Source organism: Phaethon lepturus, unplaced genomic scaffold (assembly GCF_000687285.1).
Source record: "Phaethon lepturus isolate BGI_N335 unplaced genomic scaffold, ASM68728v1 scaffold2175, whole genome shotgun sequence".
NCBI lineage: Eukaryota > Metazoa > Chordata > Aves > Phaethontiformes > Phaethontidae > Phaethon > Phaethon lepturus.
In genome coordinates this window covers 777-61784 of record NW_010539658.1, presented here as the reverse complement: position 1 = coordinate 61784, position 61008 = coordinate 777, and the positions used below count along the sequence as shown (strand labels likewise).

The window sequence follows — 61008 nt, the reverse complement described above, 5'->3', positions numbered from 1 at the left end:
CCCGACGGCTCGGAGAGCAAGGCACTGCCGCATCGCTGACTGACGCAGGAACCAGAGGAGGCCGCGAAGGCCAACGGGTGGAGGAGAGGAGCAGGGGTCCCCTTGGCTCCCCTCCCTTCCCTGAGGATACTCAGCTTCGGTGAATATCTGTCTCCCATTTAGGAATGAAAGGGAAGAGGCGCAGAGAGATGGGCCAGTTTCAAACCAGTTACCTTCATTCCTCCTCCCCTCTCCTGTTGCCAAACCTTGGCAGCATTGCCCGATTCCTCCCCATGACGCTCCCAGGCTGTGAATCTCTGCATGCCGAGAAGGCTGGGCACCAGGCTAGGGACCCATCCTTGCCCCAGAGTAACCAAGATGAAGTTCTGCCTCTGCATAGTCAAATTAGCAAGACTGAAGTTCGCTCGGACTCTGCCGTCCCAGCTCTGCAGTACAACGTGAGGGGAGCCTCAGCGGTCGCTGCCATGTACCCTTCTCGTCCCGCAGCATCCTTCTGGGGAAGGGGCGCAGGCGTCCCCCACCCTCCCAGCGCTGGCAGGAGGACGGACTCATGAAGCCGGACTCTCTGAGGCAATCTGCCAGACGACAGAGCTGCTGGTGGGGTGCCTTGATGCTGTCAGCTGCCCATATGGCTGCCGGGCAGCGACTGCCTGTGCAATCCCCACTCTGAGAAGAATTCAGAGCACGGTTTGGGCTATCTACATAAGAAACCATTCTGCAATCCAAGTCGATTAAATAAACAAATAGATAATAACAAACAAAAGTTTCAGGTTGAGCAAACAGCTCTTTTACTTGTTTTCTTGTCAAAATGAAGTAAATGATGAGGTAATATATATATTACAAAATTTAAACCTAGGCAATTTCAAAATGATGCAAGGGGAAGGGAGGACAGATGGGCAAATTCAGCACAAATTCACACCTAGTGCTGGCTGTCTCAAACTGTTCATCTCTGCAAATGAACGAATCTGTAAACCAGGAGCAGCTGAACAGAAGGGGGTTATGGTACAGCCTTACCTTGCTGTCCACAGGGATTTTTCAGCCACCCTAGAGCACGGCTGCGGCCTCGTGGATGAGCCCTCCCCCGTCCGAGGATGCCAGACTAAGTGTCTCGCTCCCCTGCCCAGCACCAGCGCGGCCCTCTCTGTCGCTGCGGCACGCAGGTGATTGTGCTTCCACTCTACCGTGCCCTCGGCCAAAGGCCGCAGCCAATTCCCGTTCCCTTCCTGGGCAGCGTCGCTTTGTGGGATTCCCGTCAAATGCTCTGGGACCTCACAGGGCCACGCTGTGGGGCTGAGACATCAGGAGGGCTGTGGCAGAGGGCGGGTCAGCCTGCTGGCTGGGCTGCTTTTGCTCTGCCATGGAAATCAGAACGTTTCCTTTTAAACACAGGAGTTTCTCAATTGCATTGTATTTTCGAGGCTTCTTTAGTTTGCAGTACCAGCCTGTTATCCTCAACCAGGACTGGATTACCTTTGTGCTTGGCCGTATTACAGATTATTATGGATTACAGGTTACATGTCTGTGCTGCCCTCATGTTAGACTGTAAAACAAGACACGTGTGGGCAAAAAGGGTAATATCACAATGAAATAACCCATATCATGTTTCCAAAGACATCCATTACTTCACGTTTTCTTTCTATACTGTTGAAAATTTGAGCTACATTTTCCTGTGCTCTTTTAAGAACAAAAAAAGGATAAATTACTTTCTTGTAGTACAAGCCTTCATTGAAAATCAACAACTACAACACTCAAAAAATTACATGGAGCAGGAATCTGATTTCTGCCTCAAGTTTTAAGTTCCTCAGCCTGTCTGAAATCCTCCTCTTTCATCTTTCCCTGACCAGAGCATTAATACAAAGACCACTCACCATCAACATCTCAACTGGTGCCTCAAAACAGGTTTAAACCAGAAACAAATTTTGCATTCCCCTTGAACTGCATCACCTGAAAAGAATGATTTTTCCTCACTTTGAGTGCATATCTTTTGCTTAGAAAATCTGTCTAGTAGGCAAATCCAAAAATAACCAGGCTTGTAAGAGCTAAAGCTAATGAAAACTTACTATATAATTTATTTAGTCTTGCATATTCTTTTTTTTTATATTTCCAGTGCTGTGTCTTTTTTGGTTCTGTATTTTTCAAAGGATGAGTCTTAAGTCATTTCTCCAAGGAAACAAGCTGTATCATTGCTATCATACTTTAGGGTTAACCAGTGCAATCATTGTACAAAAAAGTACAGTTTTTCTGAAAACAACCTAAGCATACAAGCAGAAAGCCTGGTATGAAAGAGAGAAGGTATAATAAACAGTCCGGAACAAGCAATTAGATAGGTGAGACTGCAGCTACAGCACTGAAATAAGGCACTAGATTTTGACTGTGTTTGTAACTTTGATTTATTCTGCCCCTGACATCCTTCTTGTCCTGTCTCATGGATTTGATAGATAAAACAGTCCTACATAAAAAATTAAACATAATTTCTTGCATGAACCCCAAAACAATGCCCACAGTCCTAATTCAACTGGTCAGCACTTGAGAGACAAGGAGTGTCAGGAACCTGCTGCAGGAGGAACAGGCGCCCTCCTCCAAGACCCTCCTACCAAAAATCTGAAACAAAGACAGCTTTGAATCGGGGGAGCTGTACGGGGTAGGGTGTCAGATGGCTGGGGAGGCAGGAGCTGTCAAGGCACCCTGTCGCACCTACCCACAGCCTGGAGCCTGCGCGTGAGCAAGTGGGAGCTAAGCTAAGCAGAATGATCTCAAACTGGCAAGGCAGATTTTAGGAACTCAATACGTTTTAGGAATACAATATACTTATAAGCTTTTATTTTGTATTTATAACTCTTTTGCAAAAAAAACCCTGTGGATAAAAATAAATCATCTTCTCCTTCAAGCAGGTAGTTTTCAGCCACTACTTTTGTTACAGAGTCTCCACTCTTGAAGAAGGTTTCTTAGTAGTCTGGAGATTACCTGGATTGCTGGTGTCTCAGTTAAAATGAAGGGTGAAGTGAAGGGAGGAAGTTCTCAGATACAGATTTAGAAAGGCTAGGAGTAGTTGTCATGCTCTGTGGTAACTAATACTTTTTCCATGTGTCTTAAAAGGAACCAGATGTCAGTAGCTGTGACCCAAAATGAGGAAGGAATCTCCGACACCACCTGCAACTCGACAGATCAGCACTGGAGAGACAAGGCGTGTTGGGAACCTGCTGCAGGCACCACCTGAAGAAGTGAAAATTCAGACATCAAGTGGAGCATCTTGGGTGCTTTCAAGCTGCACTATATATACAAACTATGGAGGAAATCTAGCCTCAATGTTTTCGCTATTCCTTTATGGAGATGACACACCTCTGTTGTATAGGTATATGCTTACAGTGAAGCCCTGATCCGAATTTGATACTATTGAAGATGTCTTTCCCAAGTCAAACCAATTTAAAACCTGTATTTAACAACAGTAACAACACCAAGAATGCTGTATTTTCTCCCCACATCATGACATTATGAGAGGAAATTATAAAATTTGAAATTTAAAATGTGAGGAAGGACTTTATTAGGAACACGTTGAAAACTAAATCAGGACTATTCCCTGCTGTGATTCTGTAGGCATATTGTTTCTTCCACAGGCTTACTGAATTACCTTGGGCAAACTATTTAACCTTCTTCCTCCATCTGCCTCTCTAGAAAATAGTGGCAATCCCTAAAATGCAAGATTTTCAGGATGAACCAAAGCCCATCAGAGTTAATGGTGGCCACTCATTTCTGAGGGCTTTGAGTCAAGCCTTCAGTCAAACATTTGATCAGTTAACATTTGTAGCTATCATCAGCACTATTATTACTTTGCATGACTACGAATGACATGGGAGGTTGTTACTGTTAAGCAGTCAGCAACAGTTTTTTTGCACAGAGCAGGACATGAACTGCTATAAGTATGCCCTAGATTTAAAATAGGAAAGATAGTGGTAACTGTGCAGCTGTGTGCTGGCTTCTTAATATTCAGGAACGGTGTGAATCTGAATATGTTAAAACTTTTCATTTAGACATCTAATTGTTGACTTACCTGAAACCTAATCAAAATCTCATTTCAATACTTCATTTTGGCATCAAGTGTCTAGCTGGTTATTGCAATGAGGGGTGGGGGCAGCTGCTGGCATTTGGGTTTGGAGCAGCTAACAGAGGGGATGTGGCAGATGTTATGGGCAAGCGTTAGCTCATCCCAAATTCCCCTCAAGTACAAATGCTCAGCCTTTGATGAGCTAAATAAATAATTAGCAGCAGGGATAAAACGGGACTACTGCTGTCTTATGCTGAAAACCGATTCTGATCTCCTTTCCACCCTGTGCAACACCGCTGGCTGTGGTGGGGTTACTTCCCAGCAGCGCAGCAGGGGCTGAGGCGAGAATCAGGCTCTTCGCCTTTGTATTCTTCAGCCCCTGAGGCAGAGCTCAGGGGTAGAACGTTAGCACACAAACTCTCCATACACCTCGCTAAATGTTTTCTGACAGTTTTTAAACTTTGAAGAAAAAGGGAATGCCTCCAAGCCGGCGGAAGGTGCTGTCCTGCCCTTCTCCGCCCTGCTGGGTCACTGCAGCGTGGGCAGCAGTAACACCAGAGCCCTCTCACCTGCCCTCACGTACTTTTTGCAAACTCGCCTCGGGGGGACATATCTCCTGTAGGGACAAGCGGCCGTTAGTATTTTGCCTTTCTGTGGCAGTTATCAAGCCAGAAAATATTGGTCTGGGTAGCGTTCTGCATGGACTGCCTTTGCTCATGATGAGCTGGGCTGGCTCTGACCAATGGATTTCTCGTTAGTTGCTGTGCAAGCATCAGGTGGATGACAGTTTGTCACAATAATCTAGGTTGACTTTAGTGACAATACTAGGATGTACATTTACTATTCTTTAATTCTTGCTTAATTTAATATTTTTATTATATTTATTTCATATTTTATCTATTTTCCACTTCATTATCTGGCAATACATGTAATTTTTGTCATTTTCACTGCTTTTTCTCTCTTATTCTTCAACGATTTCTCATATTGCAAAGGGAAAAAAAAAAGAAAATAACAAGCACAAGCAAACAAAAAACAACTCTAAAATACTTTTTGTCCCTCCCCGTACTTGTCCCATTAAGAGAGACAAAACAGAAAGAAAAGGCTAGATTAAATTTTTTTCAGTAGAGGCAAATAAAACCCCATAGTCCCAGAATATGTGCTTCTGTGAAGCAGCTTCTTCATTATGTCTGATGCCTTTCAGCAAGCCTGCACGTGCTGAGGGTTCTCTAGACGTCAATGCACACTACTGCAGCAAACCACTCTCAGATGACCTGAAGTACCAAACATTCATGCCAGACTTTCCCCTGGTTGGCTTATATATATTTTGTTTCCCATTGGTACTGTGACTTCACTTTTTTATTTTTATACAGTTTCTGTCTCAACCTGTCAAATACAAATGATTAATTCATGGTGATTAATGTCTTCATGCGACGTCCTTTTTCCTAATGGTTGTTTTATTCAGTATTTAAATATATAAATGCTTTGACCAAATCAAATTTTGTATCCTGGTTACAGCGCAAGCGGAATAGCTCAGTTCACATATTGAAGTTGAGGAGGAGTTTTTGTACCAGCTGTGAGACATGGAGGAAGGTCAGTGCCTAGCCAGGTTGGAGACAAGGGTGGAACTGAAAAAGGGGTAGAAGAGTGGCAGGCATTTACCCATAAGTCTTCATCTGTATGAACCCACTGTCGAAATCATGAGTAGGGATAGATGTTCAGGCCTTTAGGAATAAATTAATCCTCTGCCTATTCTAAAATTACCAGAACTATGTATTTCTAATTTTCCTCAGAGAAAAAAACCAACAATATAATCATGCTTCACTACAGCGTCAGGCTGTTGAGATCATTTGCCCTAACACAACAGGGCAGGGCTTCCTCTGTTTTCAATCTTTACTTGGTAAACCTCCACACAACAGGCTTTCATTGCAAGAAGCATTAGCAATCTAGACAGCAGCATCCCCTCAGATGCATGACTTGGTGTTTGGTGTGGCACAGCTGTTTGAGAGGACATCCTCACACAACTCAGGTATTTCTAAAGTTTGCAGCACCTTAGTCATAAAATATTTTCTTATTGACATGCAATTGCCTAGAAGAGTGCATGGGTATATTTATCCCACTATGCTGTGAGAAATTCAAACTCAGTTAATTACTTCCTACCTAGGTTAAAGTACCCATAAGTGCAAATGCTGAAGTTATTTTTTGCCCATAAAATGGAGTTGCACTATCACCTGACTGCCAAACTGCAGCTAAGATTTAACTGAAAAGTGGCAGGATAGCGGTGGTTGGCGGAGTGATCTCTGTTCAGCCAGTCTGTAAAGCACTTGCAGTAAAAGGAGCTGTGTAAATGTAAATCATTATTATATTCTTTAAGTAATCAAATCCATGGCACCATTGTTTAAATAGACTGGAGATGTGGAGCCATTTATTCATATTTTAATGCTCAGACTGCCTGCTACATAAAACACATATGGAAAGAATAAGCTTTCAGAAATGTATAAAAATTTTTTTTCCAGTGCTGAATTTACAAGCTAGGGAGACCATAGTGCTACAATAATTCTTAATCTGTACGGTTGTTTTTATTACTCTTAGTACAAAATACCACAAAATAAAAGCGACCTAAATCTCTCATAAATCTAGTGGCAGTGTCGCACTTCAGATGCACATTTTTAAGTGGCTGCATCATTGCTTTAATTCAAAACACAGCCAGCAGGCTCAATATGACCTGGGAAGTTCTACAAAACACTTGCAGATTTATTCATCTTTTGAAATAGCGGTGAATTTATATATTATACCAATGCCCAATGGCCAAAACTGAGATTTGGTCCCACATCATGTAGGGTGCTCTACACATAAAAAAAAGACACAATCTCTGTCCCAGATATCCTATTTGAATTCAAGTGTTGCAGTTATGTAATGCTCCATCTTAATCATTCATGACTATCCCTGTTACTGCAGACCACACAATTACTTCAAAGCAACAGTCTCCCTATTCATTTATGTAGGCTCCTGGTTCCACCATATTTTCTGATAATGCTCTCACCCCAGGTTACAGATGGGAAACTGAGGCCCAAAGATACTGTTTTCCAAATTTTTATATTTCAGTTCAATGCCTTATTCAAAATGAATTAAGTATGTCAGTGCCTGAGTTGCACTGACCATAAGCCTGATGCTCTTCAACATCTAAAACACTTTTGAAAGGAGAGCCTAGACTGAGAAAAATGTACTCTTAACTTTCCCAGGAGCAGGTAGGTTGTCTATGGTAGAGCCAGTCTCCTAGTGTTTGCTCCTTTAACCCTGAGTCTAAGAACAGACATTGCTTTGCAGACCTCTGGTTTTCCTCCATCCCTTTGTCTGTTGGACATTGCTTACTCTTCCTAAATGATTTTCCTTCAGATAAGAAGAGATTTTCAGTTATGCATTTTGTAAAAAAATTCTGGTCTTGGCTGAAAATGATGGGTACAATACACAGTTACTGTCATTGTGTGTGTTTGAGAGTGATTTATATTACAGAGAAGAATGAAAGAATCGAAAAGCTGCTGCATTAAAACCCACGTAATTGTCCAAGCAGCATACCCAATTTCACTTGGCTCTGGCCTTTGCAAATTGTATTGTACTTTTCTAGAGGGACGGTTACAAATATCTTTTCTTCAGTGATTAGCTCACAGTATCAAAAGAAGTGCCCGCCTGAGTGGCACCCAGGATTATAGAATCAAAGAATGGTTGAGGTTATAAGGAACCTCTGGAGGTCATCTTGTCCACTCCCCCTGCTCAAGCAGGGCCACCTAGACCCAGTTGCCCAGGACTGTGTTCAGAAGGCTTTTGAATATCTACAAGAATGGAGACTCCACCACCTCCCATGGCCACTTGTGCCAGCACTCAGTCATCCTCACAGTAAAAAAGTATTTCCTGATGTTCACGTGGAACCTCCTGTGCACCCTCAGATGATGCCTCTTGTCCTGGCACTGGGCACCACTGAAAAAAAACTGACTCTGTCTTCTTACACCCTGCCTTCAGATATTTGTACACACTGAGGAGTTCACCCCTGAGCTTTCTCTTCTCCAGGCTGAACAGTCGCAAGTGTCTCAACCTTTCTTTATATGTGCGATGCGGAACCTGTGCACTGGTTCCTTAATCATGTTAGTGGCTCTTTGCTGGACACTCTCTAGTATGTCCATGTCTCTCTTGTACTGAGAAACCAGAAGCGGACACAGTACTTCAGGTGTGGCCTCACCAGTTCTAAGTGGAGGAGAAGGATCACCTTCCTCAACCTTCTGGCAATACTCCTCCTAATGCAGTCCAGGATACCACTAACCTTCTCTACGGCAAGGGTACACTGCTGGCTCATGTTCAATCTCGTGTCCACCAGGACCCCCAGGCCCCTTTCTGCAAAACTGCTTCCTAGCCAGGTGGCCCCAGCATATCTGGTGCATGGGGTTATTCCTCCTCAGGGGCAGGTATTGGATTTTTATTTTGCTGAATACCATGGGGTTCCTCTCGGTTCCTTTCTCCAGCCTGTCGAGGTCCCTCTAGATGACAGCATGACACTGGTCTATCAGCCACTCCTCAGTCTTGTGTCATCAGCAAAATTGCTGACGGTACACTCTGCGCCATCATACAGATCATTAATGAAGACATTAAATAGGCTCAGATGTTAAATAGGTTGTGGACCAGTATTGACTCTTGGGGTATACTGCTAGTTATTGGTCTCCAATTAGACCTCATGCTACTGATAACAGTCCTCCTGGCTCAGCTGTTTGGTTAGCTTTTAATCCACCTCACTGCTCATCTAGCCCATACTTCATCAACTTCTCTACAAGGATCTTAAGAGACAGTGTCAAAAACCTTAATGAAGTCAATGTAGACATCTACTGCTCTCACTCTGTCTACCAACCTAGTTATTTTATCATAAGAGGTTATCAAGTTTGTCAAGCATGACTGTGAATCCATGCTGGTGACTCACAATCACCTTCTTGTCCATCACGTTCCTGGAAATTTTTCCCAGGATTAGTTGCACCATCACCTTCCCAGGGACTGAGGTGACGCTGACTGGCCTGTAGTTCCCTGGGTCTTCCTTCTTGACTATTTTGAAGACAGGAGTGATACCTGGTTTCCTCCAGTCCTCAGATATCTTTCCCAAGTGTCATGATTGTTCAAAGTTAATGGCCTTGCACTGATATCAGTCCAGATCCCTCAGCACTCGTGGGTGTATCCCATCTGTGCCCATGTAGATCCAGCTTACTGGATCACAGCAGCATGAACCATGGCTACATGTGCCAGCCAAGGGACCTTATTATGTGACAGCAGTTAAAAAAAATTACTTGCAGTTCTCAGTGAAATTTTAATTTCCACTTTAAAAGGGCCTGTTCTCATAACCTGTGTATATGAACAGAAGTTATAGATAGCAATTTATTATCCTCTCTCTGTGGCATCTGCTGGCCATGATGTGGCTTCATAACATTACCAACAATTTCCATTTTCAGCATCCAGGGTAGCATGGGTTTGAACGGCACAACGATGAATAGGACAGTTAAGGAGAGTGAAGAGGAAAGAAAAGTCAGAATGAATAAACAACATAAATCAGAAAAGGGAAAAAATACAAAACAAGAAAAAAAACAAACAAGAAAAGCAAGTAAAAAACCCCCCACGAACCAAAAAGGCAAAACAAGCTTTCCTTTCGCTCTGCCTAGGAAGAGAGGAATCCTGGTTCTCTTCCAGGTGAAACAATATTATCTTGACAGAAGGATTACTAAAAACAGAGCAAGGACAAGTCAGAGAGAGAGAAAGAGCCCATTGGGAGAACACATATACCAGTAAAGCAACGGTGTTTGCCTGTGTGTGACACGTGACTCCAGTGCAGCCTCCTGTTGCACAATCTTTTCGATATGAGCACAGGTCAAGGCACAAAAAAGAAGCTCTGAGATACCACTAAGAGTTAAACGCGTGCTCCATTAAAGAGGGAACATTCCCTTCTGCCAATGATGTGGAAAAGATAATATAACATGTCACATCTGAGCAGCCTCAAGTTATTGATTTGGTGCCAATAGGGGCAGTTGTTGTCTTTGCAAGATGACATTGACCAAGCTGCATCTTTGAGACATTTGCGCAAGCTATCATTCCCTTCCCTCCAGCTTCTCCTCTCACTCTGGGAAGCCATGTGGAACAGAGTGCTGATCCAGGACCTGCTCATTAGATCAATATCAGAAATATGCATCCTGAATGCATTGAAAGCGATAAAAACCTGCTGCTATCTTCAGCCATGGCCCTGAGACAACAAATACAAGGCAAGGTCAGATGGGGAAAGCAGACAAACAGTGCTCCTCCTGCTAATCCTCATTATGATGGCACTGGTGTATCCAGAGCCAAACTTCAGATTCTGATACTATTTCAGCTCAGTGAAATCAGGAGGCCCAACAGACAACACCTGCCACTATCTCCCACAACTTTGAATTTTCGTGGAGCCATTGCACCCCATCACAGTCTCCTTTGCACCATCTGCAGCTCCTGCAAATAGAAAACCACAGCTGGGATGGAAGCAAGAATGGGACCGGTGTCCTGGGTATTGATGTTAATATCAATGGGGAGGGAAGAACTTCTGCTTTTACTCTTTCACTATGAGTTCAATATTAATGAAAAATTCTTAGCAGATAATGCAGCAAACTTTGGTCTTTTGTGCATACACCATTTCTTACTAGTGAGACAGAACTCCTTCAAGCTGAGCACAGCTGGTGTGCCTCAGTCCTGGCATACCAGTGTATCTTAAAATATATTAAATGCCCATCATTTTAGCAGCTAAGCAGTATCACATCCCATTTAACACATACACAGCATTTTATAGAGCAGAACGCTGTAGAAATCCTTTTCCCTTAGGTTTTTCTACATGCTCATTGCAGTGACATGCATCTGACCAATTAAAGCAAAACAGCTTTAGTTAATTAACTCTAAGGGACTGAGTGTTTCCCTGGCTGAAAGTCATAAGAGCTGGTTTTGATATTATGAGTGCCACTGATTAACTCTTAGATACTGGACAATTCACTTCATCTTCCTATGCTTCATTTTTCCCTGGTGCAAAATGTAGAGAAACAGAATTTGTTTTCTTTGGTGAAGTGCTTTTGAGGGCTGTGAATGAAAAGAGCTATGCATCATCAATGAATCCTCAAAAAGCCCCAATGGGGAATTCATGGGAATAGCACTGTCCTCACTGTGCTTCTGAGCCACAATCAAGTAAAGCAACAAAGAGCCAAAACCTCACTGAGAGGCAGCAGTGGGGACAAGATAAGAGTTTAGGGCTGCCTGACACCTTGACAGCCAGTTGTTCCTCCAGACCAGGCTGGCAAGATGACATCTTTCTCTCATTCCTTCCCACACCACCCAATTCTCACCCCTCCAGCTACTCGATTGCATGTCTTCACTTCCGCAGTTTGTTCTATTTACCCTGGCCATCCTCCTCCTCAGCAAATCGACACATCCAATCACTTCCGACACCCAACAACCTCCACTAATGTCTCTTTCTGGTTGCAGGGATATTCCTGTTCACTGGGCTAAATTCACTGCATGGTGTCCTACAACTATACACACCCTTCAGAGTATTTTTTCAGACTTCTACGGGGCTCAAGGTCTTAAATACTGTGGAGTTTTTCACCCAAAGATTTGCCTTAGGAAAAACTGACACTAGCATATTTTCTTTCATTCTATTCCTATTACTTTATCATGACTTAGTTTTATCTTTATCCGTTCATTCTACTTAACTCCACATAGTTGCAAGACCCAAAGCTAAAACACCAGCTCCACAGTGCATTAGGAAGAGCAAGGCAAATAACTTGTACCTGCTAATTGATTTGATTATTTCAATTTATTTTTATAACTGAGGAATGGAAGTGAACAGAACTGAATTTCCTCAGATTTTTTTCAGTATTTGAATAAATATCCTTTTAAAAACATGTGCTTTGGACTTGCTTGTCAATATTTCTTCTTTTGGCAAAGAGTGGCTAAGTTTGTAGCAATTAAATAAATCAGTTTATTATTTCTGTTCTACAACTGATTGAGATAAAAGTATTTCTGGCACAAAATGTTGTCCATGTCAACTAAACATTCGGTTCTGAAAACAACTATAAAATTAGATTTCATTGTAGAAGAAGAGTGAGTGAAAAACATCACATGAACATTTACTACTCATTTTGACTTTCTCATGCTAAAGAGAACTACTCAATGCTAAAGAAGAAAATAGCAAGGTCTGTTCTGGGATCTAGAGGCTGAGTACCATGACTTGACTGGTGCCTCAGGTCTCACTGCAGGCAGTAGGAGAAGGAGCCAGCAGACCAGTTTGCAGGCCAGCAGATAGTAACCTCAAGCCTACTATGGAAATCAACGGCTTTGGCAATGTTTAGGCCAGAGATTGCTCTAAAATTATAGCCCAAACCCAAATCCCATTATTCTTCTACCAGATCCAATTTTTCTCCACTGGCTTCAGGATGCTTGTAAAGCTACAGGAGTTAGGTGTTTGGTTCTACTTTGCCCTGAGATTCTGACTTTGCTGGTAGATCACATGTATCCAAAGACAGACTTCAGCTCAGTACATCTGATACTGCTGCCTCTGAAATAGAAAGGCAGGAAAGGGTGTTTTCTAGAGGTTCATCACTAGCATGAACATACTAGGTCAATCATTCTTCAAAGACAGAAGCAAAAAGCAGTAACATTGTTTTCCTGTACTGTTAAGCAGTTTCTTACCCATTTTTAATCCCTAACATTTATTGCTTCTTTCTTTTTTACAGTTAGGTTCACTGCAAGAGCAACTCTTGCTTTACGTCGTTAAAAGTTGGAGGAGTTGTAGAACTGGAGCAGCATAATGAACATTTAGAGCTTGCTTTTGAAATTATCTCTATCTCTTCTTGCATTTAATATGGTATAAAACATTAAATACTCCAAAGTTGTCAGCCATTATAGTTGTGTAAAACAGATGTTAGTGAAGTAAGAAATGAGCTTTATCATATAAGTGAAAAACCTCTTGCTAACAACCCGGAATCTCGAATCACAGAATAATTAGAGCCTGTGTTACGGGTAGACAGCACAAACTTCCTCCCACGTCGCTTCCTCTCTCAGTAGTATGTTTCAATCCCACCTACAGGAGGTGGAAAGGGAAACTTCTGACTTCAAGACCATCAAGTTTTTCTTTCTTTGTTAAGCCTAGTAAGGAGGCTACCAACTGCGGTACTTTTTTTTCCTAAATTGGAAATTTTACTGAAAACAACTGTTGTTAGAGAAAGAATACTGTAGATATTTGTAATGTATGACTTAGAAAAGTGATGAACAGACCAACAGATAACTGACAGACACAATGCAAATTTATCAGATACCACTAATGTAACTGGTGGCAGTGGCAGTGTTACCTCAATACAAAGTCAAATCAGTGACCTAAGAATAAAAAACTTCCTGCTTTTCTCCCCCTGCCATCATCAGAAGACAAAACAGCAATTGCATTTACCTGTAGATCAGGACTTCATCATCCGAGCAATTATACTGCAGCTGATACATTTTTACCCGAGGGGCTGACTTGCTCACCGTCCACTTGACCAAAGCTGAGGTAGTGGTCACATCTGACACCAGGACAGCCCTTTCTGGTGAACCTTTTGTTTCTCCACGATTAGACTTACTAGAGCTGGTGATGTCCGAGAGTCTGGATTTTGGTTGGGCTGCTCGGCCTGTGCCGTTGCTGAGATGGGGTAGCTGAACAATTGAGAGCTCAATCGTTGCAGTGGACTCTCCAGCAGCATTGGCTGCTATGCATGTGAAAGTCCCATAATCCTTGGAGGTGGTGATGAGGATATCTAAGGTGCCGTTGTCATAGACAGCTGTTCTTGAAGAGTTGCCAATGAGACGGTCATCAGGGGTCACCCAATGAATGATGGGGGTGGGATCCCCAATGGCTTTGCATTTCAATGTGGCAGTTTGCCCTTCTAAAACCAGCAACTTGTGAGTATGTTGTGTAATAAGAGGAGGCTCACAAACAAATTCTTCCTCCCGTACATACCAGAAGTACCTTCCCTTTAGACCCGGAGGAGAAGCACAAGTTTCCATATCATCATCTCTGTCAAGTCGCCTTAACCACAGTAGCTCACAGTTGCAATGCAGTGGGTTGCCCCCAAAGCTGAGAGACAAAGGTGGAGAAAATGGGGTGACAGCTAATGGAATTACTTGAGATCTGGCAAATATAGGGTCAGGGGGGAGCTTCTGAAGTCTGTTGGATGTTAGATCCAATCTGGCCAATTTCTGAAGATCTGCAAACGTCCCCTCTGTAATATAATCTATCAGGTTATGATCCAAACTGAGCTGGTGCAAGTTTATCATCTTCCTTATAGATTCCCATGGAATGCTTCGGAGGTTATTGTAGGAAAGGTCTAAGTCTTCCAATGTCAGCAAAAAATCCTCGAAAGCTTCATCAGAGATGCTGCTTAGCTGGTTGTTGTTTAAAATCAAATGCTGAAGGTTAATTAAGCCTCTCAAAATATCCTCTCCAATGTCAGGCAGCCTGTTACTATCCAGGTGTAAAGAGCGAAGGCTCTCCAAGTCAGTAAAAGAGTAGGGCTGTATGTAACTGATGGTGTTTCTGGACAAAGTAAGGTCAACAAGTCCAGACATATTGGCAAAATCCTGTCGGCTGATATTAATAATAAAGTTGCCCCCAAGTCGGAGTTCAACAGTCCTTCGATCTATGTCTAGCGGTACAAATAGGAGACCCTTGGAGGGACACAAAGTCCCCAGAGATTCAGACAGGTTCTGACAGACGCAATATTTGGGACAAGCGTTGACCATGACAGCCATTCCAAACACCAGGATGCTGCAGAGCAATTTTTCCATGGTAAATCACGCAACAGTACCTGCAAGAAATGAAAAGAGTTACAAGGAACATCAGCAGTTATGGTATAGTACCTTCCCTCTTATGTTTTACCTAATATCTACTTCTAGAGAGACTTCGCAGTGCCTCCTCTCAAGAGTCACACCTAAGGCGATCAGCACTCTGGAATAGGAAAGTTAAGTGTTATAGCAACATGTCTCCCCACATAAAGCATTTCTTTCTAAAAAAAGAAAAAAAAAAAGTGGGTTTGGTTCCAAATCTGAATGGTATAGGAATTGTTAGTGTTTATGCCTGGTAATAGGGTCTTGTGACTGCCTATTTTCTAGTTACAGTTTTATAATTTTTATTCGGTAGCTGGTAGAGGAGAAATCCTGCCTTCAGATTCCATGGCTTACTTAAAACCCTGAAAGATTTCATTTGGAATAGTGCCTGCTTCTTTGAGTGTAGAAGCTGTCTTATAGTAATTACATACTGCTGCATAATAATGTGGAATTAGTCTTAGGGTTGAAAGAGCTGATTTTATGGATAAAAATAACTGCATATTTACCCTTCAGTAATGTGGTTAGTAATGACCATGTAATTATCTGGCCAGTCCTGGGGCAAGTCACTTCACTTGCCCACCCATAATAAAATTCATGTTAGGCAGCACAGAAAGCTGAAATCGCTTGCATAATTGTCACCTGGATTCACCCTACGCTCAGCCAACCTATATGAAGGATGACATCACCTACTTCCAAAGGTAAGAGATGCAGGGGAAACCTGTGTTACCTTAGGCTCCTGGCAAGCTTTCTCACACCCTTATGCTTTCATGCTGCAATCCTTTCTGTTGTAGTGACAGCACGGTTCTCACCTCTGTCCATGGCCCTCTCTTGCATCCTGCACATTTGTCTTTGCACCATTATCTTCCTTTTTTTTTTTCAGCTCTCACGTGCTTTTCCAGCTTGAGCTGTAAGGTATGTGTGTTTGAAGAATAAACAAAATGTGTTTACAGGCTGACTCAGAGGGCCAGTTGTGGTTGGGAGAAGTTGCAGCCCTGCTTCAGGTTGGGAATATCTTCTTACATGACCTTCCCACATGTGCAAGACATACGTAAACTTGTTTTCTTTCTGCCTTTCCCTCGCCCAGACCTTGCTATCATGGAGTGCTGAGGAATGGGCAGATCTTTAATTTTTAACCCTCATTCTCCCAGGGGCAGGTTGACAAAGAGCTGTATTTTTGTAAGGGATTTCCCAGGCTTTTTTGCCAAGATAGCGTGCTCTAGTCTCTAAGTCCCTCACTTGTGGCAGTAGCTGCAGGCACAGTTCAGGCTATAATTTTCAACATGGCCATTTTTCCTCAATTTAACCTACGTTACCCCACCACGTAACTTTGTATCACTGTCCTCAGTACTTGGTATATGTCATATCTCTTCTCAATGACAGAGGTGCTCATACCCTTAGCAGGTTTTGGCACTCGTGTTTCAAGAGCAGTCATGGCACAATAAAGGGTGAAACACCCTCATGCTTCATCAACTACCCCTCCAGTGCCTACGGAGCGGATGGCAGACAGTCACCTGTGCCTAAGATAGTTCTTTTACTGCTGTACGCATGATGGGATAATACGCAATGTCTCATAATGACTCCAGTAATTAGTACTACGAGGCTATTTAAACTTTAGTAAACATATGACGCAAGAAACACATTTCACAAAAAAGTCACATCGCAATTACTTACACATCATCACACAGCTGAAATGACAGTGAAGCGGATGTCTTATAATAATTAAAAGAAATTATAAAGGTTAGTTATTTATCCCCCTGTAACACACACCAAACACAAAACAAAATCTATCACTTCAGTAATCTTTTTTTTAACTCTTTAAACAGGTCTTGCTCCAGCCCCCTGTGAAAGGAATGAAAATTAGGGCCCTACATTTGGGGCTCTGCCCAAAGATGGGCAGTTCCTCTCCTGCATAAGGTGGTTTGGTTTCTCCCCTATAGAAGTGCGAGATGATTCAGAAAGAAGGAGCTGTAGAAATGCAAGACGTTATGAGTGCTGAACTATGTATAGTACATCCTTTGTGGCAAGGTTTTCTGCATGGTGTCATGTTAGTCATTATATACCATTATTACTATTTCATAGGAGAGGAAAGGACTGAAGCATCTATGTTTGCTGAACTCTGCAAACAAGATGAAAGTGAGATACTTTTAGAAAGGATGGCTTGAGAAGAGCAATCTTACCTTCAATAGTAAATAAAAGGCTACTGAATAAAATGTTTGGAGATTAGCAAGTGTGTTATTGATGCAAATCTGTGGCATACTTAGCAAAGAACTATAAATATCCCTCACATTATTATCAATTGGTAGTTTACTAACAGGCAATCGGCTTTTTGAATCTTAATTATAATTGTGTTCTGCAGCTTTAATTTAGTGTATTACCCTACCAGCTGAAATGATAAACAAAAAGCAGTTTAAAAGGGGGAGAAATAGATACAGTTAATTAGTAATAAGCCCTTTCATAGCTTCTCCCTCATCTACGTTCCCACCCTCTGAATATCTATTCAAAAATGTGAATGCACACTTACGAGAGCAGTGTCTCCTTTAAGTGTCCCAATTCTCTAACCACATTTTTTCCGGATGCTGTTAAATATCACAGTGCTCTGGGGAGATGGTTGACTATAAGCATCAGAGTGAAAAGCGCTTGTAGAAAAAAAACGGGGGGAGAAACAGAAGTTAATTACAGAAAATAGGGACTGCAACGCTGAGAGGAGGCTGTGAAGCAGGAGATCTAAATGGCAAAGTAAACCCTGATGGGGAAACCATCTGTGGATGGCTTGAAAGTGCATCATCTGCCTGTGTGTGCTTGCATGTGTGCGTGAGAAAGACACAGAGAGTGCAATATGTGCTTTTACCAGCAGGAGGACAAATCAGTAACAGCTGTACTAGGATGGAAATACCATGGCTGCTGCCATTCCACCTATTGAATGCATTTGAAAATATTAATGTAAGTATTTCTGCAGAGGAAATTTCTCCCCTTTGTGATCTGTTGCCAGCATCGGTATTTCAAGCTTCTGAGTCTTATGTTTCTCTACAAGGTAGCCCTGAAATGACCAGTTCATGACACAGCAAATAAGGTACAAGCCTAAAGGACTACCTATAGGACATTGGAGGGAACAGAGGTGGTCAGGGCTCCTTAAGGAGAGCATCTGAGGTTTCTATAGAGCAGCTGGTTTTCCTTTTTGTCTCTGGACAGACAAAGGACCTGGGCCACAGATTAAGTTTGCACAACTCTAACAGTATATTGTAAAATACAGACTCCCCCACAAAGTCATGGCAATTGCTAGTTACCAAGGGGATGGATGTATAATAAAAAATGTTTTTATTTCAGTTCTAGTAACTTTCATATAAGACAGAAAATAAAGGGTCAAGTTTAGAGTATGTTTTTGCAGACCAGTTTGTTCACCTTGGTCCCAAAATGCCTTGTTGACCTGCAAGACCAAACATTTTATGGGCTACTAATGGTAGCCTTGTGATAAGCTCACCATTCTGATTCACATTTTAAAGGTATCTATCAGCCAGATAAAGTAGATTTCTCTCAGCAAGTCAGTAAATCTGGCAGACTTCCTGTTTCAGTCCAAGATGAGAAATAGCCCCTTTAGTCCTCTTAATAACATGTATTGGTATGAATTAATATGTGCAAGAGTCATAAACCTCGGTGTTTTGTATTCAAATTTTCCTCATAAAGATACAACTTCTGAGATTTGGCATCTCATTTCAGGAATGTCTCTAAGGCGTTTTTTAATTCTATATTCAATGAGTTTTGCATATGAATTCCAATAACCTTTGCATACCACAGCACCAAGTACAAGGTAACTGTCAGACAAATAAGCTATAGCTGCAGCATACAAGCTGCGGAAAAAAAAAAGACAGACAAAAAAAAAGGACAGGTGGATGGATAGCGGCCCTGATTCTACTGTCTCCAAGTGCCCTGGGGTCCAAGTTCCAGAGACTGTATGGGTGAGTTAATATACTTTTCTTCAGCTTTGTAGGTGCTGTGGGGGAACTGGATTTTCTTTTCCCGGAGTTGCCCATTTCCTTTTTCTTAACCTCTTATCTCTGTCTTCAGTGAACCTCTGTCACTAGGAAATCTTATGCCCCAGCTGCAAAGCTTGAAGGACTGCAGCCATGGATGAAGTTTCACGCGTATTCTCTGAAGCGGTTTAGTCTACAATGTGTACAACGGGATGGGACCATGTCAGGACAAAAATTACTCCTTAATCCCTTGCATTGCCAAAAACTGTGTGGGAAAGGTAGGTCTCATGTTCTCCCTGATCCATGCAGGTAGTTTATGCCTAACTCACCACGGAATGACAGTGGCCGGAGGGAAAGTAAATGTCTCTGCATCTGAATCTGTCCTCAGTACAACACACATTAAAACGCGGGTTGGGTGTTAAGCCACCGCTAGCTTTGGGAGCGTCTGTGAGACTGTTTAGGTCTTCAAAGTCAGTTATGTACCTGTGTGCTTACAGGCTCGGGCTCGCGATAGCTAGCACTGCTTTTGTTTAGCTTTTGTCTTTTGTGTTTGCCCAGGCTCCTGCACTCCTTGGGGGTAACGCTGCTCATCACAGTACATCGTGCATGTACTGTGCATGAGTACAGTGCAACTTAGATTTTGGCCAGGCCTTTTTAGGAGCTAGTTTTATTGGAAAGAATTAATAGCTCTAACATGGGAAGTGCTTGCTTTCTCCAGCCACCACCTTACATTTTATAAATCATAGAGGGGAAACATTTACAAGCACACTTTTCTCCAGGTATTCGTGGCTGTCTTTACTAAGCTCCACCTATATTAATTTGACTGGTATTGCTTCCACAGCAACAGAAAAAAAGGAACTCTGGGTGAATGGTAAAAAAAAATTATTGCCCTTTGTACAACTTCTTCTTGAATACTGCAGCCATAGCAAGGTTGCAACCAAAAATATTTTACCATCCCAGTACCATCATGAAGTTCATTTATGCAGTTTGCTTCATTTGAGTGTTGTTCCCTTGCTTTCACCTTTCCATTTGGGGGTCCACCATACCTGTTCTGTGCTCCCCAGCCCTGGAAGCAGTCCTAGTTTGGCAGCATTTAGGAAGGGCTATGCTAAAGAGGTGTCTGGGCTCCTCTCTCCACAGTTCCACAGCTCCTGCCAGGAGCCGGCTCCAGCGTGGTCTTCCCACAGGGTCACAGCCTCCTTCGGGCATCCCCCTGCTCCGGCATGGGGCCCTCCCGAGGTGCGGGTGGAGATCTGCTCCCCCGTGGAGCTCCATGGCTGCAGGGGCACAGCCGGCCTCACCACGGGCTTCCCCCCCGGGGCTGCCGGGGAACCTCTGCTCCGGCGCCTGGATCCCTCCTGCCCCTCCTGCTGCTCTGGCCGGGGGGTCTGCGGGGCTGTTGCTGTCACATGTTCTCATTCCCCTCTCTGGCTGCAAATGTTGTGCTGATTTTCTTTCCCTTCTTAACTCTTACCCCAGAGGTGTTATCCCTGTTGCTGATGGGCTCAGCCTTGGCCAGCAGCAGGTCCATCTTGGAGCCGGCTGGCACTGGCTCTATCAGATGTCAGGGGAAGTTTCTAGCAGCTTCTCACAGAAGCCACCCCCGCAGACCCTCCGCTACCACAACCTTGGCATGCAAACCCAACACAATTTTTCATAATGCTTTCCTGATCTTTCCCTGACACTAGTCAGGTTATTTCTTTTTTTTTTTTTAAGTACTAACCTTACCCAATTCCTTTACCATTCCCAAGACTGAAGCAATGCATTTATCAAAAGCCCAAATTATCAATGTAGGTAATCAGGCGCAGAGCTAGGTCAGATGTAATTCACTCACAACCTGAGCATCCTTGCATCACCAGGCTATGAGTGTGGTGGAACATACATTACCTCTGCAAACCTCTATTCACTACGGGGTTCTGGTAGGGGAAGCTCTGACCTCACAGCAACTTTTCTGCTGAATTACAGGCGATAACACTGATGGTGTCTGGCACTGGAGCCTCACAGCTTTAACGCAGATAAATGTTTTCATCCTTTCATGTCTCCTAGTTTAAAAAGGCATCTCATTTCTTCCATTAAAAGCAGTATTTTCCATACACCCTAAAAGAACAAATCCATATGCTAATATTCCAACACAGTTAACCCCTGCAACTAGTTAGCTCTTCACATTTCAGGGTATTTAGACCAAAAAAATAACTTTGGACACTTCTATGAAGGTTTAACATCTGTAATACTTGAAAGACAATAATAAACCCAAATCTTATCAGACAATTTCAGAGTCAGTCAAAAATTTCAGCACCTTGTTTCTGTTTGACATATTGGAACTACTGATGAGTGCTGGTTAGCTGAGTTCTTTAAATATATGGTACAAATTCCCTTCCTAGAGTCACTTTCTTGCACTATATAGACATCACCTGGAAAGGGCATTTTGAGCACTAATGGTGTATGGTGTATGGTGTATGGTGTATGTGCTCGCATATGTCTGTACATGAGGATTTTAATCTTTCACAATGTTTTTTATCCAGGAGAAACATATTTGTAGCTTCTCTGCCAAAGATACGGACTCCTGGCTGCTGGACAGTATGTGTGTCTCATATCCTTAGTGACCCTAGAGCACTTACATCCTAGGATGTGCTTACATCTTAGCTCCTACGAAATGCAGCAAGAGATCTTAAGTCAAGAGGAAACCAGGTGTAAGTCTGTTAGATCGCACCTCACTTCTACTAGCACTTTGCTGAAATGAAGACATCATTATAAGCCATTCAATTTTACGAAATGTGCAAAATTAGTCAAGCTTTTGAGATTCATTCTGTGAGAAAACAAAACTTAGTGAACACATTCTGTGTACTTCTGAGCATCTGCCTGTCTGGCACTTCCCCACAATACGTTTGGGATATTTTCATCACTTCATATAAAATCTGAAGTGCAGAAACCTCAGAAATATTTACTACTCACACATTTCAAGGATATAGAATAACTTTCATGAATGCAGAGGAGAGAGACTTCATTAGCTTTATTAGAGTTCTGCAAAGGAAATAATGCATTGTGAGTCTCCCTCTTGCTGGGCATCAAAGAAGTCACATGGAAGAGAGACATTATTAATATCCTGGCTGCTGAAAAGGCTTTAACCCGAGTTCAACATTTTTAGTCAAGAGGCAGTCCACTTTGCTGTTAAGGTGGTCTGAGCTGTGAGGTTCTCTGGTGTCTAATAAGCAGTGAGTTTACTCTGCAGTCCTAACATAATTCAGGAGTAAGTCAGTTGGGGACACACATCATTTGGAAGCCAGACTTTCTACTAGTTTCCACAGAAAAACACATTTCAGACAGCTCAAGGATATAAATTTTAATGAGGATGCAGACCTGGAAAAGTATTCAGGCTACTTGGATGCCCCATTCCAGTGCACTTCAATGGACCTTGAAGGTCCATGTGCCCCAGAAGTTTTTTAAAGAACTGGCACTAGATAGTAACACTGTTTTGTGAAAATAGCTCCACTGCTGTTATAGTGGGGACTGCTGTTTCTGCAAACACACTGTGCAAATCTGAGTACTATTTAGTGATCTAGTTAACAAAATAAGAGAGTTTCCACCCAAAGGGTACAGGTGCCACTACTTCTTTATAACCTATACCTTCTCTGAGCTGGCATCATGCCACTTGAAGCTTGAACTGAAAAGCTTTCATGGACACACAGAGAACAGAGCAAAAGAAGCATGAGCTTAAAATTCCACTTAGCAATTAGCTTAAATCTCTTGTGCTGCAGAAGATGGAAATTTTTACTCTAGAATGGTATTTACCTTCAATGCCAAGGTCAGTTTCATTTGTATCTGTCCTGAAGTTTATGGTTCAATTTTTAACTCCTGAATGCTGATTGTAGTAAGCTGAATTAATTCAGTCCTGCAGCGTGAATCCAACAGGCACGTTTGATTTACTCATTCATTAAGAATCATGCTACCTTAGGCAAATACCTACACAAAATACACGATTTCAAAATGAAAATATTACACCTCAGAAACACTAGAAACAAATATTTTGAATGCTTCATTTAATACCTTTCCTAAAGTGGTCTCATGAAACCTGAACAACCTCACAAACAGGTTTGGTAAACATGGACTGATACATATCAGTGGAGAAAATTTGGCCAAACAGAAAAAATTATCTAGCTCTAGCCAGAACTTGTGAATGACACATTATAACCTTAATAACCATAGCCAGATTTTGTTGACAAGAGTGATTTTACCTGTGAAAATAACTGCACTTGCATTATTCTACCTTCACTGACTGGAAAGCACAGGCTTTAACTGCCTGATTTGTTGGGACAAAAAACTGCTTAGCTATCTGCACTGGTTTTGAATATGCACAAAATTTAAACACGCTGACAGATACTTGTAAGCATACAAAAGCAAATTGAAGAGAAAGAGACCATTTAGAAAATGCAGGTGTACACATTTGGTAATCAGAGTGACTTAGGTAACACCATTCGATATGTGCATGTGCATTTGTATTTACTTCAGCTGCATGCAATGTTGCTGCTCTTCACGGGCAAGACACTGTCCCTGAATTGCCTGAGCCAAGTGATGAGAAGCTGCGGGTGGGACGTAAGAGAAGCCCCAAAGCAGCCAAGCTGTTACGTGGTGGCTCCTGCCCAGGGGAAGAAAGACTCCGTTCCCCAGGCATGGGGATGTGTTGCATCCACAACAGGTCTATCTGACCCGTTTCTTAGAGTTTTCCAGTGCAGCCACATCTGTGGAGGATGGTGATTTTGCAAAGAGAGGGACACAGGAAACGCAGACCAGCATTTTCAACAGCACTAACTAGAAATTGTTTGGGTTGGGTTGTTTTTTTCCCCCAGACCATTTGTAGGTCCATTCATTTTAATTTGTTCATTTAATGCCCCCCAATATTTACTTTTGCCCCCTATTTTAACGCTGTGTGCCAGTCTCCATCAGATTTCAGCTACAAACTCATGATCCAGCTAAGTTGAGCCCGTTTGCTATTTTTAGCCATCCAGTTCATTCATTTTTCTGGTTCTGTACAGGGATCCTGCCTTTTGCTTTATCAACACGGTAGAGAAGTTACCAGTTATTCCGTCTCTTACTCATTTTGAACACAAAGGGAAGCTGCACAGTTACTAAGGAGCAGTTCTCTCAGGGATATTGCCTATGGTGTGAAACATAAATGTCCATCAACATACCCTATTGCTTTCTGCAGGTACAATTGAAGGCCTGTTCTCATCATCTAAATTGAAATTCTCCTTGGCTCTGAGCCATAACAGCAACTCCTCAGGTAGCTCTTTATCCCTAACTTACTCTAATTCTTATAAAAGCCTTTATATATTCTAATTTCTTTCCACATCAAAGGAAAAGGAAGATAATTAAAATTGGGATTCTCTTCTTTATCTGGGCTTGTTATCTTTTTTTTTTAACCCTTCATTTAACCCTAGAGACAAACTTTGTCCAATATCTCTTAGGAAGTGTTCTTTATTTGCAATATGGACTGCAGTTTTCCTTTCATGTACAACCTACACTCAGAAAGGCACTGGTGGGAAAATCAATGCATACATACAAAGAGATCTTTTTCTGATGTTTCTCATAGATTTAATTTGGCACAGAAAGTCATATGCAAAGATTTGGAGATGTTATGAAACATGGGCAAGGCAAACTGAAGTCCACACTAAAAACAAAATAAAATTGTGCTGAATGTCCCAGATTAGCATTCCTAAGCATGTTAGTGTGGGCATTCAGTAGCAGAGGTCTCCTGTTACAGGGAGTACAACCCCAATGGTTTGTCATTGTGGTTGGTTTATGGTTTGGTAAGAAATCAGCAGAGGTTTGATATAGAAACTTGTGACCCCTGCTATGCCGTTGCAACACAACACATGGTCTCCACAGGCTCCGGGCTCTTTCTTCAGCCTGGTAAATTTTATAATGTAATTTCTTGTTTTTCACTTAGTTTGGACAGAAATAGATTTGTCAGTTGAATTTTCTCTTTCCAGTTACTCTCAATTACCAATTCCCATGCAGGAGGATAATTCACTGTTTCTCTGGAGGACTCCCATTATTTCTACTGTGCGAATATTGGGTTTTTGAAGTTGTAGACCATGTCACATCTGGTTATACAGTTATATATTTCCAAACTGCTGTGTTACTGGACAGAAAAGAGAAAGGCAGCATGGGTTTTTGGTAGTAATACCTGTTCTTTCTTATCAGGTTCTTCATGCACTTTACAGAAGAGACTGTTACTGCCTCGTTTTTACAGGTGAATAAGAGCCACAATCTGGCTCAAATGTCTTGCCCCAAGGTTACTCACCAAGTCCCTCCTGAAAAACCCATCTCTCTCAACTCTCATACCTTGTCTTTGCAGAGTGACGTTTCCACACACAAGACTTGTCACTGTACTATTTGCTAATACAAATCTAGTATCATGGATAGCGTTTGCGTGCTTACATTGAAAGGAGAGACTGTGAGCCTGCATCTCTGGGGAAGAAATCTGTCTTTAATGCTAGCTCCTGGATTACTGTACCACTGTCTTGATACATAGCCTTGGACGAGTTTCACTTAACTTTTCTTTCTCCCCTGTGAGATAAAGTTAAATATACCTATTGACTTCTACTAATCAGTTGTTTGCAAGTTACCTGGAGACTGTGCGTGTGTCTAAAGACAGTTTACGGGGAAGTCTGCTGTCATGGCACAGAAAGGGAGACTGCGGCTAAAAGACAGCCTTTACAGACTTCTCCCTAGCTCGGCGGCTGGTTCGTTGTCATCCCGCGGCTGGCAGTTAACAGAAGTCAGAGGAGGTGGATATCTGTGCACGGCTGAAGTGACTTTAGTCCCCCGTGTCCCGTCTGCTGCCCTGAGTACCTGCAGCACAGAAGCCCCTGAAAGAAGGTTTGCCCACCTTCCTGACATCTCACATTCTTCTACTTCAATGACTGACTTCACCATAGCTGAGAGTGTCAGCTCTCACCAGTAGTAAGTTCACGTATAGCGGAGTACGTTTCTAACTCTCCTGGTTACGGAGAAAACTTGACAGGTGCAAATGAGTACACAGTGAAACAGCACCAGGAAAGCAAGTGGAAGGTAAACAAAAAACACCCCTGTATTACTTCATAAATAACAACAGTACAAGCATATCACGGCATTTCAGTCATGTTGATGAGGCTGAAGGTTTTGAATGTGAAACCATACAAGGTACTGCTATTTTGCTGTCAAACTCTGGTTTGCAGAGACCTTGTCCCAAGAAAGATGAGAAGTCTTCCAGGTGAGGCTAGAGGAAGGTGAGTGGAAGGCAAGATGAGGATAGCTCTTTGCTACACTTGGTATGTTTATTTATGAGGGAACAAAAGCCTTCAATCCCCAGGGCCCTCCATATAGCACCTTTCACTGGCACTAAGTCAGCAAAAAAGAACAAGTCTCTTAAAATTAAAATGAAGGGAAAACAGGCGATAAAATAAAACATATAAGCCCCAAATATTTCAAATATATATTCTGCTTCACTTCGCAGTTTCTGCTCACCAACTACTCACAGAATGACAGTCTTATCAGATAAGAGCGGCCAGCTGCTATACTCTGCATTTAAATTTATATTGCAAACAACAGGCTCCATTACCCAAGGATTTTCTCGTTGCATTCCTAATATTGTCTTTCTGCATGCTTTATTGTTCCTCATTTCCTTACATGCTCTTTGCTTTCTAGCGTGTGCCAACACATCCTGGTATTTGTTTCAAAAATTTTGGTTTTTTACTTAATCTGCTTTTGACTCAATTTCCTTTTTTATGCCTCTAGACACTCTCTGCTTCTCAAACATCTTTAAAGCTGCTGTCTTATACACTCTTTGCTGTTCCTTTCTCCCTTTCTGCTGCCCCCTCTTCCTTCATCCCCTAATCATTTGATCACTGCAGTTCTTTGATGTGTGACTCTTCCAGTTCAGGCCCAATTTAATTATGTTTTTCAGAAGACTGACCTCTGTGGTCCCAATTTGTTCAAGACATTTCCTTCATTGATCCAGGGCCAGATCCCTGTACTGCCTGTTTTAAACTAGATTCGTGATATTAGAAGCAGCCATGTATTAGCTCTCAAGGTCAGTTTACATATACCAGCGGTTAATTGCACTGATTTATTTGCAGTGGATACAATACACTCTTCCCTGCCCTTAGGTGTAGATGCATTAACACAAAATCAAGGGAAAACAATTAGAGATATTCTCATACTAGAACAGATGCACTTGCCTCACTATTCATAAGCATCCTCAGAATAGATTGCATTTTTCAGGAAATTACAACACATCCCAAAGGTCTGTATATTTAATTTCTGTTCGGCTATTATGAAAACAATATCCAACACCATTGGATTTTCCCATCTTAAATTCTCTTACTGTCATCCACCATTCAAGAAATAATCAAAAAAATGTTTCAAATTTTGAGATGGAAAGACAAACGTGTGGTTTCAAGATCAAGAGTCCTGTAAAACGTTAACAAAGCAAAACATGCTGTCTTGGTGGCACCCAGAGTGGGTAAAAGCTATGGCTGTTTATAAAATACCAGTCTGATATAAACGAGAACTCCTCTATAAAAGCAAATAAACAGCTACGTTGTTCAGTAGAGCAGAGCAAGCTTCCTGTCTGCAGCAGAAAAAGTTATGGAAAGCTGAAATACAATTTTTATCCCAGGGAGGGAAATCTGCAATATTCCAGACAAGAAAAGGGGAAAAAATACCCATGGTGATTGCTGATATTCATTGCTTCCTTAGGGTCTGCAGCTAGTGGAGGTCCAGAAGGACGCAGAGCTCAGTGACAACTGCATGGTGTCGGCACTGTGCCACTGAGCTGTGTGTGTTCAGTGGCCACAAGGTGTGGCAAAGGTCTCCCTGAATTAGATTGAGCTAATTAAACACAGCTTTCTGCTTGACAGGATCTACAGATGCCTCAATCCACTCTGTCCATTTCTACCCAAGGATGATGCCAAATCTAAGCAGGCCAGCATGAACACGTTATCCTTGCCTGCTGCCAAAAGCAAACAGCCTGAATAAGATCAGCACAACCATTGTGCTTGACCCTCACTGAAAAGTGTCAAGGCAACTGAAACTCTGGATAAAACCAGAGCTGCTTCAGGACCACAGCATCCATTCCCCAAAGCAGAAGACTAAAACTGGGATGGCATATCTTCTACCATGAGAGAAGAGGTGCTGGCCTCCTGGACTTTAATGTGAGAGGTGCTGAAATCCAGAGAGATCTTGACAGTCCCTCCTTCCTCACCATGACCATGACAAGATGTTGCCTTTTATGTTGATGGAAGATTTTTTGTGTGGGTTGAGTTTTTCATATTAAATATAGGAGAAAAGTTACGCTTTTTGTATAGCCAAATAGCCTTATGTTATTTATATACTTATAACCACATGGAGTGAGAAATCACAGAAATTCTTCCCAGGAGATGGATGTTCATATAAAAGAAGAGATTAAAACAATCAGACAATCATAATTCAGAAATAAATAAAAAATATCTCTTGGGTTATCTATCCTAATATCTCATAGTTTCCACTGATTTTCCCATGTATGTTTAAATGACCCAAGAAGCACATCTCTTACTTTAACCAAGCAACTCACAGCATAACACCTTTCAGTCTCAGAAATATTTTATAACACCCTACCCCAACCTGGTTTCCTGATAAAATTTACCTGCCCAACACACACCCAACTCATTCTCCCACTTCTGAGTTCACATACAGCAAGGTCTGTAAACACACGTGCATCCTTGTAACAACTACTCGAAATGGGAAAGGGGAGGAAAGTGTCCATCCTACAGGGATGAGCTCCTGCTTGATATTTTCCCACTCATGCTGCCTCATGCCTGTTGGCTCATGGAGGATGTTCTGTCTGTCTGAATTCTGGAGATTGATCTGTCCCCTCCTTTTTCTGGACTAAGTTCCAGTGTCTGTTCTCAAAATCTGTGAGAGGTTTGCCCAAGTAAAATGTGAGTAAGATCTTAAAACATGGACCTCTGAGTCACAGACTTCTTGCCACCAAAAATGAAAAAAACCCCTGTCCAATGTACACCATCACATTAACTGGGAGCTGTGTCACAAGGACATCTCAGTTCTCTCGGTCCAGAGGGACTCAGTGGTGCCTGCTGACAATATAAATAGGGATGGTGAATACAGCATCTGTGACAGGCCCTCTGCATGGTGTCATTGCCAGGACATCAGTGAGTTTTTGACAAAAAATCATCATAAATCTCTGCATTGGCTGGAAAGACTTAAATGATCACAACAGTGAAACCTCCTCCCAAAGTATTTCTTGATTTCATTGAGATAATTTTGTTTACTTTCTCTCTTCGATAGCTTGCTTTCTCTTGGATCTCTATCATGCTCTGGAGTATACTCATGGTCCCTTTCATGTTCATCAATAGTAAGGATGCAGTGTGGGCATGCTAGATGCCCACTAGTCTTTCATTTCTTTGGTAACAACAGTTACTAAACTGGAACAAATAAAAGGGAAATGTGATGCAGACATTGAGCTAAGAGTTATGATGCTTGTTCCGCTTTGCTGGTAATTTAGTTTGTAACTTCCACTTGGCTGCTATCCTCCTCTGTGCTTTTTCCCCCCCAACAACTGAAGGGGCAAATTATGTTGCCCAGTAAACAGTACTGAGACTCAAAAAATAATGTTCAATGTAAAGGATTCATAACATTTTGGTGATGATGTATTGGGACCTAGAACAAAGAGAGCACAATAGGAAGTGTTAAATACATGTCAGCGTTCACATGGTTCCTTCAATCGCAAGCCACGTTTTTGCTGGTGTGCAACACAAGTACAGTGAACAGAAAGAGGTGGTAGACACAGCAATTATTGCACAGAGCAAGACCAGAAACTCCACTGATGGCTCTGCAATGGTGGTGACACATGGAAAGCACAGTCCCCAGAACTCACTAGAGAAACTAGCCGTAGGACATCAGAGACCTCACCTCAGACCATGTTCCTGAGGAAGGATGCAGCTCTGCACATCTGGGACTGCAGAGGTGCCTGGGACCTCATGGTGGGACTGGGGCTAAATGGACTCTTTGCCCACAGGTGTATGCTGGGGAAGGATCTGTGTCACTAAGTAATGGATCTGCGGGAGAAGGTCAGCACAGCATCAGAAATTATGAGAAAAAGATGAACTGTATCTTCTCAAAAACTCTTCATGTACAAGTCTGAACCCCCAGCTGTACCAACGAGAGTGAGCCATTTGGAAAGCAGCTATGCAGAAAAGGAACTGGGATTCAAAGAACACCAACAGCCTCCTGGGCTGCATTAGACAGAGCGTTGCCATCAGGTCAAGGGAAGTGTTCCTTTCCCTCTCTTCAGCACTGGTGAGACGATTCTGATGTGCTGGGTCCAATCCTGGGCTCCCCAGGGCAAAAGACATGTGGACATCTGTGAGTGAGTTCAGAGAAGGGCCATGAAGATGATTAAGGGACTGGCGCATTTCTCCTATGAGGAAAGGGTGGCAGAGCTGGGACTGTTCAGCCTGGAAAAGAGAAGATTCAGGGGGGATCTTATCAAAGTGTGCAAATATCTGGTGAGGGGGAATAAAGAAGGTGGAGCCAGAGTCTTCTCAGTGGTTTCCAGTGACAGGACAAGAGGAAATAGGCACAAATTGAAATACATTAAATTTCACTTAAATGTAAGAAAAAACTTTTTTACCATGAGGGCGGTTGAACACCAGAATGAGTTTCCCAAAGAGATTGAGGAGCCTCCATCCTAGGATATGTTCAAAACCTGACTGGAGACAGTCCTGGCCAACCTATTCTATTGGACCCTGCTTTGAGCCTTCCAGACTCAACTATTCTGTGGTATAAACTGATTGCATATTTTTATGCATTCCTGATCTCAATGCAGAGCCAGAACAGCTTCTGCCCTTGTGCTGTCTGCAACATTACCTCTCTCACACACAACTTTGAACATAATGGAGACGAGTAACTAGACCAGTGAATTCTACAATAATGAACTCTATTCATAAGGAAATTAATTTCTAGTGAAGATGATTCTGTCAAAGTGGCTTTTGTTATAGAAAATATCTCTCTCCAGAACACAAGCTAACAATTTCCCCCATCCATCACACTTTGTGGTCCTGGCTCAGGTACCAGACAGAGCTGAGAAGAGTCAACTTTCATGGATCGGTATTCCAGACACAAAGGGGGATCAGATTGCACTGGTTGATAAATTATGGTAAAGCCACTGCTAGAAATCAATCCTTTGTTAAAATGACTGAGAATGATTGCAACCAAATGATGGTCTGGGAAGCAAGGGTCTTACACTCCCTCTTTCGAGATTATTGCCCACTTTGGAAATCAGTTTAAATTACACATTTTTTTTTTCTTTCTTTCTGTCTTTCTTTTTTTTTCCCCAGTTTAGGTAAACTGGGGCAGCAAATGAAGTAAACATCTGACTTTTTCCTAAACCTATCATAGGAGTGAGAGTGCAATGGAGGGTGGGGGGAGAGGGGAAAGGAAAGGAGACTTGTCCTCATCATTCTAAGGAGGGAAAGTAAGAACAGTGATAAAATAGAATTTGTTATGGCATGGAGACGAATGAAGAGTGAGCAGTTCAGTCTCTCTGGCTTGCCCCGGCTTCTCATCTTTCCTGGCTTGATGGCTCAGTGCATGTCCTTCATTGCAGCAATGTGCCTTGCCTGAACATGCAAATTTGCTGTGGTGAAAGGTGAAGAGTAAAGATCATCTGGAGTAGTGCATATTAATGTCTTTCCAGAAAAAAGTGCTGCACATAAAATGCCTGTGAATACAGCCTAAGGAATTCAACATTTAAAGAAAAGCGCCGCCTCCAGAGGTACGGATGCATGCCTGGCACAATGTAAAGAGCTGCAGAATACAGGGATGACACAAACACATTCAGAAAACAGACTGAACCTAACCAGATATATGGAAATATTTCCCTCAGGTGTCATATCTTCCATTTGATCACAGCTCATGCTGAAGAACATGGTCAGATGCTGCGATGAAACATGATAGAGGAGAGCCACAGGGGAAGCCTGAAAACAGAAAGGCACACCCTAAATCGGTGATGGAGCTTGTAGGAATTTTCCACAGGAAAACCTGTGGATTGCTTTACTGCTCTACAGTACATGAGGCCCTGAGAACAAACCAAGTTTTGTTGCTACCTCTGGAACCGGGTGGTTCCATCACTGCTGCAGTGACATACAAGCCCAAAGTATTTACAGCATCTTTCATCTCAAATACAGAAAGTTTACATCTCTCTGTCAAAGCCGTCTTACAGCCAAAATAATTTCTCTGTCAAACTGTTCATAACCTGACAACCATAGCTGTTTTATTGAAGCATGAAAGAAATCTAACGTCTCCTGATAAAGTGCCTATTGCTGAGGAGCCTTCGGTTTCTAGGAATTTACCGTCCTTAAAATCCAGTAAAAGTGTGAGTTACTTTTTCACCAATGTGAGTCAGGAAGCATCTGGAAACTGCTTCCCATATGATGCAATGTACTGAAATAACACAAGCATCTCGAGGTTCAGATACACTCACACAGTGCAGCTGGTTATCAAAATGCAAGCAAATGATTAATCCAAGCACAAAGAGCTGGGAGAAAATGCGAAAGGTCCCATCTCATTTCAGGTGCCTGCTTCACTGTTTTCCAGCATTTCCAGACCACTACATTTGTACTGGTTCTTTGTAAAAAGTTGTCATTTCTGCAAGAGATTGCTGGCATAGGGGGAATACTTTTTAATGACAGGGCTGATTTTACCAAGCTGCCCTCTACCCTTTTTGTACAGAAATAAGCTGAATAAGAGCTTTGACAGAACAAACATGGAGAAAAAAATGCAAAGAACTGAGGACTCCTTGACTCTAGTTATACCTCCATTGCAGGTTTGCTGCAACTGGAATCACAGAATCACAGAGCTGTTAAGGTTGGAAAAGACCTTTAAGAACATCAAGTCCAACCATCAACCCAACACCACCATGCCCATCAGTTAAAGTCTTCAGCATTTAACCCTTTGTTTTTATTTCTGTATTTAAAATACTCAGTATAAAAAAAAAATGTGTACTGGTTCCACCAGTTTAGCAAAGTTTTGTCATTGGAATTAAGGTCAGATGAGATTCCCTATCTGAGTCTCCCAATCATATATGAAGTTTTAAAAAGTTTTTCCTTCCTGTAGTGCAAAAGGAAGGTGAAAATTAATTATGGGGCTTTAAGAGGGTGGTTTAAAGTGGTCACAAATTAATAGAACATAGAACAATTATACAAGACTCGTTCTTTTTCCTGTGAGGTTTTTTAACCCTCTCATAACAGTAATTGTTTAAAATTATACTACTTCAAGAATTGATTTGTGTCACGAGATTCCGGATACCTGATATTAGGAATCCTGAAGTGATGAGGTATATATCTGGCCTTTCATAGCCTTGCTTTTGTGAGGTTTTCATGGAAATTTCCTTGGCTGGAAATTGGAAGAAAGGCAGGAGACTGGGGATTGCTGCCAGTGGCACGGCTGCATGCCTGGAGCTTCACCTTGCCATCACATCCCATCCTCGATGCTGAAAACTGCAGCCAGGGCACATTTCACTAAGGAGACAGCACATCATTGGTACATAGTCTTTAAATGTTTTACAAAGTATAATTTCATAGATGGGTCCAGGGGTGTTTTAACAGAACTATTTATTTTTTTTTAGGAGGACAGATTGGAATAAAAACAAAACAAAAAAGAAATATATAGAGCAATGACTAACTGTCTAGAAATAGTTGAAACATCTGACTGTTAAAGATGAAAAATAATTGTTTAACACGTTGCAGACGTATATAAATCATCAGAATTCAATGTGTATAAAAGACTGAAGATGAAAAGAAAAGATGATCTTGTCATGCACAGGGACTTAATTTCAGTGCTTTGTCACAGACTACTGGTATTTGTCTTTTTGGAAAGTCTTTTTACATTCTTCTGTGTGAGTTCTCTGTCCTTACAATGAAATCAAAGATTTTCACCTCTCACTGTTTTTCGGTCCTGTCAACACATTGGAAAGCCATTTGAGATTAAACTGTTTCCTTCTATGCATTTACATAGTATGTGCAAATTCTAATCCCAATTGCTTTGAGGGACTCTCAGCATCGCTCTAATTAAATAATTATACTGGTACAAAAAGTGCCTTATAAATGTTAAATGTCATATTCTACCTATTATAATTATATTATGTACCTAGCACTATAATGTATAATAAATTACTGTTTTCAAAGGATAATTTAATCTGAGTATCAGCAGCCTCATTAAAAGCAAAGGCTACAATTTCAAAGAATATTAGTGGTTTAGGAACTGCAGACGTATGTCCAAAAGCAACTAAAGGTACCTACAGGCGTTCAGTACCATTGAGAACCTTGGGGAATCTCACTTTTGGGGAACCAAGTAAGTTATGAAATTTTTATTTAGGTGTGAAAGACAGTTAAGGACTTTTGAAATCTTGATCCAAGAAGTTTTGACTATGAAATAGTCTCCCCGGAAAGCACTTTGCTAAAAAGCATATTTAAATGGTCTGTACAAAGCACTCAAAATTTGTCTCAAGGAAAATCCTGGAGTAATGAACAGAGGCCCCATGCTAGAAGAAGGATAGAGCTAACAGGTCTTCTTTTTACCTCTCTCTTCCCTAAGACTTTTGAAGAGCATTGTTTTTTTCCTAATGGCAAAACTCAGAGAAGAAAGCTTTCTGCAGTTCAGCCTTACTCTCACTCTGCTAATTCACGGGAGAATAAAGCTCCTTTATTAATATACTCTACGTTCACACACACATATATCAAATAATAAGTCAAAAGATAAGAAAGAACTCGGGTGACATTTGTTGACATTTCCAACACAGAGGAAACAAACAAGTTACACCATTGCTGAATGTTAAAAAGGCCGTGGAGAGTGCATTTCCCCTCATCAATATGTCCTCGGGGCATTTTTAAGGCAGGCTGATATTGTGTTCCCTAGCAGGAGGTATTCCTGCAACACTAGGAGACAGGGATGGCTCCTCTCGGCTCCTCGGAGACCTCAATAAAAAGGTCACCAGATTTTTTATTTTAATTTACATTTTTGAAAGATCAAGGTCACTTTTAAAAGAGAATAATCAAGATGCTCAGCCTGCATCTTAACAAAACGTCGGCTCCAAAAAAAATCAAAACACAAGTGTTTTTATTTTTCTATAAAATTGAAAAAGAGGTTGAAGGTTCTTTATTTTTTTCCTTTCCTTTTCCGAAATCATGTTAAGATCCCTTTAGAGGCTGCAACTGAGAAACATCAAAAACCTTAATGTGGCCTGAGGGTGGCTCACTACAAAGCCATGTGCTAATAATACCTTACATTTATAGCTCTTCTCATCCAGACAAGCTGGATCTCTAGGCAGTGCAGATACTGTGCAAGGCGGAATAATAACTTTCAGCCCCCTTACCGACATACAACTGTTCCTGTGGGTCCTCAACACCCAGCCCCAAAAATGCCCCATACCTTTAGAGCTGGGGGAGCACCCTGTGTTATGGAAAGTGCATGCAGAATTTCAGTAGAGCAAATAAATGGGCTGGAATTCACTAGAAAATGGAAGCTGTGAGCCCTACCCTTGTAGAAGGTGTCTTGGGCTCACCAAGGGTGGGGTGCAGGAGGTGTCCTGGAGCCTTTAGGGGGCTCTGGCTCAGCCCTGGTGCGTAGGGGGGCTCCCACCCGCCGCCCCGGCAGCGCCCCTCCGGGCGCAGCACCCCTCTCCCTGCAAGGCTTCCCGTACGAGGAGGAGCAGCGACTCTCTGACCAGGCCTGATCAGTGGTCTCAAAACGATAGCACGAACCTCATCACGCACGTGCTTTTTCACGTATCGAAGGTGAACCTTACGCTTCCATTATATTAGCTTTACAGAGCACCAGCTCATCAGGGGGGAAAAGCTGACACGATGAAATCTAATAAAAAAACACCAGGATTACTCTGAATTCATTTTTACCACCTGCTAATTGTTGAATTTATATTAACTTAATGCTTGGTATTTTACAGGTAAATATCTGTTTCATTGTACACATTTTAAAAACGGTGAGGGAAAAGGTGATATACTAATATATCTCAGGTAAAAGTTAAACACGTTTTCTCTATGTGTAGGAAGCTGCCCTTGTATCTATGTCCACATACTGAACTAGTCCTCAGTGATGCTCATGGGCATGACCAAATTAAAAGTCAACAGAACAGTGCTGATTTATATCTGATGTGTCTATTTCTAGAGCTTTACTACAACAATAATAAAATAATGATTAATAACGATCACAGCTCACATTATTTAGTGGCAGTAATCATGGAATATCTCGAAACGTTTGTAAGCTATTTGCACAGGGAATTGCACCTACAGTTATGTATGCACATCAGTTATTTAGACTTTCTATTGTATACCTCATAGGTCCAGGATCAAATACTGATTTAATCCTGTCCTCCCTACCACCTACACTTTCACACTAAGACTTTTCAAGTGTTTATCCATCATAACAATCCCTATATTTAAGATCAAAAAAAGCAATGCCTATTTCCAGCCTTTCTGAAAATAATGTTACCACCACTGGTACTGCTCTCACTTCAATTCTTTGTCATTTATCAGTGTACTATGGCTCATGAAAATGTTTGAATTGCTCATTTTTAGGTTTAATAAACACTTTCTACAGACCATAGCTTTATATTTTGGATATTGAAAAAAGAAAAATTTAAAATGCAGGAAAAAAATTGTCAATCATACTTTCCCGTCATCTTCCTGAATAAGCTGGAATGCTGGCACTCATTCTATGGCTCTAGTGTCATTTACATTTTTAATAAAGTAGCTTATTTACTGACGTATACCATTCCCCTTGCAGTTGTTCTATGGATTATGTCTAGTTGTACGAATCCTGTGTGTGCCAGATTTCACAGATGCTCGTGCCTTTCCTTTCTGTTCTTTTCTCTGTGTGTGCATAACCTGAAATTTCCAGTCCGTTTGCCCCAACAGGCATAGATCCCTGCCCCCTGACTATGCACCGCACAATTCAGTCCAAAATCCAGCCTTATGCAAAGTCCAAGGAAACTTTCACCTAATGAAGGCAAACGACTCGGAGCTGGGTGATGTGGAGAAAACAGGGCATGGCTATCACTCACCATTAATGCTATTTACCACCATCTCTATCGCTGCGCGGCAGAATACGTTGCAAAGCTTCTCTCTTAGGTGGGGCCAGCTAAGTCTGTAATTCTCTGTGAGCACTTGAGGACAAAGTGCACCCAAGAGACAAGCCGCTGCCAGGTTTGGTTTCTCCAGTTACTTTGATCAATTCTATTCGATATGGGCTTTCACCTCCATAAGCCACCCAGCATGAAAGTACATCATCTCAGATGTGGCTTTGCAGCTTTTAAAAGGAAGGAGGACATGGTAAATACAGAGGTGTGAGCTGTAGCAGTCCTCTTGAGCCTTCAGTCGCTGCGGTAGCTTTGCTGGCTTATTTCAGGGTCTGGCAGCAGCCTCTGACATGGATAGTGCCATGTTCCTAGAGGTCATGCTGGGGGCCAGGGGACAGGAAAACACCCTGTCCTCTCCCCAGGCAGGCTGGATGTTGTCAGCACTTACTGGTACACCGGGACCAGCATTGCTCCACGTTATCACTGAGCCTGAAAGAAGGGGCAGATACCAGTCCCACAGCAGTGTCTCACAGTAGCTGCCGTCTCTCCATAGCTCTCATCTCTAGCACATCATCTCTAGCCTAAAACGCATCACCTCCTCAGTTTCCCACTTTTTCAAACCATCTCTTCATTCCTCCCATGACAGACCTACAGCTACATTTCTTTTTGTCCTCATATGCCTCACCACTATTGATTCTGACTGATGTATCGCGACATCTCAGTAATTAATATTTGTGTTGTGGTTACAGATTATGGGACACCAGGCCTTTATTATTATTAGTCCTTTACTTTATGAGTTCTGATTTTTTTTAAAGATTGGTTAGCTCTGTTCCTGGAGTTTTAAATGGAAAATAGCTGTCTGAGGGGAAAAAGCATGATACTTTTAGCAGAAATAATAGTTAGCTTATCAGTTTTCAGTAATTCAGTGAAAGTTCACAATGGTTTTCCATTACATTTTATTCCAAATCCAACTTCCTGTGTGTTTTTGTTTAAATGTTTGGTTTATCTTTTTTATTTTCTCCCCAACCATCCTATTTTTCAAGTGCAGATAATGGGAAGCATCTCTAATGCAGTCAAAGACCAGAATTCATGTTCAGAACTAAAACGTTCTGTCATCTTTCCTCCAGCTCCTTTACTTAAAGTAATTGCATGCCTAGAAACAAAACAATTTGTTTTATGCTTATCACCAGGTGAAACTTCAGCTGGCTTTACTCTCTATAGCTCCGTCTAATTTTGGGGACTTTTTTGAGGAAGTCAGGTTGAACGTACAGTAAGTCTAATATCATTTTCAGTGGTCCATGGAATGAGGTGGGCTTTTCATCAAACCTCAAAATTGAATTATCACCTGGAGGTGTTTATCACCATCTTTTAACAACAGGTGTAGGCCAAAGTAACTCTCAGCTGACGGAAGTTGGACATGATCAATCCAGACCTGACTGTTTTGTCCCAGTAAAGGGAAGTAAAAGGTAAATAGGCATTTCCCTAGGATATACATTTTTTGTTTTATTCTTACAGCAGCAACACTCATATTGGCCCTCTAACTGCCTCACTTTCCGTCTTAAAAAGTTGCAGGTCTACATGCCAGTTTTAATTGCAGAAGCTGAAATTAATTTTAATTTGATGGGTTTATACTCTTGCCCACAACTTTACTAGGAGTGCCTTTCTGCTTCAGAGAGTTCAGTGAACAGAGAGAGCAGCTGCAGGGCAGTCTTCTAATATAAAAATGGGCTTTGCAGAACTTCCTTGAGTAGCTCCCTGTATATAACTGCCTGACCTTGAGAGAAGAAGCAGGAGGTCTGTATATTTGACTTAAGTATTAACAGATTGGAACTGGCCAGTGAATCCTTCAAAAGTCCTCTGAAAAGCAACAGAAATTCAACATAAAAGGAAAGCTCTGACCTTTACATTTAAGTCTCCTGAAGTTACTAGGGAAAAGAACTGTGGCTCCTCTATAATGTTAGTCAACAGTACTGTCCACTTCAGATGCAAAGGGATCCTCTATCCCCTACTGGGAGATAAAACAAGTAGAAAAAGGCCAAATCCTTCATAAATGACTCTACTCTCCCCAAGAGGATGAGCAAATGTCAGCCAGCTGCCCTGAAGTACAATCTTTATCCATTAAAATAAATGTTAGTACATTATCACATAGGTCAGTAGGGGGTGAGGCACAGAATTTGCTCCAGCAGCAAGGTTTTAATCTTCAGGCTCGATTCATTCAAGTAGCCCTGGAGGTCTCAAATCACCTATTCCACTGATCTGCAGGAAGTAATATGCCTGTGAAGAGACTTAGTTCCAGTGACATTACCAGCAAGAAGCACAGAAGTTTTCTGTAGCGAATATTTTGCTAGTGAAAGCTTGACAATCTGAACAGTACTTCATAAACTTTGTGTATTGTTGACTGAATAAATTTCCTGGTCATTTGGGTATTCTTCACTTCTAGTCACATTGCATAGCTCTGAGGTTGCACATACAGGAGTAGAGATTGCAGATAAGTTCTGTGACTCCTTTGGTTGAAATCTGGGCATCCAAAGGATTAACTATATTCATTCATAGTTACTTACATGACAAGAGGCCAGGAGAGCTGTAGTGACAACAAGAGGGAGAGAGATTTCACTTTTATTTTTTTCCCTCCTGACACTACATTTCACAAGGTGACTGTGCCCCTCTGCCAACAACGCTGTAGAAACACAGTTATATGCAGCACACTGAAATAATGACATGTGCAAGGTTGATTTCCACCATAATCTTAAGCCAAAGCTTTTTAAGACCCACACAGAATTTTAGAGGGAACCAGAATCAGTGCTTTACGTTAGCCAAAAAGCTCTCAAAAACCAGACAACTCCCTTGTTCTTTACTTTGCATTTAGATCTGTCACTGCCTGATAACAAGCGACAGATTGTGTCCTGTACAAGCATTGCCACCCAGAGCTCAACATGTTGCTCCTCAGTGAGTTTAAGATCTTTCGGCCTTCTTTAGGGACAGTCCTAAAAATTAAGTAAGTCAGGTGAACAGAACCATCCTTTGCAACTTAAATTCACTGGTGTGCTGTCAACACTTTCTTGCAGTGATGGCTGAATTGCTGGATTTATTTTGAAGTGGCTTACAGCCAGTGCTCTTTCTATGAGACCTTTATATTAGAACTTGGCATTAAATCCTGCTTTAAAGTACATAAGGAAAAAGCAAAGAGGAAAATATATACATATTCACTTTTTCACCCTTCTTCACTTTGTTTCCTGCCATCATAGTGCAGCTGCACCTATGGCAATCAGGTGGAAAAAGAGGGCTGTTCATCAAGCTGTAAATTGGTATGTTATTTTTCTCCGAAGCTAAGCGAAGTCCAGGTGTTGTTTCTAAGCATGAGGGAAAAAAGCAAGTGCTGCGATGTTTACATGATAAAATTTCCCCAATGAATTTGGTGTATTGACATGTGATGAGCCAGTTGTCTGGTAGAAAAGCAAAAACAACTATCAAAAAACTGTTTAAAAGAAGCCTGTTGTGTTACAGCTTTTTCTAGTTGTCTCAGCCAATATGTCACCGCTTAAAATTGCAGTTCTTACTTGAGATTGAAGTACCCTTTGCCTTTCTGCAAATATACCATATCTAATGTGCAGCATTACTGGTACTGTAATGCTGGTTGCTCTCCACCCTCCCCTCCTGCCACTCCAGACAAAGCTGTGTTACTGCCGTAACCCACTGTATCCACCTGTATTTGGGACCTCTGCATTCAAATAGAGCTCTGTGCATTGTGTTTGGGTTGTGACCTCCTACCCTGGATTCCCTCCACATGTTTTTCATTGTGCATGTGTGTGTGATATAATTTGTAGACTGAGTAAATGTACTCTAGGTATTAGAAAGTGAAGGAAACTTGTGCCACCCTCCCCACACCCTCATATTTCACATTATTGTCTGTAAGCCAAGATAACATTTAGAATCATAGAATAGTTTGAGTTGGAAGGGACCATTAAAGGTCATCTAGTCCAAGCCCCCTGCAATGAGCAGGGACATCTTCAACTAGACCAGGTTGCTCAGAGCCCCGTCCAACCTGACCTTGGATACTTCCAGGGATGGGGCATCTACCGCCTCTCTGGGCAACCTGTTCCAATTTGTATTTTCTAGAGTTAGACCATAGGCACCTTACAAGTGATCCTACTAAGTAAAACAAAACAACAACAACAAAAAAGGCTTAATGTCTTTTCTAACTCCATCAATGTGAAAAGGACTATCATCACAGCTGTCTACATGGACTTGAGGAGTAATGGTAAGAGAACTTTTAATAAGAGGTCCAACAAAGAGGTGAAAAGAATAAGATGAATTATAAATTTCAGTAAAATTCTAAAATGAAATTATGAATTATGGAAATCTTCTCAGGAAACAGAAAGACACCTGTCATATGTAACAAGGAAAATAGGTTTTCACTGACTAGTCAGAAATGGTCCTGCTCTAATAAAGGGTGAAGAAGATGGCTTACTGGCAACACATTTTTCAGCTTCTCCGGTTCTACTACCCAGCTACTGGATTAGATTTTAAAAATGAGGGATCCCACAAAGCATGTGTTATGCTCATACTCATGCACAGCTACATGGATTAAGGATTAAAACCGTTCTTAACTCTCTGTAAATCAGTGTAGTAAAATCTACTATGATTTTTTTTTTTTTTAGTAATTTCTATTATTAAGACTAAGCTGATGGGAGAAACAGATAAGTTTTGACCTTTAACACTGAAAGTTTTTTTCAGAAGTGCATAAACTTTGATTCTGTATTACTGCTCTTTCATTTTATGCTCAGCCTTCCTTTGCTTTTTAGCTCATAATTCAGATGAATGGTTTCAGGACTTTTTTATTTTAGGAAATGTCCATTCTTGAAATCCCTGGGAATCCTTTAAAATTTGATTTCTCTGAATACCTAAACATTCACTCTCAGCAGGGTATAGAATATCTAACCTCCCTAACTCAAACAGGAAGGACCAATCTAAAACAAGGGAACATTAGCTGCACAGTTCTGATGCACTAAAACAACCCTTTAAATTTTAATACAAACTCTGAAGTGTGCACTTCATATAAAGTTACAAGTTTTTTTGAAGTGAAAAATCCACAAAATTAACAAAAGACAAGAACAAGACTTTTATTCATGGTGGGTGAAAAGAAACACATGAGAAAGGAATGTGTTGCAATAAGTTAAGTGATCCCTTATCAAACCACTTACTCAGTTTAGGTTTTCTAAGTAAACATTTTCTATTCCCTGACTAAGATCTGAGATTTACCCCCTGTGAAGCAGAAGTCTCCTTCTGTCACTTGAGCAGGAATAGCTCAGACAAAGCAAATCTTTTGTACAATCTACATCAGCTTTGACCAAGGAAGGTGAATATTGCTTCTATATGTCATTATTTCAAATGTTAATAATTATATTGCACACTGAGTGTAGGAATGATGTCACCTAATTTTAATTGACTAAAAGTAAAGCCTCTGGTTTGGAGTTGATAGTCTAAGCTGTTTTTATAGGCAAAGAGCAAACAGGTATTTCCAATAGATAATTCAGCTCGTGTTAGAGTAAAAAAGACAGAATGGATGAGGCTTTGTAGTGCCTGTCTTGCAGTATGGAGGAAACTGCAACAATCAGCTCACAGCAGATGTTTAACATGTTGCTATCTAGGCACAATGAAGCTGGCTTGACTGAGTAGTGTTTCTCTGAGACACTGCCTTCATTTGCCTAAGTATCACTTCCAAGTCAAAAGCACCCAATGAAGTAAAGGTCTAGGTTAAGAAAAACACCACACTAAATAGCAAATTATTTAGTCTGGAAAGGCAAAATGCAAGTTATTTAGAATACATCTCTCACGTTTCTATGCGAACCACTCAGTTAAAAAAAAAATCAGTGTCTAGTAAAATCATACATATCTATGGCTTTTATTACTTTGTTATTTCACTTGAAAAGGAGTACACTTCCAGGCTTGATGGCTGCACCCTTACCCCCTGGGTGTCTCACGGAAATTTCTATACAGGGAAATAACTGAAGGCAAAGAACATGCTCAGGACACTTGGAAGCTGACAGCTATTACCTGCAATTCCAGAAAGGTCAAAACTTTCAGGAATGATCTTTTTATTTGTTATTATTGCTGGTTTAGTAGTTTGTTCATGGTACTTAGTGGTGGGTAGACATGTTATGAGTTGCGATCATTTGAGGGAGATCAGAAGTCATATGATGGGATCATTTGCAATTTAGAGAGGAAATAATTCTGGTGAACCTGACAGCAGGCCATCAGGATGCTTAGGCTATGGGTTCATCACTTCAGGTGATGATGCTGTCAAATGGATGTTTGTCAGCTTACAGGCCGTAAGTCAAAGGATTCTCAACATCATTCAGAGGCCTCCAGACAAATCTTTTTTATACCAGTGAAGAGTTGTCCATCCATGCCAGTGGGTTTTGGAGCAGGCCTGAATTCAACCTACCCACTCAGTACACACACAAAAGTCACCGGTAAAACTGACTACCTTGAAGGCAGTCTCAACAGCAAATAAAGAAAATGAGAAAGACTGTGAGTAAGCAGTCTCATCATCCTGGAAGTTTTCAGGGAAAGCAAGAACATATTGTTGCTGTTCATACAGTACCTGCTCGTTGATAAACAAAAGAACTCCAGAGTCAAGGGCTGCCAATCTATCACTTTTCAGCAGCACTAAAATTCTCTTCAAGAAGCGAAAGAGCTGATGATTTCCAGCTTCATAGCTCAATTATCTTTCTTTAATGACATATCATAAATGGTGAAAATCTGACCTACAGCACTGTTACTCCTCCCCCAAGGTGCACCAGCATCACTTGGCTGCCCGTTCACGCTGCTGCTTGTTTGCTGTCCAGAGCCATAAACTTCAATGTGACATAAAATGCCAATATCACCAGTGATAAAGCTGTAAGAGGCTGTTTGCTTGGCATGTAATCTGGGAAAAAGCTTCTTTACTGTTCTTCAAGACAGCCCACAGGAACCACCCACTTGCTGTTACTGACCTTGAGTTTGATCTATATGGATATTGTCACTCCTTGTTAACATGTTCTTAATAGATGGTGGAGAAGATGCTTTCTCAAACTCTTCAAGAGAGCTCTGAGCGTGCAGACTGAGCCTCATGACTATTAAGCACAGTGCACATAGACTGGCCCAAAGCCTTTGGGAGGTGTTTTGACAAAATGTTTCATCAACAAAACATGCAGGTTCATCACAGCTAAATCCCTCGTGGAAACACTGGGAAAAGGTTGGCAGGCAGATTTCTGAGGTTCCAGGAATCACTGGTTAGTTGTGAGGAAAGAAAAGGAGAAACCTAGACTGACCTTCTGGAAGAAGTCCCCACTCTACAGACCTCCTGACCTCCTGTACAGTTTGGGTTTGTGTATTCAAAAAACTCATTTCAAAACACTAGAAGCTGATTCAGAATTAAATTTTAGTTAGGACATTTCCTTGCCTTTCCTTCCTCTCTTGCCTTTTCCCCTGACCTTAGGGAAATACTTTAATCCCCCCGCATCAGTTTTCCCTAAAAATAAAAAAAGCAATGATTGTCTGTCACACCCACCTTTAAGTTACAACGTAATTTTTGGCTGATCGGTGTTTGCCAAGAGAATTGAAACCTGTGAAGAAAAATGCCAACCCCTGAGAGTGCGCCAAGAGAGACAGAAGAAAAATGCTGAAGGCATGGTAGCTTTCCCTCAGTAGAAAGTTCCTGGCTTTACACAAATATTTTCCTGTCAGCATTTACCACTAACTATTTGAATAATTTGCATTGTGTTTTCATAGCTAAGCTCTTTAAAAATAAACTCGACATCTCCTGTGAACAGTATTTTCATGGGATTTCAAAGTACTCTTACTCTCAGCAGTGCCCAAGAGCATAGTCTGGTACACTGATTTCAGACACACACTGTTGCAGTATGCTGAGATAACAAAAGATAATGGAGAAACAGGGCGGTAATAGCCATATTTTGTGCTGAATGGTAAAAATAGTTTTTCAAAATTAATTTGAGTGTTACAACTAAAAAGTACTCCAGGGGCGAGCTGCTTCTTTCTGCTATGGCCACTAGGAATATAAGAACAGCTACACTGGTTCACATGTGGTGTCCATACAGTCGTCCATCCTCTCTGCAATGCTGTTCACAAGCAGATGCTTAAGATAGCCATATATGATATTTCTCTCAAGTTTCTCCCATTGTGTTATATCTTGTTTATTGCATATTCCTCCCAGTAAAGGTGAAAACCTATGCTCTTCCAAAATACTCAGAGCCAGGTCTCTTGCTGAGCCATCAAACCATCAGCATTTACCGAAACAATACATATGCAAAAGTAGAAATGCTCTATTTCATAATGAGTGAATATGAATGACTCTGTGCAGGACACTAACTTATCAATCACCTTCATTGTCAGTGTAAGAATTTTTAAGTTGAGTACAATTATTGTATTTTATTACCTGACTTAAAAAACTCTATTATCAGTGAGAAATTCAGCAGCACGTTTTTTTACTACTGTGAATAGTGTTACAGGTCCAATGAGTCGGATTAGCAAGATCCCACTCCATAAAGAGCGGGAGCCCTTTCTAAAGCTGTTTAATATTCCCCAAGTTCCCTCTTCCTCTCTGCCTTTTGCTTCGAGTACGGCATTCCCGCAGCACTGCTTGGCTCCCCAGGCTGCTAATCAAGACTGAGAGTGGATCTTGATGCCAGTGGCACCTGTGAGGGTGCTTCAGCAAACAGGGCTCAGGCTGGTTTTACTTCGCTGCCAGCAGATGTGCAGTACAGCAGCGTGCTATACGCTGGCTGCCCCAGAGGAGTGACGAGAAGTGACTATCTCCCTGCTTTCAAGCATCCCTGGGCAGTGTTTCTATAAGCAGATGTCAGAGCTGCAAAGGACCCCTCTGTCATGTTCTCTGCCCTTTCTTTTTTTGCCCAATACCAGTGTGAGGTATCTGTGTGGTGGTGTGCGCACGCCTTACCCAACAGTTGATAGCTGACGTGTTAAACTTAATTTCTCAGAGAAGAATCCCCTGGAGCACACTGCTCCCCCCGAAAGTTCAGCTTTGGCTCTAGAGGAGACTAAATAACATATCACCCACACCACTTAGCAACAATCCCTGGCATCATTCTTCCACAGGAATTTAGATCAGATCCAGGCTCAGAATGTGAAGAAGCCAAAAGTTTTGCAACATTGCTGAAAGGGAAAAGAACACAAAAATTTTCCCCATCCTTATTTAATCTGGCTGTAACATTTCTTAATAAGTCTAGAGCTTGGTGTATACTTTGGGATAAACTACAGGACCTGTTCCCTTGCAAAAGTCACTGTTTTCACTTCAGGTTTCCTCTCAGACAATGATGGTCCCTCACCCAGGCTCTGCGCTATTGGTTGCATGCATTTAAATGAGCAACAAGCAATCTGCCAACACATGCATGGCAAGATTTTCTTCTCTTTTCCCTTTAAGTATTCTAGATTACTTAAAAAAAAAAAAGTTTACAAAAGATATTGGGGGAAATAAAAAAGTTTAAATAAAAACAAAAAAGGGAAATATCAAGGCAAAGTGTTTAGCATCTGAGGGGACAGAAATAATTAATCTCAACCCTAAGAAAAACAATTTTGTTTAATTTATCACACAAACCACAAGGTATTACTTACTACTGTCCAGTATGTACAATTTCTGCAACAAACTTTGAATATTTTGATCCCATTCACTCTTACCACATTGCCATAATTTAAAAAATAAAATAAAAAAAAGGATTAGATGATCAGGGAAATTAAGACTATCCAAAACAGGCATGGATATCATTTGGTTAAGATTCAACAAACTTTCAGTTTTCTTAAATTAAGGTGCAGTAGTTCCAGACACATGGAAACAGGATGCATTTTATTTTGAAAAGACATAAGAGGAGAAGCTAATATTCTGCTCTTCCACAGCAGTTCTCCCAATGTACTTCATCTGGGTAAATTGATGCACACTCCCAAGTTCTCAATGGTTTGGAGTTTCATTGTGGAAAATATTACACAGCGGTGGATGCCACCAAGACACAAAATATGGCATGCTCTAATATGAGGTCATCATAACTCTCATGAGATTTGGGTCTCTTCTCTTCTTTGCTATTCATCTGCCCAGTGTGTTCCTTGGCTCCTCTGGACCATTCTCTGTCCTACCAGCCCTATTTTTTTTTGGGGGGGGGCTGGGGGGAGGATGTAACTGGACTGAAAACTCTGCAGCATTGGCTCTCTTTCTGCATGTAAACCAGAGCACAGGCAACAGACCTTCAGCTGCAACTGGGAGCTCTCAGTACTGCTAATAAGTAGTACAGATTCAATTACACAGACCAGACACTTATTCTAATCTCAGTTACCCACCTGTGCAGATGCAAAATTACTCAAAAGAAAACCCCTGGTGTCAGACTAATAAAGTACAACAAATACTCTGTCCAACAATTGCTTTGGAGGGGGTTAATTGCCAGCACAGATGGTTCTGGGCCTCTCTTTTCTTCCTTGCACTAGTGATTTTTTCCTTGTGAAAGAAAATCCTTCTGACATTATTTTCTTCTTTTTCTAACAAGCTTGTTTTGAAGCGTCTCAGTACCAAACCTTTGTAAGCAAACTGAATACACAGAATAATCCAAGGTTTATGCAGAAGCAGCCAATGACAGTAGTAGCTAAACCTCACTCCATCAAAGGAAATATATCAAGGACATCCTTTTCCTGTGTCATTACTGAAAATTACAAGGCATAGCCAAGAAAACAAGCTGTGCTACAGGAGACTGACTTGCAGCACTCTGAGAGTGGAACACTTTCCTGGCTTATCCTGCTCCTGGCTTTAAACATCTGGGACCAATACAAAGAAATTGTGTCTTTTCTCCCTGCTAATTGTGAAGTAGCTGACTGATTGCTTATGACTGACAAGTGTCTGATAACAGGAAATGGCGGCACGGCGGGAGTTCGATGCGTTAAGAAGAATGAGACAGGAAAACCAACAATGTGATTATTTATTTAAATGCGTGCGCGTAACGATTGAGAAACTTCAGCCCTACAGTTGTCAGAAGTGCTTGGATACAGGAATTGCCGAGCACCACCGGTGATTTCCATTAGCGTATGCACCACCAAAGCTGTTCTGAGCCCGAGCCACCAGCCAGCTTCTCGCTGGGCAAATGAAGCGCGGAGACGCAGCCCGATGAGCCTGTTCCTCAGCTGCCTGAAATCACCTTTTCACCAAAGGAAAGCAGCTGTGTAGTTGTTCTCAGGGAGCTCCGTACACAGCAGGGAGGTTCTTTGGAAAGCCCTGTGTCAGCTCTCTTTGACCCTCCACAAGCAGGCACGAAGCTGGAGATGCCCGGAGGCAAGCTGACGATGAGAACGCACGTGGCTGGGGTGATCCCACAGCTTGGTGTTTCTGGGATCCCAGGGAAAGTTTGTCCCTCGTGGGGATGAAATCAGCTCTTGGCAGCCTCAGAGCTGGAGGTGCACAATACTCCCCTCCCTGGTCCTTACGCTGCTGCTGCTGGCATCAGAGAGAGGAATCGGGGGCCAACGGCAGGCTTTTTAGAAAGGACTCCAAAAGATAAGGCCCCAAGTGAAAAGTTTTTTTGAAACAGATGTCCCATGGCTGGGGTTTATTGGTAATCGGTTCAGTTTCAAGATGAAGAACAAAATCATGAAGAGAAGATGATGAAAGTAACTGCTCTGGCTTTGATGCAGCCATCGTTGAACTGAAAACAGGAAAGTGAGATTGACTGAAAATCCAAAGTGAAGCAGAGCAGTCCACTTTCAGACCCAGCAGACAGAAGGGCAAAAATAAACAAGTAGCCTGAAAGGTTGCCGTTATTTTAGCAATGTGAATTAGATGTTAAAATGTCAGTTGATTTTTTATAGTCCAAAAAATTATTTATAGCATATATAAAAATTTCTAATTTTCAATAAATAATCCTGAAATGAATATTTTGTGCTGAATCCTGCTTAAATTGCTCAAGCATATCATCGTATCGAGGTCATTAGGACTGTACAAATGAGTAATGGCAGCAGGAGCTGGCCTTTTATTGGCATGAGTTTGAAATGGCTGCCTTACTGAAGCATGCCAATAAAACACTCTTGCCACGCTATCATGTATTCCATTTACTCCCCATTTAAGAGAGAGGGGAAAAGGTTATTTTAGAAATACTTTAGAGTAATAAAATCTTTATTGCTACAATTTTTTGTATCTCTTATGCCTGTGAAGCCAGTTGATTTAGTTATGTCCGCAGTTCTTGGAAGTGATAGAAAGTCAGTACTTATGCATTTTGTATACCTCTAAATATTACTTAAGCTGGAGCGTCTACAAATCAGGGCGGGTGCAGTTTTTAAGGTGATGCAGCTCACAACTTGACACGAATAAAAAAACCCACACATGCTGGATGTATCACAGCCTCACAGTCCCTCCTTCCAACGGGACACAGCAGGTGTTTCTGGCTCTGATGATTTACAAGACAACAAATCTAAATAGCCTGGGATTGAATTGAAGCATGTTACTGTAAATGAAAGATTCAAAAGATTGTGAAGGAAAATCTGCCAGGAGTGGGGAAGAACATAAACACGTGTACATATAGATTTGAGATATTTTTAAATCCAAGTTAGGACCACAGATACTTTCTAAGCATTATTAATCTATAAATAAATTACTGTATATTTGGAACAGCATCTTTTTGCATTAAATTAAAAACATGCCCTCTTGTCCAGTTTATCTATTTACTCTACAATGAGCCAAATAACTATCTCTGCTACACCAGATGAAGACTTGTTTTTTATTTATTAAAGCAATACCGTGTGTTGTGGGGAAAAAGCACTACATGCCTTCTCCCTCTCCTATCTTCTACTGCTGCTGACACACAGATGACAAAAACAAACAAACAAAAAAAAGTCACTCTGGTAATGTTAGGAGAAGTGAGCAAAATCCTATTTTGCTTTGTTCATCAACAAACCTGTCAGCTCAATGGTGATTGTGGTACCTCCCCTGGTAGTGGCACAAGAGAAACAGAGAAATCCTAGTGCAATTTTCTAAGTCTGAGGTTGCAATGCTGGCAGTTAGAAAAATCATTGTGTGACTTATAAACGGAACAAATTTGCTCAGAAAGTCACAGAGGGAAAAAATATGGAACCCCACACTGCCGTTTTGACAATTGCTTTCCTTCTGTAACTGCACTTTACAGGAGAAGCCAACATCATTTGGAATAAGATATCTGCTTTCTCAGCCGACACCAGTCTGCTGAAGAGCAGAATGACAAAGATCTCTGTGGTTATTTAATTATTTAGGGTATAATATGCTATTTTATTTGACAGTCTGTTTCCTCTGTGGATACACTGTAATGCTGAGTAATTTTTCCTTATGAAGGAACAAGATTATCTGCTTATTAAATAGCCTCATTGGCCCAATAGCAACATTGCACTACAAATAGAAATGATGCTGGGAAAAGAATGGAGCAGGGATGCCTGGAAGTTTCAGAAAATACAGTAGAGACAACTCAGTCACTGCAGTGAGTGAGAGGAAGGAAAGCTCTGGGTACTCGCAGCAGCAGTGCTGCCTGCATGGGCAGAGGCAGCCGGGCTGCCGGGGAGTTACTGAGGTGATCGGCTGGTCGGGTAAGTTGGCTTACACACCCCGGGTGACACTGGCTAGTATCCTGCAGGGCCAAGATCAAAAAACCTTGCTGTAATTTCCTGGGGCTGCTGTATTACTTGGTGGTTTGATCCAGAACCCCAAACAGATAGGGAAGGTTCATTTCCCATAACTTGTTTCCATCTGGTGTGCACGTTCAGATGGAAATGCTCTGGAGTTTGTGGAATAAGTTATACAAGTGAGGACAGCAGGCATTTCATGACGCTCTGATTTTGCAGGGCCTGCATTATGCATGGTGATAATAACAAGCTCTAAGCTATCAAACAGCATTTTCCATTTTAATATGGCCAAATGGTTTCACAGATCTCTGTCACCATCAACATCATTTTACGGATGAAAAAGCACAGAGAAGTATTTTCCTTGGGGCTGTATAAGAAACCAGTAACGTATCTGAAACTAATACCTATCTTTCCAACCTCCTAGTCTAATGCTCTAACTACTATTTTACCCTAGAGATAAGAACATGGATAAAAAGCTTTGTCATAACACAAGCAGTATAGTTTACATGACCTATATAAGAACGCAATAATGATAAGAGATTATTTTAATAACTGACTCTTCTGGGCAGACAGAGATTTTTCTCTGAATATTGCTATGTCAAATGGCAAACTGAGTATCTTTAGAGCTAATGGACATATGAGAGTTAGACCTTGCATCCTGGCTCAGATGAAAGGTCCAGATGAAAGAGCCATCTCACCCATTTTCTGTCTCTGACAGTGGTCAGAAGGAAATGTTTAGGGAAGAGCTGAGCAAGAATTTATGAACATTTCTCTAGAATATTCTCAGAAGCCCCAAGAATTTTCAGATGAGGGACTTCCTGAGGCAGATGATGTGATTTGTATTTAATAGCCCAGTGGCAAAGAGTGCCACAACTTGCCTGAAAGCTGAAGAAGCACCTCCATTAGTTTATTCTGAACACAAAACAAACAAGTGGCAGTTGATCCTCATAATATTTGTATAAGAAGAAACATGAGTAATTATCCATTTATTTTCTCTGTGAAAATTGTCATTTCCTAGGCTTCTGTCACCCAAAGTTAAATGCAAAGAATAGACACCAAAAGTAAGTTTGGTTCATTCTGGCTGCTGCTAGTGTTGGGAGAGGTCCACAGACAGTCCTGTGAAAGGACAGACTGTGTCACTGAGAGATTCAGTAAAATATCACAGGCCTTGTCCTCATATACCTTGCAACAAAAATATTCAACTCTTCTTTACTCAGTTTACTCAACTTTTGAAATTGCTTCTAGAATGAAGCAATGAAGCTGCCAAGATTTGGATGGAAAGGTGGATTTTAGCCTTAAACAAGTCAATAGGTCTATAGAAATAGCACACTTTAAAAAGAAAAGCTTTCACTAAGAAAGGAAAATATCTGGGATCAAGGTCTATTCCAGGACATACAACTGTTCCTCCATTGTGCAATGCTGTTCAGAAGTAGCCACACTCAAGAGCAAGGGAACATAATGTTTTACATAGGCTAATGTACCTGATATTATAAGTGACAATATGCACGTGATATTATCAGCCAAATAAAAAACTCTGTGCTAGACCAGCAAGACTGTTCCCAGCCTGTAGTCAGAGTTAGTCTGATCATCTCTGCATTTCTTGGTATGGAGCAACAACACCATCCTAAGGCCTTTGATGCATCAATTTATCTAACACTGCCTAACTAAACTCTTCTCCTGATTAAAAATAAAACTTGTTTTTCTGGAGCACATGCAGGTTTTCAAGGCCTCAGTTTGCCTGTTTGCACTGAAGTGCCATAATAATGCTACATGGCATGCTTTAGTATAGAAAGGATTCCGAAGTATACAATCCTATTGGTTATAATTAGCAGTATAATGCCTAATGATCATTAATCAAAAGAGGTCTTGAACAACCTGATTGTCATCCAAAACCTGTTGATTAGTAATCCCCTGTAGCTGGGCCATAACACTCTACTGAAGAGAAACTTGGCTTGAACGCAATCATTTGATTAGCATTCATCCAAGCAAAACATCCTCTTTTATAGAGAGCAAGCATATTTCTACCTTTTGCTAGCTTTTGACAAGAGTCAGGTCTATTAAATATAGGAAATGTATACAGTACAGCGTGTTCTTCAACCAGGCACATGGAAAAACAGATCCTGCCTTGACAACAGTGACACTTCATAGTACACTGGTAAGGTATCACTGAGCTGTCATCAGCTATGCTCTCGGATGGGAGAGGGATGATGCATACATAGAAACTCAGAAAAATAGAGGAAGAGATGAAAAACACTTTAAAAATAATTACAGATATGATATCTAAATTTAATCACAGGATTATCGTTGTTATGATCTTGCATTTTGTCTTCAATAAGAAAGCAGCCAGTAAGCTTAAAGTGTGTCGTTTCTTCAAGAAAACATAGATCAACATAACAACTACCAAAATGTTGCTTTTGCTCCTGTGCCTTCTCCACTGGAACCCTGGGAACCTCTCGGAGTGCATTATACCTACTCAGGCCTGCCTAAATTAGTCAGTAGCAGCTACTATCAGTAACTACTGATGCACGTAAACTGCTGGAAGCTGATGCCCATTTCAGAAGTTGTTGGATCAACACACAGATATACAGGGCATTGGACAGTGAAATAATGAATGCCAAGAGTAGTGAAATTCCCTTTCATTTTAAACACACTGAAATGCTACTTTCTGCTCCAGATTGCATTGACGGCTTCCCATTGATGTGTTGACCCTTCTACGCTTGTCTGAGTTGTACTGAACAAGATGCACTTCCTTTTCTGCTTCCTTAACAGCCGTTACAGTACTTTACCTTAGTCTCTTCAGTACCTGGTTTTAGCCATTCTTTTATGCCATACAGCATAATATTACTATCCTGGTCTCCCAGCTGATTACTGCTTTTCACTCATGACATATTCATGTATCTTCTCCCTCTGTTGGGAGTATTTGAGGAAAGTAAAAGTTGGGGATTGGGTGGAAGTTCCCACCTTCTGTCACCTACCCCAGGGTCTCGCAACTTTTAGATCCGTTCTTGACATCCCTTGGACAATTCAAATAAATCTCTGAATCCACAAGGCAAGGCTAAAATTGTACTTGGCAACTCTACATGCAAGGAACTACTTCCACTACGGACAAGAGGTACTTCTATCTGTAAATTTTTTTTGTTGTTTCTTCTGCACCTTCCCATCTGATGGGTTAGGAGGCAATTTCTTACTCTTAATCTTCTTCCTCAGCTGATGTGCATGAGGGAGCACAGCCCCTGAAGCTGCCCTGCTAGGAACAGATATGCTGTGCTGTCACCAGATTACAGGACTGGAGGTTTCTTGACTGGCAGTGCTAAGTACCTTCCAGCTACAAAAGGAGGTGACAGCAAGAACTAGGATGAGAAGGAAGATTAATGGTGTGTGTAACACAGCAGAAATAAGAATTACCATACTCTGCAGAAAGGAGCTTTCCAGAGGAAATGGCTCTGGAGAGGTGGATGTAGGAGTCAGTAACATCTGTAATGAGTCATTTAGCCACTTTATGCAGCTGCATGATAAACTTCATGCAGTCCCGTGATAATAGTTATCTTCTGACTCAAATGCCACACAAAGCAGAGGGATCATGATCAATGTCTGGCAGGCACAGCGTCCTTGTTACCAAGCAACACGACTTCTTTTGCAGAGCCAGATTTCTACTTTGATTCATTTCCATTTGTTTTCTACAATTTATACATTAGCAATTGAAAGGAACAGGTACAATAAATATCAGTGAAGCACCTGTTAACTCTCTAATGTTCAGTAACATTCAGATCAGTGCTAACTGACACAGAGAAATTAATATATAATTCACACATAAAATTAACTCTTTCACAGACAAAACATTTCAGAGAGAAACTTTGTTGCCTAGGCTAAGATTCAGTTCACTAGCTCCTGCGGACTATGTAGATGCTTTCTAGAGTTTTGATGTCCAAAGAGCGTCCTGCCCTTTGCTCACAGAGATATACACATAACAAGGAGACAGGGACATTAGAAAGGAAGGTGTGACAACAAAGGCAATGAAGAAGCTACTATATGTAAAAAAAAAGTCACTACATTATAACGTTTGCTAATGGGAAAACAACTTTATTAATGGGATTTGTCATGATACAATCTCCTTACAGAAATGCTACTCATTAGAGTGGACAACTGCATTATGAATCACTTATCTTTCCCAGTAACCTGTGGAAGAGCATAAGCTTCGAAGGACTGTGGGTGGTTGCCTGATTTTGAAGAGTTAAATACTGTTCCAGATGCCTGTGTCCAAGCTATGCCTGTGCCTGTGAGTTCTTAGGTGATGTTCAGCAAGTTTTCTAACAAAGATTTGCGTGAGAGCTCACAGTGGTTTTAACATTTTCTCATCATTCAACATGACATTTGGTGATTCAGTTTCTAAAAGTGCTGACATCTTCTGTCTACAACTGAAAACAATGGAGCTGTGCCCTGAGACAACAAATTTATATAAAATAGTAAAGTGACAAACTGAAAGCAAAGTGTCCCAAAAGTTAAGAGATGCCTGTAACAATTTTAATTGTCATTGCCATAACTCATGTCTTAAAGCATAAAAGGAGAATAATGGAGGTTGGTAATGGGGATTGGATCTGGCAAATAGTTATGCCACCTAAGGGTATCTGGAGGACCCAGTTTGGTCGTTTTCTAGACTATTCATCTCCTGCCCCTCTCCCTGGTAAAATCTAGTGATGTATCACTTAAGATGGAAGACAGTAGAACTCCAGAAGGAAGAGAAAAGTATGGATAAACCCACCTTTACTGTATTATATGAATATCTGTTGAATATATAGCCATGACATTTGAAAGATCAGGAAACATACTTGGAGCAGCTTTTCAGCTCCGATCACAGACCTGATGTCCAGAGTGTGAAGAGACACTCCTTCATAGCTATGAACCAGACAGGAGAAACATCTTGCTTTCCTCAGCCACAGAATGCCAGGAAGAACAATTTCCCCAGTGTGGCCTCATGGTGTCAAAAGGTCATAAAATAGAAACAGTAGTCTTCACTGAAGTTCACTAGGGTCTACTGAAATCTTTCTACGGCTGTCTCTGAATCAGATGTTAGCAGTCATAGAATCATAAAATGGTTTGGGTTGGAAGGGACCTTAAAGATGGTCATGGGCATGGGACACCTTCCACTAGACCAGGTTGCTCAAAGCCCCATCCAACCTGTCCTTGAACACTCTCCAGAGATCAGACATCCACAGCTTCTCTGGACAACGTGTTCCAGTGCCTCATCACCCTCATAGTGAAGAATTTTCTCCTTATATCTAATCTAAATCTACCCTCTCTCAGTTTAAAGCTGTTACACCTTGTCCTATCACTACATGCCCTTGTAAAAAGTCCTTCTCCAGCTTTCTTGTAGGCCCCCTTCAGGTACTGGAAGGCTGCTATAAGATGTCCCTGGAGCCTTTTCTTCTGCAGGATGAACAACCCCAACTCTCTCAAACTGACTTCATAGGAGAGGTGCTCCAGCCCTCTGATAATTTTTGTGGCCCTCCTCTGGACTCGTTCCAAAAGGTCCATGTCCTTCTTATGTTGGGGGCCCCAGAGCTGGACACAGTACTCCAGGTGGAGTCTCATGAGAGTGAAATAGAGGGGGAGAATCACCTTCCTCAACCTGGAGTCCACTTTTCTTTTGATGCAACCCAGGATACTGTTGGCTTTCAGGGCTGCAAGAGCACATTTCCAAGTCGTGCTGAGCTTCTGATCAACCAATACCCCCAAGTCCTTCTCCTCAGGGCTGCTCTCAACCTATTCTCCACCTAGCCTGTATTTGTGCTTGGGATTGCCCCAACCCATATGCAGGACCCTGCACTTGGTCGTGTTGAACTTCATGAAATTTGCATGGGCCCATCTCTCAAGCCCGTCAAGGTCCCTCTGGATGGCATCCCTTCCCTCCAGCATGTCAACTGCACCACACAGCTTGGGGTCATTGACAAACTTGCTGAGGGTGCACTCAATCCCACTGTCCATGTCACTGACAAAGATGTTAAACAACGCCAGTCCCACTATTGACCCCTGAGGAATGTCACTCATCACATCAGATGCCACTCCACTTGGACATCAAGCCATTGACCTCAACTCTTTGAGTGCCACCATCCAGTTAATTCCTTATCTACTGGGTGGTCTGTCAAATCTGTGTCTCTCCAATTTAGAGACAGATTGTCATACAAGACAGTGTCAAATGCTTTGCATAAGTCCAGGTAGATGATGTCAGTCACTCTTCCCTTATCCACCAATGCCATAACCCGATCATAGAAGGCTACCAAATTTGTCAGGCATGATTTGGCCTTAATGAAGCCATGTTGGCTGTCACCAATCACCTCCTTATTTTCCATGTGCCTTAGCATATTTTCCAGGAGGATCTGCTCCATGATCTTGCCGGGCACAAAGGTGAGACTTACTGGCCTGTAGTTCCCCATGTCTTCCTTTTTTCCCTTTTTAAAAATGGGGGTTATGTTTCCCCTTTTCCAGTCAGTGGGAACTTCACCAGACTGCCATGACTTCTCAGATATGATGGATAGTGGCTTAACAACTTCATCCATCAGTTCCCTCAGGATCCACTGTCATGATCACTGTTGAAAGCTTGTTATCCAGTGAACATTATATGCAGTTGCTGCAGTGTATCTTCCTTAACAATTGACAAATGAGGGCATTTTCATATGACCATTCCTTCTTTCACATGGCTTGGATCAATGTGTCTCCACTGATAACTGTGTCTTCCTCCCAAATGAAAGAACCTTTTCCTCTCCCCAGACACCAAGAAACATCTGTAAATTTGATGAGATGCAGCTATTTTTATAAATCAGCAAACCAATTCATCTTCTAAGTGGCCTTCTTGGATTATTTTTTTTTCTGATCTTCTGCATCTCCCAGTGACTATTCTTTGGTCCTTGTGAGCCAGCTTGTGATCCTCAGCACTGTGAAGTAGAAATGTGCCCCACCTACACAGCTATCTATATATACAACACAGATTAATCATTTTGGGTCTTGTTTCCAGCAAACAGAGTTTGTGCTGATTTGTTGCACAGGGTTGAATCCTGTCAAGTCCTGGAACCACTGAAAAGCAGGAAGGCCCTGCCTCAAGAAGGGAAAAGTTTCATGATCGAAAAGGGACAACTGTGTGTCCTGAATTCCTTTGAAAACATCGCCACTCAGGGAAGGTGTTACCTCTCCAGCCATAGATAAGTTTTGGTTTTGTGCAGGAGACATTGTCTGAAGTTTTCAATGGGTGGAAATGGATCAGTCTTTTTTCTCTAGGTGTAAATGTTGTCACTAAGGTTTGAAATACCCAGCGCCATGAAAATTTTACTGTTGATTTCAAAAAGCCCAGCAGTTTTCCCCTCATTCCCAACTTTAGAACACAAGAAGTGTTTGAAAATTTGAAGAAACCCACCTGAGAATGTGAAAATGTTTGCTAAAAATAGCCAAACACTGTATGTAACTTTGCACATGTAGTTAGGAGAAATATTGCACCTGTGTCCTTTACACTTGCTTTCAGCAAAGCTTGAAAACGAACTCTCAGTACAAAAAAATTTTCTTTGAGTTAAACACTTATCATCTCAGCACCTCCTTCAGTTATTCTTGTTTCTGATTATATCTTTGATTAAATCCTTAGGTTAATTTTTAAGAATGACACAGCAAACCTGGCAGCCATAATCCCTTTAGTAGTTCAATATGTTTATGAGGGTTGAAGGATGTTAAATGTGGCAGTTTAAATGTTAAATTGAGTAATCAGTTCATTAGGAATTTGCTCAATATATTTGCCGTCTGCAGCTGAAGCATGCAAAAGCGGACTCAGATAATTCACCAGACAGTTTAATGTATGAACAAGATAAACTCCTCAAGCATTGATTGACAAACCCTGGGATTTTGTTAGCAGAGTTAAATGCGCGTTCACACCCACACCCATGGATAACTTATCCACTTCCAGCACTTCCTGTAATACAACTGCATTTAGCAGCCGGGGCAGGTATGCACAACTCCACCTCCAAGCTCCTGAATCAGGACAGCCTCAGCCAGCAAAGCCAGGCTGCAGGGCTTGAGAAGGAATCTGGGCAAGACCATTGCAGCCATGGAAATCTTTCTGACGATTGCTATGGGGACCGCACCACATCTGTGTGGTGGACCTGCAGATACTGGAATACTCAGCCCATGGCTCTATGGTGGCCTGTCTTTCTGTCTGGAGGAGCTATATCCCCCACTGCAGCAAAAACCTGTTGCCTTCTTGAAGTTATCTCAGCCTTTTGAAATCAAACTTCTTTTTATGCTGTCCTGTTCTTTCCCTCCACTTTAGCCCGATAAATATCCACCCTGCAGCCTGAATGTTAGTTGTTTTTGTTTCCCCCCTCCATAATTCCTCTCTTTGACCTTATCTCACTCTCCACAGCAAACCTTATCTCTGCTAACATTACAAAACAGCCACAACCATCAATAATTCAGCAAAGCCAAGAAACGAATGACCCAAATTTCACCCAAGTCCCCATGCTAATATTTTTCTCTTACTGAGTTTATACCTTCAGACATTTCTAACCCTGAAGACACACGGGATATAGCAATTTAGGGGGAATTCAAATCTCTGGTTACCTGTCTGGTCTGATAGTCTCCAGATGCACCATACAGTCCCAATATGATAAATGACCTTGCCTAGACAGCAAGAGAAATTTGCTTAGATCAGTTACAGTGCGAAGAAAATGGCCAGAAAATGCTGAACCACCACAGACTCCACAGTTTCCTGAGCATCTACCCCTTTCTTTCAGTAAAGGAAGATGCCTTTGTCACAGCAGTGAGTTAAAGACTTTTTCTGTCTGTGCCTTAGACGCCTGTGAGGATAAACCTGAAGCAGGACCTCCTCCTCCAGCACTCCATTAGCATTCACTCAGTTCCTTTCTAGCATCCTATTAAATGCAGAGTTCATTTAGACTTGGAAGCAATTCATGAAGTCCCGAGTATTTCACTGATCAAAAATCTCTGGCGGCTCTGCTTCTGCAACAAAAAATTATGTAAGGAGAGAAAGGGGGGCGGGGGAGAAACAAAAGAGCAAAACCCGGCATCATGGCTCAGCATGATAAACAAGCATGGGAAGGAAGAATGCGCTATGGGAACAGGGAGGAAAGAAGTCATTATGTGGCAGAGAATGATCTTCCTCCTCAAAATGCCTCTGGGAAGGAGGAAGCAAGAAAAAAAACCAGGAGAATCCCGCCCGTACACGCGCTGACCCTTCAAAGCACCGTAGGGAACCCACTGATGAAGAGCTTCTCTCTAATGCTTCCTGCCAACTCGCTGGTCGCCAAATCCCATTTGCCTCTAATCACTCACAGACAGTTGCTTGGCCTGAATCTGTTCCCTTTTTTTCTGGTGCAAAGCTGGAGCGAGGCCACAGGAGCTGGCTTGGTGCTGGTGTATGCGAGAGTAGGCCTGTGCCTGTCTTTACGGTCCACGGAGAAATGAAAATGCTGTTTGACCTGCCTTAGCGGCCGGCTTCGACAAGCCCAGGAGAGGCAGGTGGGTAGCAGGATGGGCATGTAGACCTGCATGATATTATAAGGGTTATCCTTACAGGCAGAGAGAGTACGCAGCTAGGATATTCCCAGTAAGTGCTCTGGTAAGAAACGGTTAATCAGAGGCACAATTTCTTTTCTGACAGCTCAGGAAAGAGAAACTGCTTACTGAAGGCCGTATTGATGTTCACCTTGCTACAATTTGTTCCGTTACTCTGCCCCAAAACCTGAGTTACCCTTTCTTACTCATCCAGTGACTCTTGCAGGAAACCACGCGCAAGGTCTGGCGGACGTCTGGAGGCAAGGCCAGTTTTCGGAAAGACCCTTCATGGCACAGCAAAAAGAAAGAGAAAGGGGCGTCCTTATCAGGTGCTAGTCACCCAGAGAAAGCACCAAGGCAAGGCTAACCCGGATCTTAGTAACATGTGCTGTTCTCTGTCAGACCAGCAGTTCGTCACGTCCACCTTCCTTCAACCCTTAAAATTAAGGCAATGCATAAGGACAAGACACTGCTTTCTGCCCCTCCTAACTGCGTGCCTTCAGCCCCAGAAGCAATCAGCTCTCATCCCGAAGCGCGGCACCTGATTGCATTTTGCATGCGTAATGGTGGCTGTTACGGTGGGTAAGAACGGCAGTTGTTGCAGTTCAACGGTCGCGTCTTAATCATTTGCTGCTTATGTAACCCACCATATACAAGTGTTAATGCAATCAAGGGCACTCTGAACGCCGACTGCAGAAATACTGCCTGCAGTCTCCTCTTAATAAGGACTGTTAGTGAACCTAAAGGTCTGGATATAAAAAGCACTGTGCAGACGCTGGGTAATTTGCAGGGAT

At 41.8% G+C, this 61008-nt stretch overlaps 1 protein-coding gene across 1 annotated transcript; it reads right to left on the bottom strand.

The window, feature by feature from the left end:
• Positions 1–13516: 13516 nt before the first annotated feature.
• Positions 13517–14893, bottom strand: LOC104613554 (leucine-rich repeat and fibronectin type-III domain-containing protein 2-like). The gene has a single exon (XM_010287164.1). It carries the CDS (start codon positions 14891–14893, stop codon positions 13517–13519), a length of 1377 nt encoding a protein of 458 aa, XP_010285466.1.
• Positions 14894–61008: the final 46115 nt, after the last annotated feature.

Bases quoted from the DNA above. Each gene is read 5' to 3' on its own strand.
- LOC104613554 (XM_010287164.1), bottom strand. From the start codon at position 14,893: ATGGAAAAATTGCTCTGCAGCATCCTGGTGTTTGGAATGGCTGTCATG.